This window comes from Mytilus edulis, chromosome 11 (assembly GCF_963676685.1).
Source record: "Mytilus edulis chromosome 11, xbMytEdul2.2, whole genome shotgun sequence".
Taxonomy (NCBI): Eukaryota; Metazoa; Mollusca; class Bivalvia; order Mytilida; family Mytilidae; genus Mytilus; species Mytilus edulis.
In genome coordinates this window covers 27,819,525-27,891,613 of record NC_092354.1, presented here as the reverse complement: position 1 = coordinate 27,891,613, position 72,089 = coordinate 27,819,525, and the positions used below count along the sequence as shown (strand labels likewise).

General features: G+C 31.9%; 1 long non-coding RNA gene across 1 annotated transcript; it reads left to right on the top strand.

Annotated features, from left to right (window-relative positions):
* Positions 1-33,518: 33,518 nt before the first annotated feature.
* On the top strand, positions 33,519-38,971 carry LOC139495455 (uncharacterized). The gene is made up of 3 exons (XR_011657347.1): positions 33,519-33,620; positions 38,215-38,327; positions 38,878-38,971. It is a non-coding gene; the product is annotated as an uncharacterized lncRNA (long non-coding RNA).
* The last annotated feature ends 33,118 nt before the right edge of the window (positions 38,972-72,089 follow it).

Genomic DNA, 72,089 nt, shown 5'->3' with positions numbered 1-72,089 from the left:
GTTGTGTCTAATCCTTTTGTCATTTTTGTCAACAATGAAATATGTTTAAAGTATCGGTTCATTTTTTGAGAAGTTAAGCTAAGCCTTACAAAACATGTGGATAGACCGGGGAATGCACTTAGCGGATTCCTTTTCCATTGTATACCTGTAAAATTTGGGTATAGTAATTTTTATACATCTACCTTCATAACTGTACTGCAGTAAGTTTCTTGGACAGCTGCTTTTGAATAATGTATGATGGCTTTATGTAAGAAACCTCTTTTCCATTATAAGAAGACTAAGAAAAAAACAAATTATAGTTTTCATTTAAATGCACAAAATTGAATATTTATACTATGTATAAATGCAATATTAGGTAGACTTAAAAACTGGCTGTTATCCATGACCCCGTGTGTTTGATGCAACAAACCATATACAGATACCCAAAGTATCATTCAGCTGAAGTTTGGTTGACATTGGCTCATTAGTTCAAGAGTATATGATTTTTTAAGGTCAACAATGAAAATGAAATGATTGAACTTTCGACAAATTAACCATTAAAGTTTTCTAGTGTTTACCATGATTTTCCCTTGTATATACATATAATATGTTAAATTATGTGAGGGCCATCGATGAATACCTTTTTTGACATTTACCTTTAAGTAAGCTATTTATGTATATGTATTTAAATATAAAATTACTCAGTTTTCTGGCCATAAAAAAGACATGTGATCACAATGCAGTCAAAATTTAAATGTATTCAATTATTTATTTTAATGGTTTTTCATGTGTCGACTCGGGCTCCACCTGTAACCAAAAGTCTTGTTACACACGGAACATCTGTATGGTTTAGCTCCACTATGTGAATTCATATGAAATTTAAGGCTGGTTAAATCTTGAAATGAACTTTCACACTTTATAAATAAATATTTTGATATGAGAGTCACTGGTGAGTCTTATGAAGACGAAACACTCGTCTGGTGCACTGAATTATAATCCTGGTACCTCTGATAACTATTACTAGTATCACAGTAAGTGATTTTCCTTCTTCCCTTTCACTGTGGCGATTCAATTCACATCAGAGAAACACATTTTATTACAACTATCACATTTAAATTATCTTTTCTTAGTGTGGGTTTGTAAATGCCTCTGGGATTAGAGGGACTAAAAGAGTGAAACCAACATTCCAACCACTTATATGTTCCTGTATGTCTGTGTCCGGCTTCATGCTGTGATAATCCTGTCCTTGTCTTTAAACTGTCTCCACAGACCGAACAAACAAACACTGGCATATAAATATAAATTATCATTGTTAAAGAACAATGTGCAATAAAACCCATTAATCATGAGCGTCAAACTTATTCTACTCCAAGTTATTATGACCCCCAATGTTATGCGAGACCATTATTTTTGCAAGCAAAAGAGAAAACAAATATTCTCTATCCAATATTTCCCTACGCCTCGTAGTGTTAAGTAAGAAAAAAAATAATAATTCATTACGTTTTTTTTTAATTCAGACTAAAAACTTTCCCCTGCCTCCTTGAAGAACAACGGTTGCTCTCTTACAATAATTCATTATTTGAAGAGTCGATAGCGTCAATCAGCGATTTGACGGCCAAAATACACTTCACAGAGTAATTCGGAACAGAATGGGAAGTTGCAGGATTTATTATTTTTTTTCAAATATGCATTTTAAAGTGATAAATACAATGTCAGGTGCTGAACTATAGCTTAATCTTTTGTCATATTCATAAAAGCATATTTAAAAAAAATGGGGCCAGTTTAATCTTTTTTGCCTGTTCTGCTGTCGTTTGTTTCTGCCATATTATGTAAACATTTGTTAAGTACTCCGGATCACAGGAAGTCAGTCATTATAATAGCAGGAATAACATTTTATGTAGTATTTTGGTTTTAAACAGGCTGAAATTTAGAGGATGAGTCATGCCTATGCGATATTTGTTTTGACCAATGTTGAAGGCTATCCAGTTGAGTCGGTCATCTTTAGTTGTTAATTTTTCGCAAAATTGGTGGCAGTTGTAGAATTTACGGTGTGCGACTTCAACGATGTCGTCCTCATTTTGTCACAAACATTTATGAACATGTGTGCCATGTTATGTTTTATTTTAGTATGACTAATATTAATATTTATTTGCAGGTGTAAATAGAAGAACCCTTGCAACAACTCTTTGAGGGCCCGTACTAGGTGGCCTGTTGCAAGGCAAATTTATGTCCCTATCCAATAAAGGTGTAATACCACCAAATCATGGTACGTCACATCCGGTTGCATACGAAAGTAGGTCTAAAAAAATATTCCCTTGAATTTGATCGTTGTAGGTAATTAATCCTACATTTTATTGCAGTAAAACTATTTCTGTGTCATAAACATATATCTTGGGTATTTCAAAACAACATTATTTTTTTATTTGTGATTTCTATAGAAAATTTTGTAATCTTGAGGTTACATGGTGACTAAACCTTGTACACAGATAGAATAAGGGGAGAAATTTGATTGGTTAACTTCCAATGATGGTTTTTTTCTTATATGCAATGAAATGTTATGTGAAACTTTTTCTATAGAACTGGACAGGATAAAACTTTACTCATGCCAAGTATTTCTTTATTTGAAACAAAGATAAATTCTGCACAATTTATTGAAAAGTGCAAATTTAACAAAGACTAATAGGGGAAAATCAATGATGGTATTACACCTAATATGGGAAGGTGTACATGCACCTATGGCCTTGTGAGTAATCTCATGTGTTAAAATTTCTTGCTATTTAAGTGAAATAATACAAAAAATGAAATATTCTGAGTGGATTGAGTCTCCAAAACACATTTTATGAGAAAATTGTCGTGAAATAGTACTGTACCATGAATATTCAGTTGACAGAAAAAGCCATACTAAGTGCATATATTTATTGTTCTTGAGGGGGGGGGTGGCTTTTTCTCCTTATTTCTTATATTTTGCTATGATATAACATTTTCCTAGGTAATACTTAAATAAATATATAGTTATAAGTAGATGAAATTAATTTTAATGTTGTAACGACAAGTTACTCACTAAAAGGGAAGCCTTTTTTTGTCGCTCTTTGGAACGCAGCGTAAATTTAATTTTTATGTAAGGACTTATTGAAACCTCCTTGGAGACAGTAAACTTTTATATGGATTGTTCATTCTGCTAAAATGCTTCAATTACTCATTTCTTATAACATTTCTACCATAAATGAGTGAAAGTTACCCCAATTTTTTATTTATTGGCCTGAAAAGTTGAAATTTTGAGGAAATGTGAGGTATAAATTGACCCCAAGAGACCTTATAAAGAAGACTAAGAGGTTTGTAAGTGGTATTTTATCTTCCTAAAATCATCTTGTGTATCATTTTCAACTGTTTGTAGGCAGATAAGATAGATATTTGATCATTTACTTGATGCGGCTTGGTTCGGATTTGTCGACGAAATTTTGCTCGAATCACTGTAGATGTTGTCTTTCATTATACTAGATTTTTCTCAATCTATTGAACTGATTATGACAAAACTTGACACAAATGCTTGAAATAACCAGTATTACAAAGGGAAAAAGTCACATTCAGTTTATTGAACAAAAAGGTCTTCTTTAGGTGTAATACCATCAAATCATGGTACGTCACATCCGGTTACATAAAAAAATGGAATAAAATTCATAAATGTATAGGGTATTCAATACATATATATATATATATATATATATATATATGATAGTGAAGATCGAATTTGGTTATGAAAATTAAACAATCGCCATACTTGCAAGGCATTATAAAAAGCCTGGCAGCAAAGCTTTGTTTTTAGTGCAGGGTTTTCCATGCTTTTAATTTCTGGTTGTTCATTGAATATCAGCTCCTGTTACAAATTTTCGGTAAGCTGGGCATGCATATATTTTTTTTATCTTGGTACAGTCTGCAACATCTATTTGGTTTGTCTTGTTGAATTGGTCTTTAACCACTCGAGTAACGGATTTCACCCAAAAAAGAAGCTCGAGCATTTCAGGGAATTCATTATATAAATTTTTCAGTAAGACAGCTGATGTCAGTATGTTATCCTCTTCTAAAAGTTTTTCAAGCAAAACCAATGCACCCGAATGCACACTTTCACACACGGCAGATCTTGATGCGATGGTTTCCAACAAAGGTTTATTTTCCTCTGTGGGATATTGCATGGCATCAATAGAGTTGAAATACTCCAACAAGGGAATGTGTCAATGGTGTGCAACAGTGACTGCCATTTCAGATAACATTCCAAAAATATGCTTACTTATTTAATGATATAAGAAATATAATTTAGAGTCATTTGTTGATCTATACAAATTTACTCAAAAGATAAAGTAATAGCTACTGACGTATGTCCATCTACGAGTATGTTTAATTGACACTGAATTATAAACGAAGTCCGCTTATTAATCGTGGAATAAGTTTTCTCTCTTGTATCTCAAAACTATATAGTGCGTTTATAAACAGCCGATTATTTAGAAACAAACGACATGTTAGCAGACGAACAGAATGGGTTCCGTGCGCATCGTTCATGTGAAGACCATATTTTCACACTAAATGCAATTGTGTGGAACTGTCCGAAAACGTTTGCAACATTTATAGATTTAAAAAAGGCATTTGACTTTGTTGATAGAGATATGCTACTGTACAAGCTTCTTTTAAATAAAATCGATGGGAAAATTTATAACTCTATCAAAAGCTTATACGTAAATACTACCGCTTGTATTCATTTGAATGATACTTTGACGGATTTGGTATATTTGTAGATGTCCCAATGATGTTGCATCCATAAAAACAGTTTCAGGGTTTGGACCACATTGTTAACATTCATACCCAGCATAGTAATCTATCTCCAAAAGCTATATAAGTTCATACCATGCAAGCCGATAGTCCCGGTATAGCATTCTCTTACTGAAATTTGTCTTGCCTTCATCCTTCTAGACTGTGTTGCTAAAAAGTTCAATTGTTGATTTTTTATTGTACCTATAAATAAAATAAAAGTTGTTCAGTCAAAAATACTGCATCTTATTTTAAAATCATTTTCTATACATCCCCATTTTTTTTTAATATTTGCACTCGCATATTTGCATGTTTTTGTTTGTAGACAAAAAGATGGCCGTGCAATTCAACTTCATTCTAATAAGCCCATTAGCCTAAAAAAGTATCTGTAAATAAATAAAATTAACGGTACTAATTTTCTTGCACCAGATGCGCATTTCGACAATACATGTCTCTTCAGTGATGCTCGTGGCCAAAATATTTGAAATCCAAAGCTTATATAAAAGATGAAGAGCTATAATCCAAAAGGTCCAAAAAGTATAGCCAAATCCGTGAAAGAAATCAGAGCTTTGCACGAGGGAGATACATTCCTTAATTTCTAATAATTTCTATCATTTTGTAACAGCAAATTTTAATAACACAAAAAATCCGTATTTTCATGCCAGTACCGAAGTACTGGCTACTGGGCTGGTGATACCCTCGGGGACTAATAGTCCACCAGCAGAGGCATCGACCCAGTGGTAGTAAATAAAATTAACGGTACTAATTTCAGATATAGTTCGCGTAAACCAGTTCTAGAAATAAAAACATCCCAAAGATGTCCGATCATCCTACATGTTTGTTTTAAACCCAATTACATGTAAATATACAGGTATTCTTACGAGCTCGCGAACAGATGGGTCAGTGTCCCTCCTGTAGATAACAATGAGCTGTAGATAAGTTTATTTATTCATCTTGTATACTCTGGCTTTTAAATTATTAGGGATAATTTTTTGTTTGTGATCTTTATGCTTGATAAATAAAGGCAACAGTAGTATACCGCTGTTGACAATCATAAATCGATAGAGAAACCAAATGCGGGTAACAAACTAAATCTGCAGGGAAACGTATCAAATATAAGAGAACTACGACACAACACCGAAACGAAACACACAGGGAAATGAACTATCATATCAGAATGGTCAATTTCCTGACCTGGTATAGGGCTTTTAAGGAGCTACCATTTGATTTTTAGGGGGGGGGGGGGGGGGCTAGGATGAAAAATGTTGTCCTACAATTTTTTTTAGCTGTAATCTTTGTTCTGCCTTTTTTTTAAAGTTTTAGTCTGACTTTGTTACGTTAATTGTCCTGACTTTTTTTTTGCAAGTGTCTCATCCTGTCTTTTTTTTACTTAAAACCTTAAAACTCCGGTCCTGCCTCTTTTTTCAAATTTCATCCCCCCCCCTTCCCAAGCAGTCGGAAACCAGGTTGAAATAGAACAAAAGAATCGAAGCTCTTTGTTAGATAAGGCGATAAATAATTACTGTATTGTTAGCTCACCTGGTTTAAAAGGCCAAGTGAGCTTTTCTCATCACTTGGCGTCCGTCGTCTCGTCGTTAACTTTTTACAAAAATCATCTCTGAAACTACTGGGCCAAATTATACCACACTTGGCCACAATCATCATTGATGTATCTAGTTTAAACATAGGGGTAAAATGCAGTTTTTGGCCTATAACTCAAAAACCAAAGCATTTAGAGCAAATCTGACATGGGGTTAAATTGTTTATCAGGTGAATATCTATCTGTCCTGAAATTATTTTTTTTTCTCAGATGAATCAGACAACCCATTGTTGGGTTGCTGCCCCTAAATTGGTAATTTTAAGGAAATGTTGATGTAAATGTCTAGGTGACGATAGGACTTTTGACCCTGTTCTCCTTTATATTTTGAATTTCTATATTATTATTATAAATTGCAATCCTCAGAATAGGATAGCTTTACCATAAACAAATGTATGACTCTCTGCTTTATCTGGGTTCCAACCGCAGTATCAGTGATAATATGGCCGCTTCATAAACATGATGCTGTCGAGTTCCGAATGAGGACTTTCAAGACTGCTTCCGAAAAAAAATATTTACTTGAAGTCTGTTGTAATAAGCTAATAGCATACTGTACCATACTCTACCGTACATACAGTATACGTTGTTACAATCTCTAAAAGACAAATAACACTAATAACTTTCTTATTGATAAAGCAAATACTTATAGGATAGGGTGTCAAAGGTGAGAAACACTCGATACATTTGTACTGCATAACAAGAACTAAATGTTCCCAAAAAATGTCAAACTTTATTTTACAAATTATTTACCACAAATCCAAAATAAGTCATGTATTTTGCAAGTACTGAAAATTCAGTAATTTAGCCCCCCTTGCCAGCCATTATTGAATGGAGGTATTGAATAATGTAATTAATACTTTACAAGTTGGCAGTAGAAAAAAAATCTGCTGTATGTCTTATAAAAATGTAAAAGTTTTAAATAGCTTAAGGATTACTCCATGACAAAAAATCTCGGTTTTGGACGACTTCAAACGTAAATTAACTTAACAATAAGTTGCAGTTAACAAAGGAAAATTTATATAAATGCGGATCAAATATATCTGATAAATAACACATTTTAGTGCTATACAATGAACTTCCACATACGCCACATGTATTGATAGCTCTCCCTAAGCAAACTGAAGAATACAGTTTCTCATCTCTAATTGCCCAGTCAACGGTCAAACCTTTTGTTAATTTAATTGCCGCAAATTTCTTAGCGAAGGCCTTATGGTATTCAAAGAAAATGTTACCTTTAAACTTCGTCGCCATTTGTAAAATATCTAGCAAAACATGTCAAGTTCTACCGGACGATCTTCGAATTCGCACATAATGTTTTTGTAAATGTTAAATGCTTCTATGTATTCGTGGATAGATAATTCACGCTGCAGGCGATGATCTTTTGGCTTAAGAAGGAGAATAGATACATCTAGCTCTATTTGCTGTGTATTACTTTTCATTTACAGGAATAAGCAAAGAAACTAAATTAATGTACTTGTCGTCTTTTAAATTTTGTCGCTGAGTTTGTGACACTGTTTGTATGTGCTGGAACATACCAGCAGACAATTTCCCGGAAGCACTATATCCCTGTGTTTCGATTAATTGAGATGCCGATTGAATTTGAGTACAAGTATGCGATATATCATTCCCGGTAGCATTTTTTTGAAGATCCACTGTTTTAAGAATTTCTCCTCGACTTTAACTGTTTCGGTCAAAGATTTAACATTGGCCGATAGTTCACGAATAGTGTTCTTTGACATTATATCATTGACTTCTGTGTCATCAGTTGTTTGCACATTAACAGCAGGCATAGCTTAGGGAGCTACCATTTGATTTTTAGGGGGGGGGGGCTAGGATGAAAAATGTTGTCCTGCTTTTTTTTTTAGTTGTAATCTCTGTCCTGCCTTTTTATTTTTTACTCTTTTCGGTCCTGCCTTTTTTTGTACTAGTTTATCCTTTTTATACACAAATTGTCATCCTGCCTTTTTATTTTACCAAGTTGCTCATCCTGCCTTTTTTTTTAACTCAAAACTCCTGTCCTGCCTATTTTTTTCAAATTTCATCCTAGCCCCCCTCCCCATAAAAATCAAATGGTAGCTCCCTTACGTCGTAACTACAATTCCTTTCCCTTTCATTAATGTTTACCTACTGAACTAGACTATTTACCGGATTTGTTATCACATAAGCAACACGACGGATGCCACATGTGGAGCAGGTTCTGCTTACCCTTCCGGATCACCTGAGATCACCCCTAGTTTAGGTGGGGTTTGTGTTATTTATTCTTAAGATTTCTATGTTGTGTCATGTGTAATATTGTTTGTCTTTTTGTCTTAATTAAACATGTGTATCTAATCCATATTAAAATTACAACTACAACTTAACTAAATTTCTTATGTACCCTAGAAAAGTAAGGGAGGAGTTATTTAAGATTGACATGCCTCATATCAAACAAAATACACTATTAACATTGCGGTCAGACAATTTCCAGACTTCCATAAGTAAGTCAAGATTAGGAGATAAGGTAAAATAATAAATATTTTAAGTTGCCTTAAAGACATGTGAGCAAGTTAAACAGAACTGTTTTTGTCAAAGTTTAATTCTAACACGTTGATTTTTACATCCCAAACAGGTCAAGATAAGGGATTTTGTTGAAATTTGACAAAATCAGCTGCATTTCAAACAAATTAAGGACCAGGAAACATAAAGCACTGGCGTCGACAAACTTAATATTTAAACAAGATATGTGAAATGTCTTCACAAACGTTATTTCAAAAGATATTTGTTGTCGATGTAACAGCCAAAATCAGTTAAATGGAACCAATACCACGAAACGAGTCCAGCGCATATCGTTGATGCTTTAGATCAAATAACAAACTAGTTGGTCTAACAACGGTGTGTATTCTTATAAAATAAAAAAATTACAAAAAAGTCCTCAAATTATGTGATATTCTGATGACAGACTAAAAAGTTATGATATTTTGAAGTTTGAAGGCCAACTCAAAACGCTGTGTCCAAAAGCGGTTGCAAAAAAGGACATTGCATTTTACGAAGCAAAGTATGATCGATAACGGTACAATTTGCGCGCTGTTTACCTTTCTACAGTTACAAAATCAGATAAAAATAGCAAGGTACGTGTATAAGTTAAAATTCCATCAAAAATAGTTTTTTTATCGAATGTCCAGTCATTTTATGTGAACTACGTTACGGACATGTAGAATTCATGTCTACCATCAAATATTGCCGAGAACATTTGTCTTAAAAGAACCAAATAATAGCCATATACCCTTTTAAAAACAGGTGTATCATGTAATGTGTAATATAGATATGTGTCTATATATAAACAAACTTATTTGAACATTTTTTTCTTTATTTATTTAAGAATGTGAACTACGTTACGTCAATATTTCATAATAAGGTATTCACAAGACATAAAACTAACCCAGTATTTAAACAATACCATAATCCTAATAAAAAATATGTATGGTTGACATTGTTCAAGGCAATTATTCATGGAAAAAATCTTGTTCCATCATAAAATGTGAAATACGTGATGTGAACTTCGTTACCATGGCAAAACTAAATCTTTCTTTTAACCTTGTGTTTGGTGCAAAAATATTTCCTTTATTCATAACTCAAAACCGGAAACTGTAGCAGACGAATTTTGTGCTTCGGGAAAATGCAAAAACACACTATTAAAAATCAAAGCACTGAAAGTTCTGTAAGGTGATGGTTCATATTCATTTATCGAGAAAACGTAATTCACACTTCTTGTAACGTAGAAACAAGTAATATAACTTACATTTTCGTTCCTAAATCCAAATGTCAGAGCGCAAACAACGAAATGAAAGAATGGAATGCCGTTGCAGTGAAAGGCACCATGGAACTACATGCTGTTGTTCCTATTACAAGAAATTGAATAAGCATAAGAAACACCTCATGTTTCTGTCTACTTTGTTTTAGTGACGGACGCTTTCATCCTGCTTGTGATCTGTTTCTCTGGAGGGAAAACAAAAAAGAAATGCACCTGGGACTGAAACCAATGAAATTGAATTACAAGCAAATGAACCACAGGAATCTAAATGAATATCTAAAAAGTAGTAAAATTTACTGAAAAATGTTACTCAGAAAATGTTGAAATTTTTAAATAAATCTGTGGTTGGTTTAATTTTACTTCTAATACAATTGTCAATACATATTAGAAAATATCTTGATTAAATGACCGATTTAAGGGAACATCATTTACAATTATCCAAAAAAATGTCAAATTTACAGTAAAATGTTGAAAAATTATCAATAAAGGTCAAATCTGAATGAAGGTCCAAAAAGAAGTAAAATTTACCTAAAAAATATTACTGAGAAAATGGTGCAATTTTTAGATAAAGCTGTGGTTGTTTCAATTTTACTTCTAATACATTTGTCAATACATATTAGAAAATTGTCTTGTACAAATGACCGATTTAAGGAAACATTATAGACAGTTATCAAAAAAGTTGTCAAATTTACAGTAAAATGTTGAAAAAATACCAATATTGGTACAAATGAATGAATATCCAAAAAGTAGTAAAATTTACTGAGAAATAGGTGCAATTTTTAAATAAAGCTGTATTTTTTTTTCAAATTTACTTCTAATACAATTGTCAATACATATTAGAAAATCATCTTGATCAAATGACCAATTTAAGGTAACATCAAATACAATAATACAAAAAAATGTCAAATTTTCAGTAAAATGTTGAAAAATAATCAATAAAGGTAAAATCTGAATGAATATCCAAAAAGTAGTAAAATTTACTGAAAAAATGTTACTGAGAAAATGTTGAAATTTTTAAATAAATCTGTGGTTGATTTAATTTTACTTCTAATACAATTGTCAATACATAACAGAAAATGTCTTGATTAAATGACCGATTTAAGGTATCATCATATACAATTATCCAAAAAAATGTCAAATTTACAGTAAAATGTTGAAAAATCATCAATAAAGGTCAAATCTGAATGAAGGTCCAAAAAGTAGTAAAATTTACTGAAAAAATATTACTGAGAAAATGATGCAATTTTAAATAAATCTGTAGTTGGTTTTATTTTACTTCTAATACATTTGTCAATACATAATAGAAAATGTCTTGTACAAATGACCGATTTAAGGTAACATAATATACAGTTATCAAAAAAGTTGTCAAATTTACAGTAAAATGTTGAAAAAATACCAATATTGGTAAAAATGAATAAATATCCAAAAAGTAGTAAAATTTACTGAGAAATTGGTGCAATTTAAAAAAAAACCTGTGGTTGTTTGAAATTTACTTCTAAAACAATTGTCAAAATATATTAGAAAATCATCTTGATCAAATGACCAATTTAAGGTAACATCATATACATGTATCCAAAAAAATGTCAAATTTCCAGTAAAATGTTGAAAAATAATCAATAAAGGTCAAATCTGAATGAATATCCAAAAAATAGTAAAATTTACTGACAAAATGTTGAAATTTTTAATAAAAGTTGTGGTTGGTTTAATTTTACTTCTAATACATTTGTCAATACATGTTAGAAAATAGTCTTGTACAAATGACCGATTTAAGGTAACATCATATACAGTTATCAAAACAAATGTCAAATTTACAGTAAAATGTTAAAAATAATCAATAAAGGTTAAATCTGAATGAATATCCAAAAAGTAGCAAAATTTACTGAGAAATTGGTGCAATTTTTAAATAAAGCTCTGGTTGTTTGAAATTTACTTCTAATACAATTGTCAATACATATTAAAAAATCATCTTGATCAAATGACCAATTGAAGGTAACATCATATACAATTATCCAAAAAAATGTCAAATTTCCAGTAAAATGTTGAAAAATAATCAATAAAGGTCAAATCTGAATGAATATCCAAAAAATAGTAAAATTTACTGAAAAAATGTTGAAATTTTTAAAAAAAGTTGTGGTTGGTTTAATTTTACTTCTTATACAATTGTCAATATATATTAGAAAATGTCTTGATTAAATGACCGATTTAAGGTAACATCATATACAATTATCCAAAAAAATGTCAAATTTACAGTAAAATGTTGAAAATAGTCAATAAAGGTCAAATCTGAATGAATATCCAAAAAGAAGTAAAATTTACTGAAAAAATGTTGAAATTTTTAAATAAAGCTCTGGTTGTTTCAATTTTACTTCTAATACAATTGTCAATACACATTAGAAAATGTCTTGATTAAATGACCGATTTAAGGTAACATCATATACAATTATCCCAAAAAATGTCAAATTTACAGTAAAATGTTGAAAAATAGTCAATTATGGTCAAATCTGAATGAATATCCAAAAAATAGTAAAATTTACTGAAAAAATGTTACTGAGAAAATGTTGAAATTTTCAAATAAATCTGTGGTTGGTTTAATTTTACTTAAAATACAATTGTCAATACACATTAAAAAATGTCTTGATTAAATGACCGATTTAAGGTAACATCATATACAGTTATCCAAAAAAATGTCAAATTTACAGTAAAATGTTGAAAAATAGTCAATGATGGTCAAATCTGAATGAATATCCAAAAAATAGTAAAATTTACTGAAAAAATGTTAAATGACCGATTTAAGGTAACATCATATACAGTTATCCAAAAAAATGTCAAATTTACAGTAAAATGTTGAAAAATAGTCAATGATGGTCAAATCTGAATGAATATCCAAAAAATAGTAAAATTTACTGAAAAAATGTTACTGAGAAAATGTTGAAATTTTTAAATAAATCTGTGGTTGGTTTAATTTTACTTATAATACAATTGTCAATACATATTAGAAAATGTCTTGATTAAATGACCGATTTAAGGTAACATCATATACAATTATCCAAAAAAATGTAAAATTTACAGTAAAATGTTGAAAAATAGTCAATAATGGTCAAATCTGAATGAATGTCCAAAAAGTAGTAAAATTTACTGAAAAAATATTACTGAGAAAATGTTGAAATTTTTAAATAAAGCTGTGGTTGTTTCAATTTTACTTCTAATACATTTGTCAATACATATTAGAAAATTGTCTTGTACAAATGACCGATTTAAGGTAACATTATAGACAGTTATCAAAAAAGTTGTAAAATTTACAGTAAAGTGTTGAAAAAAAACCAATATTGGTACAAATGAATGAATATCCAAAAAGTAGTAAAATTTACTGAGAAATAGGTGCATTTTTTAAATAAAGCTGTAGTTTTTTCAAATTTACTTCTAATGTAATTGTCAATACATATTAGAAAATCATCTTGATCAAATGAACAATTTAAGGTAACATCAAATACAATAATACAAAAAAAATGTCAAATTTTCAGTAAAATGTTGAAATATAATCAATAAAGGTAAAATCTGAATGAATATCCAAAAAGTAGTAAAATTTACTGAAAAAATGTTACTGAGAAAATGTTGAAATCTTTAAATAAATCTGTGGTTAATTAATTTTACTTCTAATACAATTGTCAATACACATTAGAAAATGTCTTGATTAAATGACCGATTTAAGGTAACATCATATACAATTATTGAAAAAAATGTCAAATTTACAGTAAAATGTTGAAAAATCATCAATAAAGGTCAAATCTGAATGAAGGTCCAAAAAGTAGTAAAATTTACTGAAAAAATGTTACTTAGAAAATGTTGAAATTTTTAAATAAAGCTGTGGTTGTTTCAATTTTACTTCTAATACAATTGTCAATACACATTAGAAAATGTCTTGATTAAATGACCGATTTAAGGTAACATCATATACAATTATCCAAAAAAATGTCAAATTTACAGTAAAATGTTGAAAAATAGTCAATAAAGGTCAAATCTGAATGAATATCCAAAAAATAGTAAAATTTACTGAAAAAATGCTACAGAGAAAATGATGCAATTTTTCAATATTGCTGTGGTTAGTTCAAGTTTAATTTTAATACAATTGTCAATACATACTAGAATATCATCTTGATCAAATGACCAATTAAAGGTAACATCATATTCAATTAACTAAAAAAAATGTCAAATTTACAGTAAAATGTTGAAAAATAGTCAATAAAGGTCAATCCAAAAAATAGTAAAATTTACTGAAAAAATGTTACTGAGAAAATGTTGAAATTTTTAAATAAAGCTGTCGTTGTTTCAATTTTATTTCTAATACAATTGTCAATACATATTAGAAAATGTCTTGATTAAATGACCGAAGTAAGGTAACATCATATACAATTATTCCAAAAAATGTCAAATTTACAGTAAAATGTTGAAAAATAGTCAATAATGGTCAAATCTGAATGAATATTCAAAAAAAGTAAAATTTACTGAAAAAATGTTACTGAGAAAATGTTGAAATTTTTAAATAAATCTGTGGTTGGTTTAATTTTACTTCTAATACAATTGTCAATACATATTAGAAAATGTCTTGATTAAATGACCGTTTTAAGGTAACATCATATACAATTATCAAAAAAAATGTCAAATTTACAGTAAAATGTTGAAAAATAGTCAATAAAGGTCAAATCTGAATGAATATCCAAGAAGTAGTAAAATTTACTGAAATTTTAAATAAAACTGTTGTTGTTTCAATTTTACTTCTAATACAATTGTAATGTCTTGATTAAATGACCGATTTAAGGTAACATCATATACAATTATCCAAAAAAAAAAATTACACGTTCTTGTTTCAAAAAGTACTAGCTATAGTAATGTGGAATATATGTGACGACAGGATTCGGATACACGTATTTGTGTGAAACAGAAAAAAAGGAAGGAATTATACTAAGGAAGCAGAAACATATGTGAAAGTTTCACAGGATATATATATTCACTACGCAGAGTTTACATGTTCTTGTTAAAAATGTGTTAGTAAAGTAGATATTATGGGACGACATGATTCATGTATAATATTCAAATCTATCTATAGCTACATGTATGATAATTAATAAATACTTTTTATATTTTTATTCTAATTAGCAGTCAGTTCCAAGACGGCTATCCGTCTAATTTACATAAGATGGAATGTCCATCCTCAGTTTTAAAGACAGATTTTCCATCTTATATTGAATTGAAATAAACAAGACGGAAAAACTGTCCTTAATATTTTGTCAAATTCACTAGACAGTTTTTCCATCTTATCCAAAACAAACATGCTTTAGACGGAAAAACGGTCTTTTATCATTTATAAACTCATAAGACGGATAAACCAGTCTCTGGTAAAAAAGGTACCTTTGAAGACGGTGAAACCATCTTCTTTTATTTATGGTCATGCACATAGTTGTTGAATTAGCTGCTAAATAAGCACAGTTCTTTTTATACGAGTTTAACCAAAGTTTACCATTCATTAAATATGCAAGCTGCTGACGATGAACATTTGGTTAAGATTTCATGGAGCATCAAAGGATACCATGCTTTCCATATACGACCACCAATAAACATAGACTTAAATATAGAAATAGAAAACAACAACCGGTATGATGAGAATGCTGTCTTGGTAAAGATTCCAGACTTAGTGGATTTACCGGAACATGTTCTTAACCAGCTGCCAGAGGGAAGCAATCAACGACCTTTGTGGCAGCTGGCAGGTATGTCAACACAATGCAAATCAATTTGATCTTGTTTAATACTGTCATCACTATTGAAGGACAGAGGGATGGAGCGTTTTAAAGCCAGGGAATTCGAGAAAACCCTTATCGCGATTAGGGATCACCCATTTCTGAGGGCTGCATGTCAGGGGTTTCTTGATTACCAGGGCATTTTATTTTTGATTATTTGATTACAAAGGGCATTTTATATGGTTATTTGATTCCCAGACCCCCTTTTTGATTATTTGATTACCAATTTTGTAGCAAGTTTAATGATTACAACCAGAGTCTTAGATGCATTGTTAAGTCTCTGTTACAACTGAAAACTTAAGGACAACGACCAAAAACTTGATGATTACAATGTCCAAATATTTTAATGATTATTTGATTACTGGTTACCCCCCCCCCCCCCCCGCCCCCTCTCCCCCCTCTATATTGTTCGGTAATCGCGAATCAAATATTTATTTCAATGGGAAATTCGGGATTACACATTTTATTTCATGGGAGTTTAGATAACAACCCCTCCTTCCCACCCCAACGATCAGTTTGGCAGACTGGCAGACATTCAACCAATTTAAAAAAAAAATCGAAGCCGGCTGGCCAAGAAGCTGGCCATCACATTATATCTCACGACTTCAGGGCATATGAAGGGGAGGGTGTTGAACATAGAATTCATTGATCAATCTAGAAATGGCAGGGACAAGTAGAACATGTAAATTACATGTCAGGACCTGCATGCGTTACCGTCATATTGCTAATTGCTATCAGTATAAACATGATAAACATGATATATTATTTTTAAATTACTAAGTTGAATATGTAAAAACTAATATAGTCAATTCTCCATTATATACACATCCTCAGTATGGACGATATGAGTTTTAATAATAGTGGTTGAACATTTTTTGAGTTGCAATTGGTTACAGATTACACAAAATATGGTTTGTGGTTAATTTCTATCTTATTTCATTTTTAATCATACAGATATGGGAATGATTTGGATCCAATTAGACATGTTTTACCCCACCAACGGTATTGCCCCTGTTCAGATTGTCAGTAACCTGCTACTTGGTGTGGGTTCCACCTGTTGAAAATCAGGCAGTGACCTCGAAATGTTATTTATTATAAATTTACCCAATTTTTATGTTCTGGTATGTGTTCCACCTATTTGTATTATTTATTTTTTAATTCAGATTTTTTACACGACATCACCTTACACTTCACCTCTATGTTCTAATTAAAGAATGATAAAATGTGTTTTCTTTTTTCATTCGTAGGAAGGCCAGTAGGAAGAATACCAGCTAATGTATGCAAGGCATTTAAACAGCTACTCCAGACGCAAATGGCTTAAAAAGTGATTTGCAGGTACAGTACTTGCAACCTTAGGCGTTACTGTTTGACGTGAACTTGACTGATCGGTGAATGATCGGTGACAGATGTTTGACTGATCGATGAGTGATCGGTGATCGGTGACCCATAGGATCCGTCAGATAAGTAAAATAACCTATGTGAGAGTTACCCTGACAACTGTCACCGATCGATCAGTAAATTAAATTTATGCACGGATCGGACGGATACGTATATATTTAAAATTCTTATGTAAACCGAACTCCACAGTGTTTACAATCGATGAACACGGACCTCTACGAAGACACCTTAATTTACACGTTATAATTTGTAATAAAATTAGTTGCAATAAAAATAGTTTAACAGAATAAGACGCTTAGAGCGTTAAATTGTTTGTGTTGATTAATATTTTCGTATTAAATATTATAAACATCAGAGACATATAATACATAATTGTATTATATGACTCAGTTAACATGAACTTATTTCTACAAAAATGGTTATTGTTGACCGCCATTGGATTTTTGAACTTTTAATAGTTTCGAATAGGTTGTTTTTTCATGAAATTAAAAGAATGTCAAAGAAATGATATTAAAAGTTTGTTCCCATTGTTTAGAATTACCAAAATTAATATTTTTTTTATCAAATATTGTACTATTTTATTTGCAATCAGTTATTTTTACCAGAGACATATATACACATATGTGTATAACATGTATATATGTCTCTGTTTTTACCATCTTGAGACAAGTCTTCTAATTAGAATTGAGATATAATGAGAATTAAAATACTTAAACTTTTATTTTTGTGGAATAAGAATGCAGTTATTGATTTATTTTGATGCAAATTATTAACCATCATATGATTTCAGTACTTTTCGTACATCAGGATTGGCTGTTCTTCATAAAACATGCCTACTTTAAGGAAAAAGATATTAAATTTTTGTACGCATTACCTAAAATGCAAATATTTCTTCATTTTACTGAAAATTATTGACCGCCATTGGATTTTGTACTTTTTATAGTTTAGAATAGTTTTTTTGTTCATAAATTTAAAGGAATGTCAGAGAAATCATACTAAAATTTTGTTCGCATTGTTTAAAATAATCAAAATTATTCTTCTTTTTATCAAAAATGATACTATTTTATTTGAAATCAGTTATTTTTACCATCTTGAGACAAGTCTTCTAATCAGAATTCAGATATAATGAGAATTAATATCTTAAACTTTTATTTTTGTGGAATAAGAATGTAGTTATTGATTTATTTTGATGCATATAATTAACTGTCATATAATTCTAGTACTTTCTGTACATCTGGATTGGCTGTTCTTCATTAAACATGCTTACTTTAAGGAAAAAGATATTAAATTTTTGTACGCGTTACCTAAAATGCAAATATTTCTTCATTTTACTGACAATTATTGACCGCCATTGGATTTTTGTACTTTTTATAGTTTAGAATAGTTTTTTTTCATAAAATTAAAAGAATGGCAGAGAAATCATGTTGAAATTTTATTCGCACTGTTAAAAATAACTTAAATTATTCTTCTTTTTATTAAAATTGATATTATTTTTTTGAAATCAGTTATTTTTACCATCTAGAGACAAGTCTTCTAATCAGAATTGAGATATAGTGAGAATTAAAATACTTAAACTTTCATTTTTGTGGAATCAGAATGCAGTTATTGATCTATTTTGATACACATTATTAACCGTCATATGATTTCAGTACTTTTTGTACATCATGATTGGCTGTTCTTCATAGAATAATCTAACTTTCAGGAAAAAGATATAAAATTTTTGTACGCGTTGCCTAAAATGCAAATATTTTTTCATTTTACTGAAAATTATTGACCGCCATTGGATTTTTGTACTTTTTATATTTAAGAATAGGTTTTTTTTCATAAATTAAAAGAATATCAGAAAAATCATACTAAAATTTTGTTTGCATTGTTTAAAATAATCAAAATTATTCTTCTTTTTATCAAAAATGATACTATTTTATTTGAAATCAGTTATTTTTACCATCTTGAGACAAGTCTTCTTATCAGAATTCAGATATAATGAGAATTAAAATACTTAAACTTTTATTTTTGTGGAATAAGAATGTAGTTTTTGATTTATTTTGATGCATATTATTAAGGATGTCTGCTGCTCTAACTTAAAATAACAAGGATTTCATGTGGTTGCTTAAAATGAAAACAACTTTGATATTTAAACAAAATAAAGTAATAAAATCATTAGTCTCGTGTGTAGTTTTCAAAATACGAGACATTTAGAAAATGGAAGGAAAAGGGTTTTCTTCAGACTTTACTATTTGTTAACATTGGAATTGTTTTTTACCCTTTAAACCAAGAAAAAATAACAAGGATTTCATGCCGCCGGATCACTAAATCTTAAATGATCTATTGGACAGATTTATGAAGACAAAAGTGGGGTGTCGTGTAAAAAAAAATTTAATACATTTGGATGGATAAAACCTGAGAAAATCGAAAATATGACAAGAATTCAAAAACATGACCAGCAGACATCCTTAACTGTCATATAATTTTAGTACTTTCTGTACATCAGGATTGGCTGTTCTTCATTAAACATGCTTACTTTAAGGAAAAAGATATTAAATTTTTGAACGCATTACCTAAAATGCAAATATTTCTTCATTTTACTGAAAATTATTGACCGCCATTGGATTTTGTACTTTTTATAGTTTAAAATAGCTTTTTGGTCATATAATTAAAGGAATGTCAGAGAAATCATACTAAAATTTTGTTAGGATTGTTTAAAATAATCAAAATTATTCTTCTTTTTATTAAAAATGATACTATTTTATTTGAAATCAGTTATTTTTACCATTTTGAGACAAGTCTTCTAATCAGAATTCAGATATAATGAGAATTAAAATACTTAAACTTTTATTTTTGTGGAATCAGAATGTAGTTATCGATTTATTTTGATACAAATTATTAACCGTCATATGATTTCAGTACTTTTTGTACATCAGGATTGGCTGTTCTTCATAAAATATGCTTACTTATATGAAAAAGATATAAAATTTTTGTACGCGTTTCCTAAAATGCAAATATTGTTTCATTTTACTGAAAATTATTGACCGCCATTGGATTTTTCTACCTTTTTATAGTTGAGAATAGTTTTTTTTTCATAAAATTAAAACAACATCAGAAAAATCATACTAAAATTATGTTCATATTGTTTAAAATAATCAAAATTATTCTTCTTTTTATCAAAAATGATACTATTTTATTTGAAATCAGTTATTTTTACCAGCTTGAGACAAGTCTTCTAATCAGAATTCAGAAATAATGAGAATTAAAATACTTAAACTTTTATTTTTGTGGAATAAGAATGTAGTTATTGATTTATTTTGATGCAAATTATTAACCGTCATATGATTTCAGTACTTTTTGTACATCAGGATTGGCTGTTCTTCATAAAATATGCTTATTTTTAGGAAAAAGATATAAAATTTTTGTACGCGTTTCCTAAAATGCAAATATTGTTTCATTTTACTGAAAATTATTGACCGCCATTGGATTTTTATACTTTTTATAGTTGAGAATAGTTTTTTTTTCATAAAATTAGAATAATATCAGAAAAATCATATTAAAATTTTGTTCGCATTTTTTAAAATAATCAAAATTAATATTCTTTTTATCAAATATTATACTATTTTATTTGCAATCAGTTATTTTTACCAGAGACATATATACACATATGTGTATATATGTCTCTGTTTTTACCATCTTGAAACAAGTCTTCTAATTAGAATTGAGATATAATGAGAATTAAAATACTTAAACTTTTATTTTTGTGGAATAAGAATGCAGTTAATGATTTATTTTGATGCAAATTATTAACCATCATATGATTTCAGTACTTTTTGTACATCAGGATTGGCTGTTCTTCATAAAACATGCCTACTTTAAGGAAAAAGATATTAAATTTTTGTACGCATTACCTAAAATGCAAATATTTCTTCATTTTACTGAAAATTATTGACCGCCATTGGATTTTGTACTTTTTATAGTTTAGAATAGTTTTTTTGTTCATAAATTTAAAGGAATGTCAGAGAAATCATACTAAAATTTTGTTTGCATTGTTTAAAATAATCAAAATTATTCTTCTTTTTATCAAAAATGATACTATTTTATTTGAAATCAATTATTTTTACCATCTTGAGACAAGTCTTCTAATCAGAATTCAGATATAATGAGAATTAAAATACTTAAACTTTTATTTTTGTGGAATCAGAATGCAGTTATTGATTTATTTTGATATACATTATTAACCGTCATATGATTTCAGTACTTTTTGTACATCATGATTGGCTGTTCTTCATAGAATAATCTAACTTTCAGGAAAAAGATATAAAATTTGTGTACGCGTTGCCTAAAATGCAAATATTTCTTCATTTTACTGAAAATTATTGACCGCCATTGGATTTTTGTACTTTTTATAATATATTTAAGAATAGTTTTTTTTTTCATAAATTAAAAGGATATCAGAAAAATCATACTAAAATTTTGTTCACATTGTTTAAAATAATCAAAATTATTCTTCTTTTTATCAAAAATGATACTATTTTATTTGAAATCAGTTATTTTTACCATCTTGAGACAAGTCTTTTAATCAGAATTCAGTTATAATGAGAATTAAAATACTTAAACTTTTATTTTTGTGGAATAAGAATGTAGTTATTGATTTATTTTGATGCAAATTATTAACCGTCATATGATTTCAGTACTTTTTGTACATCAGGATTGGCTGTTCTTCATAAAATATGCTTATTTTTAGGAAAAAGATATAAAATTTTTGTACGCGTTTCCTAAAATGCAAATATTGTTTCATTTTACTGAAAATTATTGACCGCCATTGGATTTTTATACTTTTTATAGTTGAGAATAGTTTTTTTTCTCATAAAATTAGAATAATATCAGAAAAATCATACTAAAATTTTGTTCGCATTGTTTAAAATAATCAAAATTATTCTTCTTTTTATCAAAAATGATACTATTTTATTTGAAATCAGTTATTTTTACCCTCTTGAGACAAGCCTTATAATCAGAATTGAGATATAATGAGAATTAAAATACTTAAACTTTTGTTTTTGTGGAATAAGAATGTAGTTATTGATTTATTTTGATACAAATAATAACCGTCACATGATTTCAGTACTTTTTGTACATCATGATTGGCTGTTCTTCGTAAAATATGCTTACTCTATGGAAAAAGATATTAAATTTTTGTACGCGTTGCCTAAAATGCAAATATTTCTTTATTTTACTGAAAATTATTGACCGCCATTGGAATTTTGTACTTTTTATAGTTTAGAATAGTTTTTTTTTTCTTAAAATTGAAAGAATATCAGAAAAATCATACTAAAATTATGCCCGCATTGTTTAAAATAATCAAAATTATTCTTCTTTTTATTAAAAATGATACTATTTTATTTGAAATCAGTTATTTTTACCATTTTCAGACAAGTCTCCTAATCAGAATCGAGATATAATGAGAATTAAAATACTTAAACTTTTATTTTTGTGGAATAAGAATGTAGTTATTGATTTATTTTGATACAAATTATTAACCGTTATAAGATTTCAGTACTTTTTGTACATCAGGATTGGCTGCTCTTTATAAAAAAATCTTACTTTAAGGAAAAAGATATTAAATTTTTGTACGCGTTGCCTAAAATGCAAATATTGTTTCATTTTACTGAAAATTATTGACCGCCATTGGATTTTGTACTTTTTATACTTTAAAATAGTTTTTTTGTTCTAAAATTTTATTCGCATTGTTTAAAATAACCAAAATTATTCTTCTTTTTATTAAAGATGATACTATTTTATTTGAAATCAGTTATTTTACCATCTTGAGACAAGTCTGCTAATTAGAATTGAGATGTAATGAGACTTAAAATACTTAAAATAAATGATTGCATTACTTTTTGTCCATCAGGATTGGTTGTTCTTCATAAATTATGTTTACTTTAAGGAAAGAGATATTATTTTTTTTGTACGTGTTGGCAAAAATGCAAATATTTCTTCTCATATTGGAAAATATTGTAATTTCAATTGCAATCAGTTATTATAAATGATTTACATATGTTTTTTGTAGAAAATGTGAATTATTCAAGAATAAATATGCTTATTTCTTTCTTTTTAAGGAATATATTTATGTTTACCAACATTGGATTTTTGTACTTTTTATTGTTTAGGAGTAGTTATCTTTTTTTATAAAAAAAAGACTTTCAGAAAAATATAATGTAATGTTGTTTGCATTGTTTAGAATTATTTCTATTTCTTGTAAAAAAATACAGCAGTTATTTTTGTAATTTGTTATTTTAAATGCCTCGATTGTGACGAGAATATAGAAAGTCCGTGATTATGATAAGTTTTTTTTAAGAATTGTATGATGATAAGGATACAAATATTTAGAATATTGAAAAAAATAGACTACATTTTTCAATAACTGATTCTTTCATTTTGTTTTTCCCGAGAATGTTTGGAAAATAATGAAATAAAAATCGCGATGTGGAAACCGTTTTTATTAGAACTCGCCGGTTTTGAAAATATATAACCTAAATAAAACGAAAAAGACCATTCTTTAATGATGATATTTTAATTTAGGTTTTATCTGTACATTTCTTTTCATTTCAATTCATAAAACTTTGCTAAATAATTAATAAACAAAATGTATCATTGAACGTTCGATTTTCAAGAGTCGCCATTTTAATTAGATTAAACGAGACTAAGATTCCGTAATTTGTATTAGTTTATCATGTGACGTATTAAAGTTCAATCCGTCATCAAGGTCGATCGGTACTATCCGTCCGATCAGTCCGATCAGTCAATTACTTTTACTATAAGTCTGACGGATTGCTGACGTGAGTTTGACGCGAACTTGACTGATCGGTGACTGATCGATGACCGCTGACTGATCGCTGAAATAGTAACGTCTAAGGTTGCAAGTACTGTATACTGGCATGGCTGCTCCGAGTCGCAATCCCCCTCACACCAAAGATTCCACAGGACAAACAGGATATTTGATATACCTGGTGGAGGAGCTGAACTTAGTTGTGATTATTTCATTTTGATAAATAAATCACACTTCAGAGAAGCCATGAGAGTTCAAGAAAACTGCATTCCATTCCAGGATCTTGATGCAAGGCTTTTTAGATGTCAAAACATCTATACTTTAGATCACCTGTCAAACATGCTGGAAGATGTAAGAACCTACATTAGCAGCAAAAGGTTATCTTTTATTTTTTGGCTCGTTTCCCTAAGGATGTTTAGGTAAATGAAATATGATCTCTTGGTCTTCTCCCGACCGGCACAATCACATGTGCGATCTAATCCTGTAACAAGACTTTGAATCAATTTTTCAACTTCCTAACAGGGATGGATATCTCCACATACTGGAGACTTGGAAGCGATTTGTTAAAAAGGCACACGACATCTAAACATGAAAAAGGTTAGCTATCCGTAATGTTTGCATGTGCATGTAATTCAATACTGTATTTTATTGCAGATTATTGATGAAGACCCTTCTAATAGAAGTAGACCGTTCTTTCGACATCCCATTCTATAGCAGATAAGTCAATATGTGACATACCAGAAGATAACCCAACAGTTCCACTATCAAACCATAGACACAGACAGTAAAAGTTACAAGCGCAGACTACACAGTTAAGGTATATATTATTTTATATTGTTAAATTCTGATTCTTTAATATATGATAACTAGTCAAATTCAAATTTAAATTTCAACCAAATAGCTAAAACATAGAACAAATAGGTAACAACTGTCATATTTCTGACTTATAACGGGTAGTTAGCACCGAAAAGACGTGTATCGACGCTAAAGCAGAGGCGATACCCTCAAGAAGACATGGATTCGCGTGTAAACAAGTAAAAGCCACTCAAGCCCTGTGAGAAAATGTAAAAAAGAAAGCAGTTAAGAAGAATGCCAGGCAGAATGATGGGAACTCTAAATGGCCTGAAGTTAAACCGATAAAAAGTACCACTTCAACACACACAATTCGAGTTATAAGGACTATATTTGCTAGAGCAAGATTGCCAGAACAAATAGTAAGTGATAACGGACCACAAGTCGTATCTGCAAAACTTCACAACTTAACTTAAATGAATGGAATAACTCAAATAAAGAGCGCACCTCACCATCCTGCAACAAACGGACTCGCGGAACCTTTTGTTCAGACTTTCAAACCAGCTTGAAGGCAATGCGAGGAGAAAATGCAGATTTGAATAAAAAAATAGCAAATTCTCTGTTTGTATATCGCAATACTCCCCATACTACAACGAATGAAACACCTGCTAATTTATTTGTGGGTAGAAATTTACGAAACAGACTGGCCTTAACTAAACCAGACATTAAAAGACAAGTTCAAGAAAAGCAGATGAAAATTCAGTTAAACCGACAAAAGAGACTTTGCGATAATTTAGAGAAAGGAACAGTAGTCGAACGTGATTACCTTGGACCAGATAAATTAACAAGTTGACTTGTAACCAAACGTGAAGGACCGTTAAATTACCAGGTAGAAGTTTCGCCCAACAGTATCTGGAAACGTCATGCCGACCAGATACAAAACTCAGACTTTAACGATAAACTGGGAGAAAAAATTTAAAATGACAAAACAGTTGAACTAGAGATAATTCCGGATGAACCAACGGAGCAACCGGCACAATATCTACAACTGAAACAACAAGACAGTGAACTACCTTTGTCAGAACCAATCCAGAGAATATATCCGTTGAGAACCAGAAAGCCGATTATTATATTAAAGTTAAATTTGTAAAATGGTTGTAGTGCGTAAGCAGTCAGTTCCAAGACGGCTATCCGTCTAATTTACATAAGATGGAATGTCCATCCTCAGTTTTAAAGACGGATTTTCCATCTTATATTGAATTGAAATAAACAAGACGGAAAAACTGTCCTTAATATTTTGTCAAATTCACTAGACAGTTTTTCCATCTTATCCAAAACAAACATGCTGTAGACGGAAAAACGGTCTTTTATCATTTATAAACTCATAAGACGGATAAACCAGTCTCTGGTAAAAAAAGGTACCTTTGAAGACGGTGAAACCATCTTCTTTTATTTATGGTTATGCACATAGTTGTTGAATTAGCTGCTAAATAAGCACAGTTCTTTTTATACGAGTTTAACCAAAGTTTACCATTCATTAAATATGCAAGCTGCTGACGATGAACATTTGGTTAAGATTTCATGGAACATCAAAAGATACCATGCTTTCCATATACGACCACCAATAAACATAGACTTAAATATAGAAATAGAAAACAACAACCGGTATGATGAGAATGCTGTCTTGGTAAAGATTCCAGACTTAGTGGATTTACCGGAACATGTTCTTAACCAGCTGCCAGAGGGAAGCAATGAACGACCTTTGAGGCAGCTGGCAGGTATGTCAACACAATGCAAATCAATTTGATCTTGTTTAATACTGTCATCACTATTGAAGGACAGAGGGATGGAGCGTTTTAAAGCCAGGGAATTCGAGAAAACCCTTATCGCGATTAGGGATCACCCATTTCTGAGGGCTGCATGTCAGGGGTTTCTTGATTACCAGGGCATTTTATTTTTGATTATTTGATTACAAAGGGCATTTTATATGGTTATTTGATTCCCAGACCCCCTTTTTGATTATTTGATTATCAATTTTGTAGCAAGTTTAATGATTACAACCAGAGTCTTAGATGCATTGTTAAGTCTCTGTTACAACTGAAAACCTAAGGACAACGACCAAAAACTTGATAATTACAATGTCCAAATATTTTAATGATTATTTGATTACTGGTTACCCCCCCCCCCCATCTCCCCCCTCTCCCCCCTCTATATTGTTCGGTAATCGCGAATCAAATATTTATTTCAATGGGAAATTCGGGATTACACATTTTATTTCATGGGAGTTCAGATAACAACCCCTCCTTCCCACCCCAACGATCAGTTTGGCAGACTGGCAGACATTCAACCAATTTAAAAAAAAAATCGAAGCCGGCTGGCCATCACATTATATCTCACGACTTCAGGGCATATGAAGGGGAGGGTGTTGAACATAGAATTCATTGATCAATCTAGAAATGGCAGGGACAAGTAGAACATGTAAATTACATGTCAGGACCTGCATGCGTTACCGTCATATTGCTAATTGCTATCAGTATAAACATGATAAACATGATATATTATTTTTAAATTACTAAGTTGAACTTGTAAAAACTAATATAGTCAATTCTCCATTATATACACATCCTCAGTATGCACGATATGAGTTTTAATAATAGTGGTTGAACATTTTTTGAGTTGCGATTGGTTACAGATTACACAAAATATGGTTTGTGGTTAATTTCTATCTTATTTCATTTTTAATCATACAGATATGGGAATGATCTGGATCCAATTAGACATGTTTTACCCCACCAACGGTATTGCCCCTGTTCAGATTGTCAGTAATCTGCTACTTGGTGTGGGTTCCACCTGTTGAAAATCAGGCAGTGACCTCGAAATGTTATTTATTATAAATTTACCCAATTTTTATGTTCTGGTATGTGTTCCACCTATTTGTATTATTTATTTTTTAATTCAGATTTTTTACACGACATCACCTTACACTTCACCTCTATGTTCTAATTAAAAAATGATAAAATGTGTTTTCTTTTTTCATTCGTAGGAATGCCAGTAGGAAGAGTACCAGCTAATGTATGCAAGGCATTTAAACAGCTCTCCAGACGCAAATGGCCAAAAAAGTGATTTGCAGGTATACTGGCATGGCTGCTCCGAGTCGCAATCCCCCCTCACACCAAAGATTCCACAGGACAAACAGGATATTTGATATACCTGGTGGAGGAGCTGAACTTAGTTGTGATTATTTCATTTTGATAAATAAATCACACTTCAGAGAAGCCATGAGAGTTCTAGAAAACTGCATTCCATTCCAGGATCTTGATGCAAGGCTTTCTGCATAAACTTTATTACTTCCAATAAAAAAGTTGAAATCTGACATTTGTTTAAAGTTTTATTTTCTTGAACTCCCAACAATGGAATAAATGAACAGTTAACATAGAAAAAGATCACAAATTAAAGGAAACACATGTAACAAATAAAACATAACTGCTATAACTTAATTTGATATGTAACATCAAATTTCATTGGCTGAGCAAACTAATTTATACTGTATAATATCAGTTGAGGATCCTACCATAAATGGAAAACATTATAAAGATAAAATAGCCATGAAATCTTCATTTCATCTTAGGAATAAATTTGAGCATTAGTCTTATAAAGAATGTGTGTTATGCTACAACAAATATATCAAGCTTCAGGAGTTTATTTTATAAGACCTCAATAAGATTTCATAATTTAACCAAAAGAAAAGGCCAAAAATTGGTAAAAATAGCTAACAATAAAAGATAACAAATAATTAAAAAAACACCAAAACAACATTAGTTGTATGCAAGTCGTGCTAAGCATACCCCCAATCATGCCCCACTTTTGTCTATCGTTATATATACTGGATAATTCAAAGTTCCACGAAACATGAAGTTGATATCTGAGGGCAACAAAAATCACTTTAATACATTTTATGGTACATATATATAAAGCTGTATACCAAATTTGAAATTGATCAGATCAGTTGGAGCGAAGAAAAATATGGCAAAAGTTTAAATGTGGACGGATGGACAGAGGGACGGTAATTTGAACCATGAAATGTTTATGGCAAATATAGACACACTCAAAGATTTTCACATAAAAATGGTATGGATTTACAAAGCATTCTGCATATTTGTATTTCAATGTTTATAAATAATATGCATACATATAAACAGTCAATTGATGACAAAGCTCATGTTGTACTAAATAAAACATCCGAGATGGTAACCACATGGAGAGCAGCGAGCAAATTCTAGTCCTGCTTTGGTCTTTGACGACACAGGTTTTAAAATCAAAACATGATAAAAATGCAAATTTCTATATATATCTATCAATACAACAAGTAGTTGACCAGTTGACTAGACTTAAAAGAAACAATATTAATTTGCAACAAGAGTATTCATTTGGTACATAATATCACAGAAAAATAACAAGTAGAAGTTTATAATAAATATATATCTTTGATATAAATAATTGGAGAAAAATACTAAGGAAACAAATCTTTATCTTAATCTGGATTGATAGTGTTGAGATACCACAGTAGCAGAGGTCTAGGACATGTGCTGTGGTATCTTAACTCTAGCAGCAATCCATATAGTAGACTTTGAAGCTGGAAGACACTATTGCAATAACATTTTTATGCTTAGTTTTACTTTAGTAATCAAACTCTCATTTACTCTTGTAAGGGGGGTGTAAAAGGTATTATCCCCGGCTTGGAATAAATGTCAGCTGTTGATTGGCTGTCGACACGTTGGTTCAAAACCCATGGCCCCTGGATGTTGGTAAGCAGCTTTGTGGGGAGGTCTTATTTACGTCATGTACGTTGTCAATGTAAAGACTACACAATATTTTGCGTAAAACAAGTAATTTTTTCACATTATTAAGATTATCCAGGCTTCTGAACCTCGTGTTACAATACTCCCTGTTGTTGCTTTTCCATAATATTTATTTCAACATTATACCATGTTAAAGTTATTTCACACAAATTTACAGAAGATGTTTAAATTCAGGCCATTCTGAACTGAAATAATAAAATAAATCCTCATGGAACTCCAGAAATATAAGTGAATTTGTTATCAGTACACAAAGTGCGACTCAAGCCTGGGTCGCAAAATCGCAAGTTTTTAAACGGGTCAGATCCGTAGCTATATGGTCCACAAAAAAAGGACCTTAAGAGCTACAGAACTTAGCTATGGGGGAACTATGACGTTGTCGAAGTTACATATTCGCGCTAAAAAAGAAGACATCAATGTACAGCCAAAATCTAATGTAAAATGACGTAAAACTATGGTACTCTGAGGATTGTACCAAAGGTACATCCTCGACCTGTAAATGGTTGTATTTTCTGCATAACTATCATATTTATTTCAACGCGTAATGAAAAAGACGTTGGAATTGCGTCGCTTACATTTCATTTATGATGCATGTACTTTCCGTATTGAAGCCAAGCCGGGGATAAATCTGTTAATTACCCTTATAGCCATGGTAATTGAGATTGTACCACCCTTCAGCACAACTGTACAACCTTCGGCTACGCCTCAGGCTGCACAAAAGTGCTTCAGGGTGGTACAATATCAATACCCACGGCTTTAAGCATAGATAACTGATATACTACAGCTGCTGGATATTTAGTCAACCTCTCTACATCGCCCTCTACCTCTCCCTCTCCCTCTTCCCCTACATCTCCCTCTATTACTTCCTTCCACTTCTACTGGTTTGGGTTTTTGTAATTGTCTTTTCTTTCTAGTAAATATTCTCTTCTTCATTGACTGTACGCTGACATGATCTTCCTCAGGAGGTGACTGAATATCCAGCAGCTGTAGGTTGATCAGCTGGGATTGTCTGACATTTTGTCCAGGCAGAAATCCCATCTGATCAGGACCTTTTGTTGGGGATGGCTGCACTGCAGTTTTCAGTATTTTGGCTTTATTTAGCCTTTGAATTATAGATTCCTGATTAGCATGGAACATTGTATCATTAAATGACATTATAACATTATTTGATTTAAAATTATCAAGTAAATTTGTAGAGCCAGTATAATGCACCTCATTTTTGTGCTTCACAACTAAGAAATATTCTGACTCATCATGATCCTCCCCAAACTTTGTAACCTTCTCCATTAGGGAGTCCACATTTCTAATAAATGTTTTTCTGTCAGCCATCTGTCTCCTTCTTTTCATCTGTTCTGGCGTCCCAGATTTAACGGCAAACCGCCCAGTTCTTCCATCTCTTTTGGTATCTGAAAAATAGAAAGACATATTTAACAGGTTCGGTCCAAATATGTTTTAGCTATCCCCCTTTGTCATAATTTACCTTAAATGTCTCTATCTTGGTTATTTCTGTGAAATGCATCTTTATCATATTATATAACACTTCTGAAAAATTGTGTATAAAAATGTTTAAATTCCTTTGATATGTATCTACTGTAGATTTTTATTGGACCATTAAAAGAAAGTAAAACAAGAATGTGTCCATAGTACACGGATGCCCTACTCGCACTATCATTTTCTATGTTCAGTGGACCGTGAAATTGGGGTCAAAACTCTAATTTGGCATTAAAATTAGAAAGATCATATCATAGGGATCATGTGTACTAAGTCTCAAGTTGATTGGACTTCAACTTCATCAAAATCTACCTTGACCGAAAATATCTGACACAGGACAGACGGACGAACGGACGCACAGACCAGAAAACGTTAATATGGCAATGCATGCATCAATATTTTATTTAGTTTATTCACCAGATTGCGATATGCACAGAGAAAGGATGACAAAGATATTCTGGTATTTCATTAAAACAGCAAAGGGAGATAATAAACTAAAGCTTAATTTAGCTGTTCCCTCTTTTCGGTTAACATATGTTATCTCCCATTTGCAGAGTTATCTTCTCTTTTCAGTAGGTAACCGTAAATAATACTAGCTTATATAGAGAAAAGTCTCCTCTATACAATATACCTATAGTAATGAAAGACAACTCTGGCAAATGGGAGATAATTATGCAAACTGGGAAGATAATTGTATTGTATTTTAAGCTTTGCTGTCGCAAATTGAGTTTACCTAGCGACACGTAGCTTCAAATGTTCATGAAATCTCACAAAAGGTATAATTCAAAGTATGAAATTCATTTGTTTTGCCAAAGTGGCAGAAATATTGCATTTGGATTTAATCATTTCAAAATGGTGGCTGTGTGAAAGGCTGCAGCTTAGTTACGGCAAGACAATCGTGAATTTTTAGTAAAAGGATAGCCAATCACATCCATTGTTACAAACAAATATTATTAGAATAATAAACATCATACTGTGAAAGTACTGGATCACAATTTTTGCTAGATTTTACTTATGTCGCTAAAATGTATTTGGACAGGACCTGTTTAATATTTAGGGATTATTTCATTTTAGTACCAAGCTAACTTAAGTATATCATGTATTTTAAACATGACCACCTGTGATCAATTTTATTTTTCAAAGTGTAAATTGTTGTGAAATGAAGGGAAAAACCTCAAAGAAAATGTAAAAGGCCAAAATAATGGGTTTTTTTTTCACAATCTTCAAATTTAGGTAGCTAGTGAATCCGAAGAACTAGGAATTAATTTAGTGCTTCCCTTTTGACATGCCAGCTTTTTCATTTTCATCTACATGAATCTCTGCTAGTGGTTCTACTATAGGATCACCTATCATTGTTGGAGATCCTGAAAAAATAGTGAAAATCAATCATATTATTTCATTCCAATAACTTTATTTCAGAACATTTTACAGAAAAGATGAGTGATTCAGGCTGTCTTGAACCTTTAGTTGTAAAAAATATCAAAAACCTGTATTTGTAAAAAAATAAATAAATCCAGATCTTAACATGGGTTAATGATATTATATCATCTTTTCTTAACAATTAATTGCATCAATTATGTGAACATGTAGATAAGTACCCAGTAAACACATGACGTCCTTGCGACGTTATGTATTGGTCGCTGGAAGGTCATGGCTGACGTTACGTTAGTACGACGTTGTTGCAACGTTGTGAGAATGCAATTTTACGTCACGTCAGATACGACGTAGAACCGACGTCAGGACAACGTAATTATTGTTTTTAATAACGTTTATATTACGTTGTTGCAATGTCATATTGCGACGCATCTGTCACGTATATGTGACGTTATAGCAACGTCGTCATATTTTTGGTCGATAAAGTGTTAAGTTGATTTTTACGCTATTGTAAAAGAGGAACCATGTTTTTGTCATCAATAAAACATCGTAATAATAAAAAAAAATAATAAAAAATAATTGCAATATGTACTGAACATCGATCAAATAAATCACGTAATTAAAACATTGTAGCAACGTAATTGTCGACATCCCTAAAATTTACAATAGCAAAAGTTCTTCTTTTTTTATGTACTAGATTTAATTTGTCTTGTTTGTATTGGTAGAACTAATGAACAATATTTGATATGAGGCAGCCATTACCTGTGAAAGGGGACGAAGTCTGTACGAATTATTCATGTTAAAAAAAGATACGGAAATACCGTAACGTTTCCGATTTTGGTTCCGTTGTTATGGCTTTTAGTTGTGACGCTATTTAAGTGATGACGTCATATTCAAAATAAACGCCATTCACCAAGCCACTGCACTAAGATCCAACGTAAGTACATTTATCTGTATTTTTTAACTGTTGTTTTTTCTTCTTACGGTTTTCTTCGTATATATGTCGGAAAATATCAGCCGCTTATCAAAAAGGTTCACATTGTGCCTCGGGGCTGATACTTTTACGATATCAGCATGTAGAAAACCCGATAATTTATCGCACCACTATTCTGGTTTTACAACACGTGCATGATGTAATACATAAAACCATTTTAGAAGAGAGACATGATAGATATGAAATTAAATTTTGTTGTACTCTTGCTTTATAAATTATTTTTACAAAAAACTTTTGCTAATTTCGTCTGCAGAAACCTTAGACACGTGTAGCTAATTTGATTCTAATTGAGGTCAGGATAGCGAGCTATCAGTGGTATGTATTTGCCATGTCATGTTAACTTTATACACAGACACAGTGATGGCATACCTTGAAAATAACTCGAAGTGTATTTACAATATAAAGTCTTGTGCATTGAACTCATAAACTAAAGAACTGATAAAAATTTAGTATGAATAAATACAAAAGATTTTTTTACAAAAATCAACTTTATAGTTTTTAATTTCTGTGTCATTTTGGTCTCTTGCGGAGAGTTGTCTCATTGGCATTCATACCACATCTTCTTTTTTATATTTATATTTCTGTTTTTAAATTAAGGTTATGTTTTTTTAATTACATATTTTAATTTTTATCATTATTTGAAAAATCCGGATAATTTTAAACATTTTTGACATTTATCTATGTTTTACAATTTGTATTTGTTAAATAGGTATATATTTGTATATATATAATTTGTATTTGTTAAATAGGTATATATTTGTATATATATAGTGTCTCATAAGCCTATGTAGGCTGGGTATTTGTCTTATCTTAGTACTATTGTGCAATGTATATTATATAATATTATCTGTATGTATAACATCAGTAGACGAGTATGTGACACTTTAATAAAATAAATTATTATCTATAATTATTTATTTTTGCAAGGGACAATATAATTTACCAAAACATCATACCACTACTCCTTTAATTATTATTATTATATGTATATAATGACTGAATAAATAGTCAACGATTAATCTGTATTATATAATATATGTTCCAGACTGTATCTATGAGTTTTTGGACCGGATGCTTACTTTTTCAAAATACTCATACGGTAGAACTAATATAATTGTAATTGAAATAAAAACTTATTTTAATTATTTAAAAAATTCGCGCTAAATAAATCTGTCCATTTCTTGTATGTCTTAACATGTCGACCAGGATATACATTAATTGAGTTATTATATGATCACTGAAATTGAAGATATCTGAAGAAAACATAATGTGGGAGGATACTATTTAGCAATTTTAGAAACAAAAATGTAAATGCAAGGGAACATGCATGAACCGCACACATTTCAACGCAAAAAAAATATGTCCATCTAATTGTAATAATAACAATTTGTAATACTAAAAATAAAGATTGTGATAATGGTTGTCTAAATGTAAACCATATGATCCAATAACATTAGGTCAGCTCGTACTGGACCATACGCGTATTCTCATACGGTCCGACCGCACGCGTATGGTCGGACCGTACGAGTATACGTATATACGGTCCGGACCGCACTCGTACGGTCCAAATACTCAATGGTCTGGAACATATATATGGCAAATTTGTAAATGTAAAACATACATTTATGGTCATAATTTTCAATTATACTAGAACACACCCGCGAAATCGCGGGCATTCAGAGCGTAGTTTAATGTATGTAAAGTGTTGTTGGAAGAATTTTGTAAAATATTGAATGACTGGAGAATTTCAGCAAAAGTATCATAAGTCATATATATAGGTTATTTGGGACAGGAAAATGCTTTTTTTTTTTTTTTATCCCTCCTCCTTTATTTCCAAAATTCCCAATTTTTGGTTTTCTATCAATTTCAATATGAACATAGTTTTCATTTAGTATGTTATGAACATTTAAGTAAGGAGCCTGTAATTCAGTGGTTTTCGTTTGTTTATGTGTTACATATTTGTTTTTCGTTCACTTTTTGTACATAAATAAGGCCGCTAGTTTTCTGGTTTGAATTGTTTTACATTGTCAGTTAGGGGCCTTTTGAAGCTGAGTATGCGGTATGGGCTTTGCTCGTTGTTGAAGGTCGTACGGTGACCTGTAGTTGTTAATTTCTGTGTCATATTGGTTTCTTGTGGAGAGTTGTCTGAACATGGCAATCATACCACATCTTCTTTTTTTTTGTAATCAATGAATTTTGTAAAAGATTTAATGACTGGAGAATTTCAGAAAAGGTATCAAAAGTTCACATGAATATTTTTAGCGCTTATCTGTATATTATGAACATTCATTACTATATAAATATAGTGTATTTACTTTCAATTTTAAGTTTACTTAGATCCATGGTGGTCATTGATATAGTATACAGACCCTCTCTATTTAATAAACTCTATAACCGCCGTGGATAGTAAACTTCAAAATGATAGCAGATAGAATTCTGAAAATACACTTTATTCTTTGTATATGTATGTTCAAAGTATACAGAAAAACGCAAACCGGAAGTCTAATCTGACTTAAAATTTTGTCCAATGACGGGACATTATCCAGATGCCTTTTTTCTCGTTTTTCTCCCAAAATAACTCAATCTGAATAATCATATGAATGGATGACAAATGCGACTATGCACTGTACCTATAGGACACAGAGGCGTGTTGATTAATTTATTGTGGAAAGGAGAGAAGCGACACCAAAAATGAGGTCTTCTCGTTAAATATAGATTTTTTTGTCGAGCCTGCAACTTTTGTTGCAGAAAGCTCGACATAGGGATAGTGATCCGGCGGCGGCTACGGCGGCGGCGTTAGCTCACTTCTTAAAAGCTTTATATTTTAGAAGGTGGAAGACCTGGATGCTTCATACTTTGTATATAGATACTTCATGTTACGAAGTTTCCGTCAGTCACATGTCCAATGTCCTTGACCTCATTTTCATGGTTCAGTGACCACTTGAAAAAAAAGTTCAAATTTTTTGTAATGTTGAATTCTCTCTTATTATAAGTAATAGGATAACTATATTTGATATGTGCGTACCTTGCAAGGTCTTCGTGTCTGTCAGACAGTTTTCACTTTACCTCGACCTCATTTCATGGATTAGTGAACAAGGTTAAGTTTTGGTGGTCAAGTCCATATCTCAGATACTATAAGCAATAGGGCTAGTATATTCGGTGTATGGAAGGACTGTAAGGTGTACATGTCCAACTGGCAGGTGTCATCTGACCTTGACCTCATTTTCATGGTTCAGTGGTTATAGTTAAATTTTTGTGTTTTGGTCTGTTTTTCTCATACCATATGCAATAGGTCTACTATATTTGTTGTATGGAATGTTTGTTAAGTGTACATTTCTAGCGGGCAGATGTCATGTGACCTTGACCTCATTTTCATGGTTCAGTGGTCAGAGTTAAGTTTTTGAGTTTTGGTCTTTTTATCTAATGCTATATGCCATAGGTCAACTATATTTGGTGTATGGAAATATTTTATGATCTTTATGTCAGTCGAGCAGGTTTTATTTAACCGTGACCTCATTTTCACGGTTCATTGCACAGTGTTAAGTTTTTGTGTTTTGGTCTATTTTTCTTAAACTATAAGTAATGTGTCAACTATATATGTTGTATAGAAGCATTGTTAGCTGTACCTGTCTGCCTGGCATGGTTCATCTGACCTGGACCTCTTTTTCAAGGTTCATTGGTCTTTGTTTAGTTATCTTGGTTAATGTTAAGTTTATGTGACAGTTGTAATAAAGCTTAGCTTTATACTTAGGACTATCAACATAATATCAATGATTAGTATAGAAGGCGAGACATTTCAGCGTGTGCACTCTTGTTTTTTTATATTTTGGCAGTGGCTTATTTGCCGGTGAAACAGTAGTTATGATATGATTATAATATCTCGATTAAAAGCAAGCTATAAATAGCTATAGCATAATTCAAAAGTAATGGCTATTTTGCCGGCGCTGACAATACTGTGAATTTGGTTTTTTTACCGGTTCTTTGTGGAGTTTAAAAAGATATATCAGTCACAATGAAGATTGGAATATGTCATAATGTAAAAAGTAATAAAAAATGTAAAAAAGCTGTGTATTTAATTTGATAAATGATAAATCATTATGCCATCTAACAAAATCAATATTATAGCTTCAAACTCATAAATATTTAATGAAAATACCGAATTTGCCTTTGAAATTAGGGAACCACCATTTACATTTTTTTTTTGTAACTATAAAAAAAAAAGGGGGGGGGGGGGGGTCATGGAGTTTTTTCTTAAGATTTCCAAATTGATGAAACAAAATATTCTGTTCGAGTACAGGACAAAACATATTCTGAATCCAGATTCCACCCATACCTTATAGTGTTAGACTTAATTTCTTAAAAAAATAATTTGATTGATATCGTTGAAAAATTAAATAAAATTGTTTGCACTTCACTGACTCAAGCAAAAGCCATGACCCTCCTTGAAGTTAAATTGTTGCTCCCTGACAGTCTACGGTTTATTTTAAAATTATATTTAATATCACTATGCAAATTTTATCAATGTCAATTTTTGTAGAGTCTTACATGAAGAACTACATGTACCCCTCAGCAAGGACATCAGATATTGAAGAATTGATTGGGGAAACCCTAAAACATACACCACCAAAACCAGGCGGAACACGCTATAAGGTAAGAATATCCTTATTTCCCCGTATAGTGCAACCTATATTGGAATATTCCCAAAATTATTATTGTTTGTATTCTATGTTGTTTTGTTTTTTTAATTCAGTACGAAATTGTTATTAGGCCTAAAATTTTGTCTTGTTCTGTACACACAACAATGCTGCAATGCTTTAGACAACATTGATCTAGAGACTTCATGATTTACATGTATAAAGCTTTTAAATGTAAAAAAAAAAAAATCCCTACCTACCTACCCACCTGCTGATAGTGTGGGTCGGCAATGCCAAACAAACAATTTTTTAAGGGTGGCCTTATAGATATGCATTTGTAACTAACATTGTGAAGATCAAGATACTCTTTTGGGACAATAAATTATGGGTTACATTAAATTTAACTGAATATATAATTATGTGGTTTATGTGTTTTTCAAGGAGATTTGGAAAGCCACGTCTTACACACAGCTACATAGATCTAGTATTTATTTGCAATAATGTTTGACCTAGAATAATTACAATTTAACTTTTTGTACAAATAAGTTTTTGTATTGTCATTGCAGGAACCAACTGTTAAGAGGATAATTGCAGCAGCTCCGGAAATACCACTACCAGGGACCCAGGAGAACATTTAAAATAAACAAAGTTAACGATCAATTCTTCACTTGTTGATATACAGATATAGGAAGATGTTGTGTGAGTGCCAATGAGACAACTCTCCGTCCAAATAACAATTTAAAAAAAGTAAACCATTTTAGGTCAATGTACGGCCTTCAACACGGAGCCTTGGCTCACACCGAACAACAAACTATAAAGGGCCCCAAAATTACTATTGTAAAACCATTCAAACGAGAAAACCAACGGTCTAATCTATATAAAATTTTAAAAAAACGAGAAACGAGAAACGCGTATAAATTACATAAACAAACGGCAACTACTGTACATCAGATTCCTGACTTAGGACAGGTGCAAACATTTGCAGGCATTATTTACTTTTCATAAACTTTTTTTTATAACTTTCATGGGTGGGTATTTAGCTAGCCAGATATTATATTCAGAACGTGAACATGCTTAATGAGAAATGTATACTACGATGAAATAAATTGAATATAAAAAAAGAAGATGTGGTACTATGATTGCCAACGAGACTCTCCACAAGAGACCAAACGACACAGAAAATAACTATAGAGGTCAATGTACTGCCTTCAACAATGGGCAAATCCCATATCGTATAGACAGCAATTAAAGACGGGTTAAAGAGACTAGGGCAACATCCCTGTTATAGAGTAACATATATGACAAATGCATATTATTTTTACAAGTACTATCAAGAACTGCATACGAATAGGCAGCCACCCAGCTATAGATGGCCCTAGGATTCATTTCTGTTATATCACAATTGCTGAAACAGTAATTCGATTGAAGCTACACAAAAAAAAGATGATGATGCAGAATATACGAATTCCTTCAGAGAATAACACCAACATATATCATCTAGGGGTCACCTCATGGTCCCAAACACAGTTGATACTATGTGTGTGTATATACGATCATTTTTTGACCAATTATAAAGCATAATATAAAAGTGCAAGTATATTACGTCGACATAATGTGATATTAACGTTGTAGAAACGTAATTTTACGTTTTACGTCACCACAACGTTAATGTATGATGTTGCGATAACGTGATATAAACGGCGTTGTTGTAATGTCAGGAATAACGTTGTAGAAACGTAATTTTACGTCACCACAACGTTGATGTATGACGTTGTGACAACATCGACATAACGTGATATAAACGTTGTTGTAATGTCAGGAATAACGTTGTAGAAACGTAAATTTACGTCACCACAACGTTAATGTACGACGTTGTGACAACGTCAAGAAAACCATACACTTTTACGTAAATACAACGTAATAACCTGACGTCAATGCGACGAAAACATGACATTGTCACGACGTAATTATGACGTAAAATTGTTAGCTGGGTAGAAACTAGCCCTATCCTTTAATTTCACTTTCCGTTACATAGATGACGTTTGTCCTTGAATAACAACAGATTTCAAGACTTTTAACATCTCATCTGTCTACTAGTATCCTATTGAACTTGAAATTAAGGACACAACAGACACACCAAAGTCAACTTCATATTTGGATTTATTTCTCGAAACTGACCACGAGGGATATCTCATAACTAAGTTATACAATAAGTGTGATGACTTCAACTTTCCCATTGTCAATTTCCCTTTCCTTAGTGGCAACATACCAGCTTTACCAGCATATGGTGTTTACATTTCTCAGCTTATCCGTCACTCTAGAGCATGTATTACTTATCATGACTTTCTAGAGAGAGGGTTGCTGTTATCACAAAAACTGCTCAGTCAGGGTTTTGTCAGGGAATGGCTGGCTTCTTCATTGCGGAAGTTTTACGGTCGTCATCACGAATTATTTGACCGTTACAATGTAACAGTGACACAAATGACATTATACATGCTTCCATTGTCATAAACATGTCTTGTTCCTATCCTGATTGTGACACATATCGGATTGACTTTGTTAACCTCACGACGGGTGCTGTTGACAGAGCAGGAACTGCTTACCCTTCCGAAGCACCTGGGTTCACTCCTGGTTTTTATAGGAGTTCGAATGTATGTTTTTCCTTGAGCACAAAGTCTGCTTGTATTGCACATTGATATGATGCTTAAAACAGTTCTTCTTACCCAATTTTGGAAGTACAGGGGACAGTTCTAAGAGATGGATCATAATCATGATCAGCATATGATGAATGTGATGAGGATGGTGGTGGTGTGATGATGCTACCTGTCAAATAAAATAATAACACTTTCACAGTATATTTTCAAAATAAAAAAATGCAGAACTAAAATCAGAGTTGAGCATTTTCGTTATGAAAGTGTAACATGCTAAAAGTAATTTTTTTCTTGTAATCAAATAATTTGGCTATCACTGTTGATATGTTGTTTTTTTGTATAGACGTCAATGTTAAATATATAGCGTGCAATATATTCCCATACAATAAAAGGATCATTGCATGAATATTGTGGAAGATTGTCCCTCATAGATAATTTCTGTCTCAAAAAGAATACAAACAAGAAAATCTATATTAATCATTCTTTTTTTGACAGACTCACAGTTTTAGAAAATTTTGACTTTAAATATATTACCTATTGAACATGTTGAAGCTTCTACATGTGCACTGCTGGAACTATGTACCAATTCTGATGAAACTGAAATAGAATTATAATAAGATAGGACTGATTTATAACTTCCAAGTTGATTGCAAAATATTTCAAATTTCTTGTGATGATTGGGTCAAAACATTTTTCCTCCGAATCTGCAACCTCAAATCCCCAAACAAAAATAAAGTTAGCAATGAAATGAGATCAGAATATCCTGCACTTGTGCATCTTCACTAGCCAAGGGTTCTAATCTGTCCACTCCTACAAGAGGAGTAGGTGGAATTGGAACCCTTGGCTAGCGAAGATGGAAATTGTGATACCTTAATATCCCGCTTAAAAGCAATAAAAACCTTATGATTTTTCAAGGAAAATTTAAGATGCATGTGGTGAATGTGCATTGTGACCAATTTGTCTCTGCTTTATATTTTTATGATTGCCATTTTCAACTTAGTTTGTTCTCTTGAGCATATCGCTGCATTTGTTGCGTTTTCCCAGATCTGTGCATTTTTCAATAAATTTCTATTGATAATAAAATTGTTCAGAAAAACGTCAATGTATTTTTTCTAGTAACTATTACCATTGATTACTCAAACAAATATCTTTATATTATAATTTTATGAACTGATTAAATAAGCGGGGGTGTAATAAATCACCATGGACTCCAGCAATATCTGTGATATCTGTAATGTCTGTAATGTCAAGATGATCAAAAATGAGGGGATACAAATGATCTTCTGGTACTGGCATTGATTGTGGAGTATTTTCTTTTCCGAAATCTGAAATAATTAAAAAAAAAAAGACTTATAAATAGTTAATTTTCACTTACCACTTAATTAAACAGAAAATCCCTCATCTAGAACGTCATTATCATTATCATTACAGTCAGGTTGTTGGATAGTCATTTCGGTTTGATTTTCTATTATTTCATTGACTGTTTGTAGCACATGTAAATGGTCCTCCTTCAAACACCTCTTCTTTTTTATTGTTGTTTGAAAAAACTCCTCCATTGTTTTTTAGCTTCCTCATCTTGGATACGTTCCAAACCATCCTTGATCTTTACATCAATGTCTCTAATGCACAAGTTATGAAATGATGAGTATTCTGCCTGCTCTGCATAAGTAACATATACAGGGAAATTTAGTGTTGGATCAGATGGCGGTTCCTGTTGAAGAAGCATGTCTAAAATTCGGTATGATCGTTTTCTGCTTGCATCTGAGGTGAATTTTGAAAGATCTGGACACAGGATATCTCCAGATATGGATGTCAAGGCAACATATTTGTAAAGGAAACCTGTTTTCCTTAGCTGTAACCTCCATTCGAATATTTCTTCATCAAGATTTATATTTCTACCATCTGTGATACTTTGAGATTTAATTTGTGAGAACACATGATCCCTTATTTGCTTCAAGTACTGGTAATTTCTACATGTGCTGAACCACATTTTGTCTGTCGGAGTTCCCCTCTTCAACCATATCTTAAAAGATTTGTTTTCTTCCTCTAAAATAAAGTCGTATCCCTGACCTTTGCTAGGGTGTCCTGTTTTTGACATAGTAGCATTTAACCTAACAAACTGTTAACCTTTTCAGGCATAATATGCTGAACAAATTGGTCGTATATCTCAATGTCTTGGTACTTGGGATGACTCCGACCATGGAACAGTTCCTTAGTCATCCATTTTGCAGATTGTAGGAGGGTCCAATTGTTCCGCCTTGTAGCCATTCGAAAATTTACTATTCCCTGAGTATACTTGCAAATCATTTCAAAAAGGTACATATAATTGGAATTATATCCTTGTTTCTTCACATAAGTTAAATATCCTTCTGCCGATGGGTTTTCATTTCTTCCCTTTTTATATGCTACATATGGTATAACAAGTTCACACATTGTGCCAATGTGAAATGTCAGGATCATTTGCCATGCTTTGTGATTGTCAGAACATTTCTTAGCCGATTTCTGTGCAGCTTCACTTATCCATCCCATCTTTTGGGCAAAGTTTTTCATGAAAACCTCCCAATTTAGTTCCATAAAACTTTTAACTAGGTTCATCTCGTAGTGTCCATCACCAGTTAACAATAAAACCCAATCAAACTCGTAGTAGAATGAAACTTTACCTCCATGCACTTTCTTAGCATGTTTTTCCATTTCTTTTATACCAAGGCAACCAACATCACATTCAGAACAATGTAGATATTCTTCAATAAGCCTTCTAACTAAACTGTGAGGAAGCCCATCACAGCAAATGACTGTCCAATATCTCTTACCAGAACTAACATATCGCTTTATGCCCGCTTTCTTACCAATATGCCGCAAAACATAGAGAATGTTTTCGATAGAGTTCGGATTAGCAAGAACCGGGTCAAGTACACTTACATCAACACCCTCAGAAATATGATTGCTAGTAATATGTTCATATCGATAAACAGACTCTAATGATTGTTTGTCTTCATTAAGCCCCTTATTGTTTCTTTTCTCGTATAATTTTGCTGTACATTTCTTTGACTTTTCTTCCTCTTCAGATTCTTTTTGAGCTACTTCTTGATTTTTTCTATATTCTGACATAAGAATGTGACAAACTGGACATTTCCTCTTATTCTTTTCCAGCAATTAATTGCATTTAGGACATCCTACTGACTCATTTAATTCTTCCAACTCTTTAACAATTTGGTCAATGTTGTCCATAAAGTTACCTGTTTTGTCATCTAGATACAACTGTTCTTCAGTTAGATTAATGACAAAGTCTATCTGTCGATAAAGCTCTTCATAATGAACGCTTTTCAATTTTTCAAAAAAAGGTGTATCATTGTCTTGATCATCAACTTCTTCCTTGAGAGTTTCATCACATAACTTTAATATTGTATCTTCGTTGTCTGCTGATTTTAACCATTTCCCGGGCATCAGTTCTTCTACTGTTTGAATACTCTCCGTATCATCATGGCTATGAACAGCAGCTACTGCAACATTTGTAATAATTGAGGATTTGATTCGATTTTTTACCCTGATGTTCCAATTTCGTCCAATTACTTGCTCATTGTCAAACATAAATATGACATCTCCTTCTGGGCAAGGAGTTTCTTCTGTGCTTTCAATATCTGATAAAAAATTTGACAGTGTGGAAAATTTGGCTGCTGGTACAGAAGTTCCAAAGATATTGCAGACATTTTTGTTTTTTGAAGCTGAGAAAATAACAATGTTTTGTAAAAATGACCACTGGCCTTTAAATGAACTATCAAACAGACGATACATACATTCCATGACTGTGATTGATTCTGGTAAACTGTTCATAACTTTTGATTTTCCAAACAACCAAAATAGTAGTTCTACAATAAAATCGTCAAAGCAATCAAAGTATTCCTTTAGATCAAATTTTGAAAGTGAGGTTTTATCATTGTATGGATGCAGTCCTTTAAATTCTTCTATTTTTTATTTCAAATCAATTTCTTCTTTGACATTGTCAATTTGTTTTTGCAACAAGTCTTTCTTTTCGTCAAAAGAAAGTGTTTTAAATTCTGTGAAAATTTTATCTACCTTCGATAAAGGGGTTTGGTCTGAAAATGAATCCACATTGCAGTCTGGATAGCATAAATCACAGTTATGTGAGTGTTCCACAAATGTCACTGGTGTATCATGCTGTTGTGAAATCTTCCTTTTTTTAGTAGGTGTGTTTCGATATCGTCTTAAGGAACATCTACATGCATTACATAGTTGAATTGGATGAATACTTGTGCTGTCTAAATAGATATCAATGTTGTGGCGTTGCAGCAATTCGGTAGCAAAGCATGTTTTTTCACAACTACTCTCTTGTTTGACCCCTTGACCACATAATCTAAACAACTCTTTCAATTTAATTTGGTGTGAATGCACACACAAGTCTGAAAAAAATTGATTTCAAAATTATACTTTATCAGATGTTTTATTCAAAATTGTTTATAAGACATCTTATAAAGATAATCCAATACCTTATTGACTAAAGTATAAGATATCTTATAATACTTCAAGATATCTCACATTTTCTGAAATATATTTAAGATATTTAAAAAAAAAAAAAAAGAAATTATATAAGATTTATGGCAAGCTGTATTTACATTTAATATATTTGTTTTATAAGGTATCTTATAAAATTTATGAGATATCTTATAAAATATATTAGGTATCTCAGGAACATTATGAGATATCTTATACAACTAATCAGATATCTTTTAGCAATAACAGAACATTATCGGCCTAGAAATATATTGAACAAATGCCCCTCCTGAGCCCCCTCCACCAGAACCAATATAAACCCGTTTATTCTGACCCGACATGGTGCCAAGGAACAAAATAAAAACAAAATTTTGGAAATCTGCACAGAAATAAACTAGAGGCTCTAAAGAGCCTGTGTCGCTCACCTTGGTCTATGTGCATATTAACAAAGGACACAGATGGATTCATGACAAAATTGTGTTTTGGTGATGGTGATGTGTTTGTAGATCTTACTTTACTGAACATTCTTGCTCCTTACTATTATCTCTATCCATAATGAACTTGGCCGGGTAGTTACAGTGGAAAATACTTTGTAAAAATTTACAAAAATTTACAAAATTTATGAAAATTGTAAAATATTGACTATAAAGGGCAATAACTCCTTAAGGGGTCAATTGACAATTTTGGTCATGTTGCCTTATTTGTAGATCTAACTTTGCTGTACATTATTGCTGTTTACAGTTTATCTCTATCTATAATAATATTCAAGATAATAACCAAAAGCTGCAAAATTTTCTTAAAATTACCAATTCAGGGGCAGCAACCCAACAACGTGTTGCCTGATTGGTCTGAAAATTTCAGGACAGATAGATCTTGACCTAATGAACAATTTTATCCTCATCAGATTTGCTCTAAATGCTTTGGTTTCAGAGATATGAGCCAAAAACTGCATTTTACCCTATGTACTATATTTCAGCCATGTCGGCCATCTTGGTTCGCGGGCGGGGTCATCAGACACATTTTTTACACTAGATACCCTAATATTGATTGTTGACAAGTTTGGTTAAATTTGTCTTAGTAGTTTCAGAGGAGAAGATTTTTGTAAAAAATTACAAAAATTTACGAAAAATGGTTAAAAATTGAATATAAAGGGCAATAACTCCTTAAGGGGTCAACTGACCATTTTGGTCAAGTTCACTTATTTGTAGATCTTACTTTGCTGAACATTATTGCTGTTTACAGTTTATCTCTATCTATAATAATATTCAAGATAATAACCCAAAACGGCAAAATTTCCTTAAAATTACCAATTCAGGGGCAGCAACCCAACAACGGGTTGTCCGATTCAACTAAAAATTGTAAGGCAGATAGATCTTGACCTGATAAACAATTTTACCCCCAAGTCAAATTTGCTCTAAATGCTTTGGTTTCAGAGATAAAAGCCAAAAACTGCATTTTACCCCTATGTTCTATTTTTAGCCATGTCGGCCATGTTGGTTGGCAGGTGGGGTCATCGGACACATTTTCTAAACTAGATACCCTAATGATGATTGTGGCCAAGTTTGGTTAAATTTGGCCTGTTAGTTTCAGAGGAGAAGATTTTTGTAAAAAATTACAAAAATTTACGAAAAATGGTTAAAAATTGACTATAAAGGGCAATAACTCCTTAAGGGGTCAACTGACCATTTTGGTCAAGTTGACTTATTTGTAGATCTTACTTTGCTGAACATTATTGCTGTTTACAGTTTATCTCTATCTATAATAATATTCAAGATAATAACCAAAAACTGCAAAATTGCCTTAAAATTACCAATTCAGGGGCAGCAATCCAACAACGGATTGTCTGATTCATCTGAAAATTTCAGGGCAGATAGATCTTAACCTAATGAACATTTTTACCCCCATGTCAGATTTGCTCTAAATGCTTTAGTTTCAGAGATAAAAGCCAAAAACTGCATTTTACCCCTATGTTCTATTTTTAGCCATGTCGGCCATGTTGGTTGGCAGGTGGGGTCATCGGACACATTTTTTAAACTAGATACCCTAATGATGATTGTGGCCAAGTTTGGTTAAATTTGGCCTGTTAGTTTCAGAGAAGATTTTTGTAAAAGTTAACGGACGACGACGGACGCCAAGTGGCCTTTGGGCCAGGTGAGCTAAAAAAAAGAATTTTGAAAATCAGCCTAGATATAAAAAAAGGTGAAAAAATTAATCTCTCCTTTTTGCCCCTTCCAAGCCCCCTCCACCGGAACCAACATAAAATCCTTTATTCTGACCTGACATGTGTCAAGGATCAAAATAATAAAAGAATTTTGAAAACCGGCCCAGAAATAAAAAAGTTGAAAAAATTATGCTCCCCCTTTTTGCCCCTCCAGAGCTCCCTTTACCGGAACTAACATAAAACCCTTTATTCTGACCTGACATGTGCCAAAGAACCAAATAAAAAAAAGAATTTTGGAATATGCTATGTTTATATATATACTATAGACTATAGTATAGTACAATTGTATTATATTATAACAGGGTTTTGTTCCACCCAATAGCAATCCACCCAGGGGCGGATACAGAAATTTCAAAAACCCAGACAAGTGTCACACTTTTAAAATGTCACAAAAATTGGGGGGGGGGGGGGGGGGGCGTGGCGGGGGCTTAATCTGCCATTGTCACCATATACCGGTATGCCTTGAACTAAAGTATCAAAAAATGGTCCTTCCCCCTATAAAAAAAATGAAGGTTTCCGACTATATATCAATTAATGCATCTTCATCTACATGAAAAACATCCAAACAAAAAAGTCAATCAACCATGAAATTAAAAAAAAAAATCCCCCTTTGCACTTTCCGGAGCCCCACCCTACCACCAACTTAAGGTTCTTCTAAAGTCAAAATCCCGGCCTGTTTATAATGTCTGTTTGGAGCAAACTGTAATCTGTTATATCATATATTATACATCAAAATAATCGTCTTTACTCACACTATATGAATATGACATTGAAAAAGCATAAATTCACAACTATAACTTATTATTCAGAAAAATGCACTCCCCTATAAAAAAAATTCCAGAGCATTTATATTATCATTTTGCTTGTGAAAGTATGCAAAATGTGTTCGTAAAACATCAATGCAGGGCAAGCTGTCCTTTTTAGAAATAAAACCTATTTAAAGTCAGTCAAACGAAAAATGTGTTGAATACTAAAATGAAAGTACAATTTGAAGGACATATAAACCTACTTTCACTTTCATGTTAACATTTTGTTTTTCTTTCTGGTGATCTAATTAGCAATTTTTAAAAATGTCTAAAAAAGGACAGCTTGCCCTGTATGGATTTTTAAACAACACATTTATCATATTTTGATAAATAAAACGAATAGTTCAAAACTGCTCTGGACTTTTTGCAAAAAAAGGGGGCTGACATATAAACCTACTTTCACTTTCATGTTAACATATTGTTTTTCTTTCTGGTGATCTAATTAGCAATTTTTAAAAATGTCTAAAAAAGGACAGCTTGCCCTGTATGGATTTTTAAACAACACATTTATCATATTTTTTCAAGGTAAACAGGGATCTCCATGGCCTGTTTAACGATGGAGCCCCGCCATCGTTCAAATGTCTTGCGCCATCGTCAAATGACTCGCGCCATCGTTAAATTGTCTTGCGCCATCGTTAAATTGTCTTCCGCCATCGTTCAAAACTTCATCGTTTTTTGTAGCCCGACGCCATTTTTTTATTAATTATAATCAAATGCATGTAATTGCATAACCCTTAGGCTTTTTATGTTATAATCCAATACAGTTTTAACGCCTGAGGGATATCCGGATTAAGATCGCTAATTACTTGTACCTGAGCTTGTACAGGTAGATCAACAAACCAGACAGGAGAATACTATCTGAGGATAGACGATCCATTTGTCGAAGTAATCAACTAAGTTTCAGCAAATGATTATGATCATTTAGATTAAATAAATAAATTAATCCAGTTACAAAGAAAACAGTTTAACAAGTCGAACACGTGCTTTATTTTGACTTACGCAATCAGCATCCCCCTTTTTTAAGAAGTACAAAATAAGACGCAAAACAGTAAATATTATTTCATCGCAAATAACTCGAGTACTGCTGTAACGATAATTTAGAATTACTTTAAAAGTTTAAAAGTAAAAACTTAAATATTTCCAGTAAAGAAATATCGTATCTAAATTCCGAATTCATTTCGTATATTACAATCAAATTGATACATCCGCGTTTCCGGTTTCTATTCAGACTCGAAAGATGCATGTTGCACAGCATCAATTTTTCCAGATAAAGTCATTAAAAACCTTTTCATTTGTCAACGTTTGCTTTACAAATCTCTTTCACCTTTTACATAACCCGTACGAATTGTTTTGTTGTTGCTGCAAATCAGCCATACCGGTAATGGGCTCTGAATTTGACAGTGTCCACGAAAAATAAGCTCCACATCAGATGATTTTTAACCCCCATAAAAATTACCAAAAATAAAAGAAATCTGCATGGGGACCTTCATGACAGCTTTTGGTCATTCTCGACTAAGGGGGGACCGTGAAGACTTGGCATTTGAATGGTTAAAAACGGCAATAAATGAAAATATTGATACTTCTAATTCTATAATGAAAATTCAAATAAATATAATTTAAATAAGCAATGAATTAGCATGTTCACCATTCCTTGTATGGAGGGATAAAATACTTCCGATCGCGCTACACTGTACAGCGTAGACAAGGTTTGTAATGGTGAAAGTTCCTCCATGGTTCAATTTTCATCCATTGAGATCCCTGGTAAACTGTGACTAATATTTTTTTTACGTCACACAGGTAATGGAAAATAAATTTGTCGTTAATAGCATGAACGATTTCTTCACGCAATAAAATCAGTGTTAGAAGAGTTTACGAGCATTCAAGGTCGTTAAAAACTTCCATTTGTTGTTACGAACAGTGTTATGTCGCCCATACATTACCCAACATACTCCATTTTTACAGCCATGTGCCTTCAATAAGTTAAAGCAGCAATGTTTGTCTTGTGGTCACACCAAGTTTTGAGCACTTACAAACTACATCTTCCCCTAGCTCTCTCATCATCACTACAGTAACATCAGAACTACTTTTTTTTTAATCTCAAGGCCTATTAGGGATTTTGACCCATATGGTTAAATGGTTCGCTATCACTGCACAGAGGTTTTTTTTTTTATTAACGCATACATTTGTGTTCAGCAAATTGGAAAAAAATTTAACAGAATTAAATAATATTATTGACACATGCAATAATAAAAACAATAATGACATATTAAAGGAAATAGATAATATAGAATATGAAATAGGAAAACTCTATAACAAAAAAATAAAAGGGAATCAAATAAGAGCAAGGGTAAAATGGGTTGAAGAAGGAGAGAAAAATTCCGCATATTTTCTAGGGATGGAAAAATCAAGACAGAGTAAAAAAAACAATAACCCAATTATACGATGATAAAGGTCAAATTAAAAGAGATCAAGACAAAATATTAAAACTAGAAGCAAATTATTACAAAAAACCCTGAAATAGAAGCAACTAAAAAGTATTTAGATTCTCTCAAGGAATATAAGAAATTAACTGACTACGAAAGTAATTCCTGCGAGGGGGAAATAACTGTTGATGAATGTACTGATGCAATTTTTAAAATTAAACTTAATAAAGCGCCCGGGCTTGACGGACTAAATAAGGAATTTTATAGAACATTCTGGGATGAACTTAAATCCTTTATAGTCTCCACTTTTAATTACTGCTATGAAAAAAGAGAACTATCTAACACTCAGAAAGTTGGCTCAATATCTCTTATTTATAAAAAGATTGATCCCTTTTCTCTAGACAATTACAGACCTATTACTCTTTTAAACTATGATGCTAAATTACTTGCTTAGGCCTTAGCACAAAGATTAAAACCATTGCCACCAAAGATTATACACACTGATCAAAAAGGATATGTCAAAAATAGGTATATTGGTTTCAACATTAGACAAATACAAGATGTCATAGACTATTCTGAAACTTTCAAAATTGATGGGGCAATTTTATTTCTTGATTTTACAAAAGCATTTGACTCATTAGAATGGGACTTCATGTTTGAGACTTTTAAAAAAATTGGATTTAAAGATAATTTTATAAGGTGGGTTCAGACAATGTACTCTGATATTAAAGGATGCATTATTAATAATGGATGGGTTTCCTCCCGTTTTAGGGCATCACGCGGAATCCGACAAGGATGTCCGTTATCATCGTCACTATTTGTTCTAGCTGTAGAAGTTATGTCAATAAAGATAAGGGAAAATAAAAACTTAAAAGGACTATAAATAAAATTAGACGGTAAGAGTAATACCCTGAAAATCTGTCAATTAGCTGACGACACTACTCTATTTCTTCAATCAAAAAAAGATGTATCTCTAGCAATTAATTTAATAGAAATATTTGGTACTCTCTCAGGTTTGAAATTGAATAAAACAAAAACTGAAGGAATATGGCTTGGTCGATTAAAAAACAGTCGGGTAAAATTTGAAAATAAAAATTGGTGTACTGCACCAATCAAAAGCCTCGGAATTTACTTTAAACAAGAATGTCAAAAACTTAACTTTGAAAAACAACTGTTAAAAAGTAAAAAAATTAATATAAAATATCTATATATATTACCTTATATAACTGAATTCCGATGCAAGTTATATAATATGATATAAATATCTATATATATTACCTTATATAACTGAATTCCGATGCAAGTTATATATAAAACCAGGCAATTTTTCGAATGAAACAAGGAGTGGTGTGATTTTTAATAGCGACCCGACCTATGAATGTGTTATATTAGCATTTGAACCATAAGCCTGTACTGTACTGCTTCGTTAAAGGAATAGTGTAAAATGCACAAGTAAGATTTTTTAAGAAAAAATAAGGGGCTCTTAAAAGGGCCGTAATGAATGTCCAACTATGGTGGGAAAATCGTAGAAACTCTAACGTGGTGAATAAACTAATCATAGATACCAGGATTAAAATTTACAACTGCTTTTTCTTTGATCGTGGTAGTTAAAGTTTAAAATCGTCATAAAATGAAAATTCTTCCGAACAACTAAAATGTTAGATTCGAAATTGAAACTAGAATTGTCATAAATTTGTTTTAAGCACTTAATGATTATGGGGAAGGTCTAAAACGCGGAAGTGAAAAATAGGTGTATTATAACTCATATCTCTGGAGCCGCTTTAGCTAAATCGATAAATAAAACCGATTCTGAAAGCTATTAAAATAGGCTATAAGATCAAATTAAAAACATATTTATTTAAATATGCTTTTTTACCGAAAAGTTGACCGGAAGTCTTTCTTAGTGTGACTCTGGCAACACATTTTTGAACATTAAAACTTAAATTCAAGAAAAAGCATATAACCCGGTCAAAGTCTGTAAATTGATTCTTGAAGACATTTAAATGACAAATAATATGATATAAACAAAAATATAAATATATTACTATAAAAGGGCAAAAAGTTGACCGGAAGTCACCCTTGTACACAACTGTTGAAGTGAAATTTTCAACTTTGAATTAAAATTCACAAAAAATATAAAAAGCCCGGTCAAAGTCTGTCAAATGATTCTTAAAGACAATTAAATGACAAATAATATGATATAAAGACTTCCGCGTTTTCCACTTCCGCGTTTTAGACCCTCCCATGATTATGGACTATATGTAAAATTTAGTTCTGGTATTTATGATGAGTTTATTTACAACCACTGGGTCGATGCCACTGCTGGTGGAGATTTATTTCCCCGAGGGTATCACAAGCCCAGTATGTCAGCACAAACAGTGCTGACATGAATTATCATTGATATTGTTATATTTATAAATTAACTGCTTACAAAATTTAGAATTTTTTGAAAAACTAAGGCTTTTCTACCTCATGCATAGATTACCTTAGCTGTATTTGGCAACACTTTTAGGAATTTTTTTTATCTCAATGCTCTTTAACTTTGTACTTTATTTGGCTTATTTTTTAACTTTTTTTTTTTTTAACTTTTTTGGATTCGAGCGTCATTAATGAGTCTTTTGTAGACGAAACGCGCGTCTGGCGTATATATAAAAATTTGTCCTGGTATCTATGATGAGTTTAATTATGAAGTGAAATGGTCGTAACCGAAGAGGAATGTTTATGAGAATGTAGGACAGAAAGTCACAGGACAAAAAGTCACAGACAAAAAGTCACGGACACAAAGTCACAGGACAAAAAGTCACAACTCAGTTTTTAGATAATTTTTCCTTGAAAAAGAAAACATTAGATGTTTCTTGATCTCTTACATATAAAGCATCTTTGTATTTAAAATTTATTCAATAATGATCAAATAATTGTTATGAAAACATGTCAAAGTGGCTTAGTACTTGAATGACTTCATGGTGTCAAGAAATACATCCTTTGCATGATTAAAATCTAATAAATGTTCATTTATCAAGGCTTATGAGCAACTTTCAAAACTTAAAGATGAATAAATGTAGTAAAAAGAAAATATTTCAAGTCCTTTCTCTTATATCTTCAAAGCAATTGTCATTAATTTATTTGTGACTTTTTGTCCTATCAAATTTGTGACTTTATTTTCTGTGACTTTCTGTCCGTTTACCGTTTAAGATATACATAAAATATCAAAAACTTTACGTAGTGATAGAATTGCGTCTGTACAAATCACATCAAATTTTTTTTATGATGATGAGCTCTTTGATGGCTGGCTGTAAGGAAAGCAGCAGACTCGATGTAAACTTAATATCTTCAGACCTTCAACACTATGTACACTTCGATTTGCTAATAATCCAATTAAACTTACATTTAAAAATAGTAGGAAATTGAACTTATATTAAATTTTCAATACACTGATAACTCAACTAAAATGAATGGTACACAATAAAGAACCATGGCAGTAATTGTGATAAAAAAAAGAACTATTATATAGTCTTACTTACAAGCGACCCATATTTCTCCCAGGGTATTATACATATTGTTCTTGCAATAGTGTTATTTGGAAAATTGTCGTCCCTTAGGCTTAGAGAAATATAAATGTTATACATAAAATGACAAAAATTTTAAGCTGATGGAATTGTTAATGTAACAATCACGGCAAATACATTTAACAAGTTCTTTGTTTGAAGCAGCAGAATAATTAAATCAACGGATCATGGAACACATTATCTTTCGATGTATGTGTTCCTGGGTGCATTAAAACAGAACTCGAACAATTTAAACTGCATTCAATAGTCATTATACGACCGCAAAAATTTTAATTTTTTGGTCGTATATTGCTATCACGTTGGCGTCGTCGTCGTCCGAATACTTTTAGTTTTCGCACTCTAACTTTAGTAAAAGTGAATAGAAATCAATGAAATGTTAACACAAGGTTTATGACCACAAAAGGAAGGTTGGGATTGATTTTGGGAGTTTTGGTCCCAACATTTTAGGAATTAGGGGCCGAAAAGGGCCCAAATAAGCATTTTCTTGGTTTTCGCACTATAACTTTAGTTTAAGTGAATAGAAATCTATGAAATTTTGACAAGGTTCATGACCACAAAAGGAAGATTGGGATTGATTTTGGGAGTTTTGGTTCCAACAGTTTAGGAATTAAGGGCCAAAAAAGGGCCCAAATAAGCATTATTCTTGGTTTTCGCACAATAACTTTAGTATAAGTAAATAGAAATCAATGAAATTTTAACACAAGGTTTATGACCACAAAAGGAAGGTTGGGATTGATTTTGGGAATTTTGGTCCCAACATTTTAGGAATAAGGGGCCAAAAAGGGCCCAAATAAGCATTTTCTTGGTTTTCGCACTATAACTTTAGTATAGGTAAATAGAAATCTATGAGATTTAAACACAAGGTTTATGACCATAAAAGGAAGGTTGGGTTTGATTTTGGAAGTTTTGGTCCTAAGTTTAGGAATAAGGGGCCCAAAGGGTTCAAAATTGAACTTTGTGTGATTTCATCAAAAATTGAATAATTGGGGTTCTTTGATATGCCGAATCTAACTATGTATGTAGATTCTTAATTTTTGGTCCCGTTTTCAAATTGGTCTACATTAAGGTCCAAAGGGTCCAAAATTAAACTTAGTTTGATTTTAACAAAAATTGAATCCATGGGGTTCTTTGATATGCTGAATTTAAAAATGTACTTAAATTTTTAATTATTGGCCTAGTTTTCAAGTTGGTCCAAATGGTGGTCCAAAATTAAACTTTGTTTGATTTCATCAAAAATTGAATAAATGGGTTCTTTGATATGCCAAATCTAAATGTGTATGTAGATTCTTAATTTTTGGTCCAGTTTTCAAATTGGTCTACATTAAGGTCCAAAGGGTCCAAAATTAAACTAATTTTGATTTTAACAAAAATTTAATTCTTGGGCTTATTTGATATGCTTTATCTAAATATGTACTTTGATTTTTGATTATGGGCCCAGTTTTCAAGTTGGTCCAAATCAGGATCCAAAATTATTATATTAAGTATTGTGCAATAGCAAGAAATTTTCAATTGCACAGTATTCAGCAATAGCAAGAAATCTTCAATTGCACAGTATTGTGCAATAGCAAGAAATCTTCAATTGCACAGTATTGTGCAATAGCAAATATTTTCAATTGCACAGTATTGCACAATAGCAAGAAATATCTAACTGCACAATATTGTGCAATAGCAAGAAATTTCAATTGGATTTCAATTGGAGTTATCTTTCTTTGTCCAGAATAGTAGTTGAATCAACTTAAATCATTGTTTTATACAATATACAATGTATATTCACTTTTACTAGTTTAGTTTAAACATATTTATTTATAGTGGATTGGGAAACAAGTTTTACAACTTATATTAATCCCTTTCCACTTTGCGGGTGCGAGTGCTGCCTTGTAGCGGCATTAGCCTACTCTTTTTCGAAATCTACAAGGGTGTCTTTAACGTGCAAGAGATATGGCTCTCTCTTAACACGGGCCAGCCATTTATCGTCCCCGTCCGACGGACTATCATCGTTTCCTCAAGACCATACTCGCAAATGGTGTCAAGGGAGAGCCGAAAATTGAGTTCCTGAAATTTTCATCCCAAACGGGAATCGAACCAGGAACCTTTGTGTTAGTAGTCCGATGCACTAACCACTACACCACGACTTTTACTACCAACTGATAGATTAAAACAATCTTTACCATTCAGTAATAACAAGCACTTTTTTACATTTTAATATTTTATGATGTATTTAAATGAGTAGTTATTGTTGCAAACTTCATTAGAAATTTGAATTGAGATCAGTTTTGAAATAAGGGAAAGGGGGATGTGAAAAAAAAATTGGGGGGCCATTTTTTTTCATTTCAGATTTCATAAATAAAAAGAAAATTTCTTCAAACATTTTTTTGAGAGGATTAATATTCAACAGCATAGTGAATTGTTCAAAGGCAAACATATTTTTTTAAAGTTCATTAGACCACATTCCTTCTGTGTCAGAAACCTATGCTGTGTCAACTATTTAATCACAATCCAAATTTAGAGCTGAATCCAGCTTGAATGTTGTGTCCATACCTGCCCCAACCGTTCAGGGTTCAACCTCTGCGGTCGTATAAAGCTTCACCCTGCGGAGCATCTGGTTGAGGTGAAGGTGGCAACAGTTTAGAAACTGAGGGCAAAAAACAAGCATTTTTGTAATTTCTTAACAATAAATAAGTAGTGTGAAAGTGTATGAATCTCTCCGGTATTGTCATTCTAAAAGGACACATTTAATATTATAACATTATTTCTAGCTAGTTTCCTTTCTGATCATAAATAGAGTGTTTCCTTTTTACTCATAACGGAACCCAGTGTCTATCCAAAAAACTCGTAGATATGACAGAAGAATCAATATATACAAATTAATGAAACACTAACCATGTGCTGTACAATCACACCTTCACATTCTCTCCTTCACATTCTCTCAAACTGATGCTGGTTCCATCTATAAAAATAAATTGAAAATGGCCTAACTCATCAGATGGACAAATATACAAGAGGACGTGGCCCGGTACTTATACATCCCGACACAGAAAGACACAATGAACAGATCTGAAAGTACTCGCAGCTTGTTGAAATATGAGTTTGAGATAATGCCGCTTGAGCACCTGTATTCATTTTAGCAGGCTTTCTACCCTTTTTCCTGTCTGGACCTCTTCGTAAAGTTTATATTTCTTAGGCCTGTTACTACATGTGTTACATATAGCACAGTCAGAGTTGCCAAGGCCCCCTCTTTCTTCTTTGGACATGTCTCATTCAAGGAACCACTTACAATGGGGACTTAGTTCTGAATGTTCATGAAAGACAGCATTCCACATGACTGCATTTAACTGTGTTGATTGTCCTGTTAGTTTCAGACTCAATTTTGTTTAACAAAAACCAGGTAAATATGTATTTTTCGTACATTCTGATGTATAGTAGACATAAGACATAAGACATTTTATTTCACTAAAGCCCCCACATGGGGTATGGTAGTACAACATTTTTTAACAAACAATAAAAGTGTGAACATATTTACATGGTAAAGTCGTAAATGCCGCTGGTAGATGTTATTCTGGTCAATAGTTTGCATTTAGGACACATTTACTGCAGCCTTGATCATCACTGTTCAAGGGATACCTTGGGAGAGGTTTCAATACTTCTGGTTGCCTTGCTCTTCAGTGGACCGGAGTGGACGAACATGCCAATTGTACTTAAAATAAGCATTGTGCGAATATTGCACTGTTAATTAGTCATTGTATTGGAATGAAATTCTAACTTAATCTTGAGTTCGTAGGTTTGTCGTTTTCGACCAATGAAAATGAGACTTCCACGATCTTGAAAGTTTATCGTAAGGTAAAGGGATGTAACTCATTTTATTTACGACGAAATCGTCAGTCCAAATAATTCATAAACTTTTTTGATTGGCTTATGAATAGGCCGTCAACTCATTTGCATATCATTATAAATTCACAACTTCCAGTTTATTCACATGTGACCTCAACGCGGGTTTCGTTAGATCTCCCACGCGACATATCAGAAAACTGAAGCGATGAGAGATCGGGTTAGATTACAATTACAAACTTCCACTGACTCTATGAGTGCAGGTCAATTTTATTTTAAACAACATTCGTTTTACATTCACAGGAATGTATGAAACATACATTATAAAAACAAACATATTAAATAGTGAAGTAATTGTTACTGTACAGATAACAGCAAAACTATATTATGATCACAAGCTATTTGTTAGCAGTCATAAACACAGCAGACATTTATTAATCATTGGTAGGTTTACGATTAAATCAAGCAAAAGCCAATTGTTCTTATTCAAAAATAAGAAAATAACTCGGAAGACGTCAATAACTAATAAAAGGAATTATTGAATTAGTTATGCTTATCATCGAAGCGACTTATATCATTCGCTTTATCAGATAATATCCAAACCTGTTCTTTGAAGGAGATAAAAGGTACATCAAGTTAACTTTAATCACATTGATTAGCTGTTGTTCAGGTTGAATATAGAGAGGGTAAATTTCACTTTGGCATTCAGATCCTTTAAGGAATTAAACACTACGTGTTCAAGTCTGTGTTTCTCCCTCAACTTTGCCTGGAAGAACTCAAAATCAACCCTTTCCAATTTCCACAATTATTCAAATCTAAATAAAATCATATAATATAAATGACATAATTACTCCAAACTGTCTGTGCTGGCTATATGTTTCAGTTAGTTTTTTTTGCAATTTTATAATCTGGAGCAAATATGATGTTATCATTCCTAACGTTGACATTTATTTTAATAAGAATGTCATCAAGTAACTTCTTTAATACCAAAATGTACTCATCCCCAAAGATCAAAGCTGGTGAGGCAGAGATCAACATTTTACGTATAATTTAAAAGTAGTAAGTATGTTGATCTTATTTCACTGCGAACATTTTTTTTAGTTTTTCGACGCTATCTATCGGATTTATAATTACCAATTTAATGTGATGAGAAAATTGTTATTCAGAATATTTGTTTTTTCATCTGTTGACCATATTTTTTTTTCACAAGCTGGAGGTAAGAATACTAGTTTTGTTTAAATCAAAAACATAACCTTAACATGAATGAATGATTCAGTGGAGGTATTTGTGATATACCTAAAGTAACTAAAATATTAAATAGTGATGAAATTGCTTCTGTACAGATCACACCAAAAACAGTTTATGATGATGAGCTCTTTGTTATCGAGCTGCAATGAAAACAGAAGAAATGAACGAGTAAATCATTGGATTCAACATGAACATGACCATGACCAATTTGGCAACGGTCAATTCCTCAAAAAGAAAATAAGAAAGAGTCCGAATAGTCGTTTAAATAAAAGCAAGTGTTGGATTGGTTACGTTCGTCATCGAATATCCTTATATGGACATTCGTTTTGCTAGACGTGCATCAAATGGGCGTCCATTGACCCTCTGAGTGAAAAAAATCTTCAGTTAACGTCAGGGTTATCTTATCAACATTAAAATCCAGAGGAATGTATGAAATAACAAAACTATTTAATAATGATAGAATTGTTACTGTACAGAAACCAGCAAAACTATATATAATGATCTTTGTTAACAGCAATTAAAGCAGCAGACATCTATAAATCTTTCTGATTGAATTTAGGAAGTAATCGATTTAATAAAAATGCAGGCAATAGTAAATTATTCTAGTTCAAAAATTAGCATTATCGCAAACGACGCCAATATGAAAGGAATCTGACTTTGAATAAGTCATGTTCATCGAATCTCCTCATAAGGACACTGGCTATGCAAGTTGTATATCTTTCGTTTGAGTTATCATTGACTCTCTTACTTCATTGTTCTATTAACATTTTAATTCAACAATTTTATTTTGTTCAACATTGATATCACAGTTTGTTTGGTCTAAGAAGTTGTTTAATGATATGCAGATAATTCGTGATATGTATATTTACGTTTTACTATGCCAGCATGCTCTTCAAGCTGTGCACTTTTCGAGTTCTTTGTTTATAATGTGATTCGCACCATACACATTCGATCGTACTCAAATGTATTAAAATATGAGATGATCCCAGGGTAACTACACTTCAAAAACGTGTGTGGGACAGGGTGCAGGAACTCTCTGTGTTGACTTTTACTCCAACAAACAAATGATAATAAAAAAAAATTATTGTATTTATTTATTAATATTTGGTCCTGTTTTTAAATTGGTCTACATTAAGGTCAAAAGAGTCCGAAATAAAACTTACTTTCATTTTAACAAAAAATCGCGCCCTTCGAACCTATTTAATAAAATAAATAAGACAACTCAATTTCCTGGTAGGAACAAGGACAGTTAAATTTTAGATTTTAAATCAAATCCATATTTTTCAGATGCTCGTGGAAAATCAAAATTCAGATACATCAATTTTGTTTTCCCTCAGTCGCAGTAGTCACTAGGTAATTGTTTTCCTCTTTCTGCACTTTTTCGTCTTTTTATCAAACTTTTCTGCTCTTTCACTTGTAAGGTTGGATACTGCAGCTTCTCTGTTAGATGTTGCACACTGCGTCATTTCAAACAATGGAATATGTTTTCTATACAGAGTGCAGTCACTATAGCTGTAAAAAGTAGCATCGATAATGTTTTGTATTGTTTATAGTGCCGTATGTTTGCTGACTCCATCTTGTTGTTTTACTATCAACACTGCATGAAAACTCATCTTGTGTTTTCACCAAAAGATTGCTAAGAGACCACATTTTTTATACCCTTTTTAATCTTTTCTAGATCTTAAAAATTCAAAAAATATAAAAGATTATCTTTTATTCACATTTTGATAACAAAATGTTGCTTTTGTATAGTCATGAAAGATGTGCAAAGGTGATCTTTTGACAGTCAAAAGGTGATAAAAGATACCAAGAGGACAAAGGTGATCAAATGGGACTGTGAAATAAGCTTCTTAATTCACAGGGAAATAATCTTTATACAACACCCACTACTTACTATGTTATAGCTGTATAAATGCTAAAAAGATACTCCTCTAACAATTCTAAGATACAAATAAATTTCTTTTCTTTTTATTGATTCTCAATATTCTGTGGCTATAATTTTAACAATCCACTGGCAAAAAAAAGTAAAATCACAAAAATACTGAACTTCAAGGAAAATTCAAAAAGGAAAATCCCCAATCAAATGGCAAAATCAAAAGTTCAAACACATCAAACGATTGGATAACAACTGTCATATTCCTGACTTAGTACAGGTATTTTCTTATGTAAACAAATGGTGGATTGAACCTGGTTTTATAGCTAGCTAAACCTCTCATTTGTATTTAGTCGCATCAAATTATATTATATTGTTACCGATGCGTCAACAAAACAAACAGACACGATAGGTAAAAATGTCAAAAATAGGGGTACAGCAGTCAACATTGTGTTATCAATCTTAATCACTATAAATGTTCAGCCTACTGAGGCACATCCTTTTGGCTTTGATTACCAAAAGTCCTTTTCTGAAGAAGCATTAAACTGGCCTTTGAACAAACATTTTTATATGCATTGTCCAATGATGCTGGGTCACGTGACTAGCATATGAATATTCATTACCCAGCTATGACGTATCGACCGATGTTTTCTATTCCTATTGTCATGTTAGAACATACTCACCCCTTCTCGTCCAAAGAAGTCATTTTCCCCCTCTAGTTTTCATATTACATGGTTTAAAATGAACTATGAAATGCTATACATATATGACTTTTTATTGTCAGTTATTTAAGAAAGTGAACTTTTGTTTTTTGGTATAGTCTTTCTTTATTTCTTAACATCTATGATTACAAATACTACTGTAACCAGATCAGCATTTTCAACATTGTTAATTGGCATTATATCTGTTTAATAACGTCACATTTTAAACGACGATCATTCGAAAAAAATTGTCAAGTATTCTTTTTCAAGTATTGATCAGAATATTTTTTCTGTTGAACTGGAGAACAGAATAACATTTTTAAGGAACAAAAAACAGAACCCCATTGAAGCTAAATGGACATTCCCGTGGATTGAATTGTGATATACATAAAATAACGAAAGTATTTAATAGTGATGGAATTGTTTATCTACAGATCACATCAACTATATTTTATGATAATCAGCTCTTTGTTTGCGGGTTGAAATGAAAGCAGAAGAAATTTATGAATCATTGGATTCAAGAAGTTCAAGATCAACTTATATCATTGTTTGAGCTTCGTTGACTTCTAAATAAATTCAGTTAACAAATAACGTTCTATTAACTTTATTCAACATTCGTATTAAATTTTGTATTGGTTTGGTAAATCCGATCAATTAAGCAGATAAATTTAGTGATATGAATATCAACGTTATGCTATGTCTACAATCTCTTCTATGGAGTTTCAAGTTTGTTTATTTAATGTATCACACCCAATACATTTGATAGTTCATTAATTTAATAAATTATGGGTTAATAATATTACTACGTTTTAAACGACTTTTCGTGTTATACAATACTACAATGAAAGACAAAGACGACAACAATCAAATTGTAGGATCGTCAAGATTATTTGATTGTTGGTTATGTTTAAATAGGTTAATGGTCATCCCTTGGTCTTCCTAACGACATGTACATATATGAATGTCTATTGTTATGATAGGAATCTAGATCTCAATGCAAATAGTATAAATCAAATTTTGTTTATAATAAAAGATAATATTTCAGATTGTTCAGTAGTTTGTTTACTTTAGTCTTTAAATTAAGTAATATAAAATGTAACAACTATCATACATAATAAATACATAATAGTGCACACGCTAAATATGTATAACATATAAAACAAAACATGTGAACGCATCTACAAGCAACTGTGAAACTCAAAAGTGTAGGAAGTCCCTAAATTTATATCAAATTAAATGATAAATGATATGTAAAATATTCGCATGTTTTGCCGATTATACAGCTTCACAGCATGTTAACATCCTATTGTAAGTTGCAATTGGTGTCTCTGAAGGGACTTCCCATAGTAAGTAGATGTTCCTGATGCTGATGTTTCGAACACATCCGACGTTTACAGTACCAGATTATAAATGTTCGTATCAACCCGCCCAACCCTAAACAATTTGCCTTAAATAAAATATATAAAACCATTAGGAAAGAGATTTTCACTGTTGTCAAAGAAGAAGAAACAAACACACACACACAGATTCATGCTTCAAATATTGAGACCTTGTCATTGCGAACTCATTGAAGTCACAAATAGTAAATCTATCGAAATACTCTGTCATCACTGAATCATTTCAGTCACACACAGTAAACCTATTGAAATACTCTGTCATGTCGGACTCATTTTAGTCACAATTAGTAAACCTATTGAAATTATCTGTCATTACTGACTCATTTTAGTCACAAATAGTACACCTATTCCAATCCGCTGTCTTTACTGAATCAATTTAGTCACAAACTGTAAACCTATTGAAATGGCATAAGGAGGCCTTATATCTTTGAGTGGTTACTACAACCATGACTCGCACTTTTATCTTTTAGAAGGAATAGTTCTGCACGCATTCTGTTGATGTTTTTGTACCATCATAACTTCTTTTACCACTGCCTGCAAGAAAAAAAAAAGATACGATAATTTTGTTGCTATTTAATCTTAATTTTATGATAGACACCAGGTGATTGTCATAGCTTATTTAATCTTTTTTCAGCGTTCATAAAATTTCATCAATAGCTGGTAATAAGTAACACTTGGTTATAGAATGAAAGAACTGTTATAGGAGATGACATATGTTACTACCATTCCACAAAATAAAATAATGATAATATATATAGTATAACCAACATCTGGTGCAAAGACATCCATAACATTTTGAACTTTCTGCCTTTGAATCAGTTTGCTGGATAACATTATTTGTTATTTCCTGTCAACAAAGAAACCATTTTACTATAGTTTTGATACATTACATGTTGACATCAAACAAATTTATACTGTTACGCATTTATTTTATAATGGCTAACTTAACATATGCATGGTTATTGTTTTCACAACACATACATATGCAACATGTATTAAAACTAAACACATACACATGACTCCTACCAAGGAAAAAACATTTCCTTTACAAATAACATTGTATGAATTATTTTTTTTCAGTAAACATTAATTTGTGAACAATGAAACTATAGAGGATACTATGTAAAACATTATAAAGAATTTTATATTGTTATAGACAAAATGTGAATATTCATATTGAATATGGTGGAGATGCACTAAGTTTGGAAACTAATAGACTCATCCCTTTCCATCATTTCTACCAGTATATAAAAAAAAAACGTAAACACAAAAAGAACAATGATTGGTTTTTTTTTCGAAAGTTTAAAATTTGCAGAATTAAACATTAAAAAACAAACAATCTTTAATTAGATGATAGTGTTGGGTTTCATTAAACTCGAGTATAATAATGTGCTATATATACATTTTTTACATTGAAATGTTATGTTGAATTTCATTTTAGCCTGTTTTAGATCCATTTGATAATACAATATTGAAGTCGTGGTATCATATCCGCCTCAATGCTGTCTGTTATCTTTTATTTGGATATTTATGGATCTCCATTTAACTTTAACTGTCTTGCATTCTTTTGCATCGTATACAAATTATTGTAACAAATCAAACATGTCAAATACATGTTAGTCAATCCAATTAAAATGTTATTTCTAAACTCAATCCTCATTCACCGAATTTTGAATTTCATAACAGAAAATGAAAACTGCTATGGGTAATGGGACATTTGCTCATTTCCAATAAATTATCTATCTACGAATATACTTTAAACTTAAAAAAGGTATTAAAATACAAAAATAAAAATGTAAAAATAAATATATCAAATAGTGTAAAGCTGGATTTCAAGTAACAGGGTAAAAAAAAATGTCTTTTTTTCATTTTGTCCTCATCAAGACTATTAAGCACTCTTGTATAACGAGTTTGAAGAGCTTCATCTGAAATTTCATTAATAATTTTTTTTTATTGCGAAGCCTATCATAGTTTTCCACAGATTCACCTGCAAGTTACCTGTCCATTTAAACTTTTGTAAGTCCTATTGTCCCATCTAACAAATACAACAGGTATTGTTCTCTGTTTAGTTTATTCAATGGGACCTTTAAATTTCTTGCAAGAGAAATCTATCACTCACTGATTAATTTACCTGAACAAAAAATTGAACTGTCAATGATGGAAATACATGTACAAATAAGTAATTATGAAACTGCATGTGATGTTGTATTTATTCAATCAATAACACATTTTCAATTTATTTGATATAAACACTGATTTAAAAATTAAAAGTTGATTTCTGATCAAATTTCAACATTTTATCTATTAGAATTTGCTTGTTTTTAGTCTGTTCATAAATAAAAACTTGAAATGATAATGTTTAAATAAAGGTCTTCATAAATGTATTCTTTATAACTGAACAACCACAAAAAACATGCAAATTCTTTGAAACATAAATGCATGCAGTAGTTAAAAAAAATCAGAAATAAACTTTTTATAATTAAATCAGTGCTTATATTGAACAGATTGAAAATATATTATTGATAATGAATAAATACTGTATCACAGGCAGTTTATGTGAGTTTATATACATGTATTTCAGTGATCAAAGAAGATATTTTTTTGGTCAGGCAAATTAATCAATGAGTGATAGATTTCTCTTGGAAGAAATTTAAAGGTCCCATCAAATAAACTATACAGAGAACAATACCTGTTGTATTTGTTCAATGGGACAATAGAACTTACAAAAGTTTAAATGGACAGGTAACTTGCAGGTGAATCTATGGAAAACTACGATAGGGTTCGCAATAATTTGTTTGACTATCTCTGACTTTGGAATTCAAATAAGGTGACCAGCTTGTTCTTCTGTAATATAAACTGGCTCACATTGATTAATGTTGGGGCTTGGTTCTTGTTCCAAAACAGTGGTATTAATCCAATTCATGCGCTTAGACGTTGACGTTTCTAAAAACATATTTAAATCTGAATGTAATTTTTCGCCGCTCATTGAAACAAAATCACCTTTTGCGAGATCGAGATATGTTCGTAGAGACTGTCGAAATCCGTTTACAGCGTTTTCTATGCATTACTGTTTTGAAGAATGCTCATTACTTTTTCTTGGACCAAGCCATGAGGAAATTTTTGCCTGAAGACTTTCTATGTAATCTAAGTTACAACAGACCGAATACCATGTATCATCAGAGGGAATACTTCCACTGGGAATAAATTGCTTCACGGCTTGTTTTTTCTTCCAAAAAAAAATCCAAGTCTTAACCTTTGGATGGATGACCACTGACGGTATATGATATATTGCTGTCCCATATATTTCGAACATCATCTGGCATAAAATAATATTGAAGTGTGTCAAACATTTCGATGTTTTGATAATGGGGATGAGATCTACCATAAAACAGTTCTTTCAGGTGAAATTTTGCACTGTGTACAAGGTCGCTGTTGTTTCTCCTGACACCAATTCTGAGGTTAATGATAGCCTGTGAAAATATAAATACTTGGAGATGTAGTTTTCCCATCTAGGATTGTTGGATAAAAATTATTTGTAAAATGTTAGATACGTTTCTGGTGTTGGGCTTTATTTAGAAATAACCATTTCTTTCATTGCCGTTGTGTGAAAAACTAGTAAAAGTTGCCACGCAACGTGATGATCTTTACATGTTTTAGCAAATGTCTTCGCATTATCCGTTGTGAAGTTGAGTAATTCGCGCATGCTCTCCAAGTAAGGCGTCAAATTAAGTTCGAAGAAAGATTTGATAACATTCATCTCGTAATGTCCTAAGCCTATACATCCAGTCAAACTCTTTTGCAAATGAAGGAAGTTTGAATGATTTAGCCGGTGGTGTTCCCTATATAACTTGCGAGACATAAATGAACGTTGAAAATAGCTGCATATGATGCATTCTTCTAAAATTTTGCTCCCCAAGGGTGACTGGGGAATAGAAATATGGTCACTTGGTCTTCTCCCGACCGGCAGTAAAACGCTTGCCGAAGTGGGGCGTCCGTTTGGCTGTGCGGGATGTATCAAGTTCGCAGTCACGTCCGGTCAGAATGGGGACGTTAAATCCGATGTCTCGTGTAGAGAGAGTGGCACGCTCTCTGCACGTTAAGAACCCTTGCAACAACTCTTTGAGGGGTCCGTAGGTGGCCTGTTGTAAGGCAAAAGGAGTAGGTCCGGTAAGGGCCGATTTCGGCCTCAATTTTCAAGTTCATCTAACGAAAGATTTTAGACACTTTCTAAACACTTAAGTGTCTTTTTCAATTGATTCAATTCGTTAATGTGGAAGATTTTAACCGCCCCGATTCAAGCTTCAACCTGATATTGACCTCAAATTGAAAGTCTTAAAATGCTGATAATTTTTTCAGTTTATAGTAGGTTACCTTTCAAAAGATGTACACACAAAACTATACCTTTGAGAATAATTTCGTTGTAAATTTTGAACAGACGGTCGGTCATTTTTGAGCTTAATGTATAAAATGTAAATCGAAAGGAACATTTTATACACATTATGTATGCAGCAAACTCTCATCGTTTTTTTAATATGTAAGCTTGAAATTGCAGCGTATTTTTTTTTTCTTCGCACTCGGTGACCTTTTTTTCTCAAACAGCAATAGAGATATAATCGATTTGAATATGGTTACATGTACAAGAACAGATGGCAATGTATGAACATATACCTTTTTAAAAGTTTAAATAACAATAAATTATAATCTTTGGAAGGCTATATGAAATTGAAACTATGGTGAATTTTAAAATATTATATAAACATAAAAACAGTCAATTGTCTTTGTCACTTTGCATTTCACTTTCTGGAATTGAAAAAAAAACATGTATGAGAATAATATTTATGATACAAAATGAAGCAAAATGTGTACACCAGACCACGGATTTGAAACGTAAAACTATGCAAATTCTTGATTAGACACAGCTAATCTGTAATAAAGAAACTCTTTCACCTTATAAACATGTTTTATTTGTATAACAAATAATTTTAAATTTTAGAGATTAACATCATTGTAAGTACGTACTTGTACATGGATACATAGCAACTGTGTCTTGTTCCAGCATCGGAAATTGAGTATCCTGTTCTCTGTCTCCATCAGTCATTTGTTCTTCTATGTTTCCGGGATAAATAAACAAAAAAAAAACAAAAAAAAAAAACTTAACTATAGACCAGAATATTTTTCAATTTGATACAAATTTGGGTCCGAAGTTTACTAATTTTATAATTTTGTCCAGGCATCTCACCAACTCGTTTAACCACACAAGCTTTTCTGAATCCACCTAGTACAGCAGTCTAATTCCATCTTGGGTACTGGAATGTGGTAAGTTGTGGTAAATTCCAGCAAGGTCTTTATCCAGACTTGCTGTCTGGTCTATTGAATTTAACATGCTCTCAATCACATGTTTAGTACTTATATCTCTATTACACAAATCGCATGGTGTGTGTATAACTGGTAGATCGTAAAGTGTGATCTTTTCATATCGCAACTTAAATCCATTGTTGTAGTGTTTTGAAAAAGCCTTTGAAGAACAATGTTCAGCAAACTTCTGTTACTTTGGATATATATTATATGAATGGAGGTTTCCCCTCCCAACTACATATATGTAAATCTGAATGTGTGAGTTTTCATTTGGAGGAGGAGTGTGAAATCAACTTTTCAAAGTTTGGGGATGGAGATCTGGATTGAAAAAATAAATAAAGCAGTCCAATCAAATTTGATTCCCATTTTCAGCATACATTTTTTTTTATATTTATCATGTTTATATATACAAGTCACTATTAAGCTTGTAGGTTGAAGTTAAAATATATTAAAAAAAGTGTTTTTTAAACTGTCTGTGCGACATGGTAAAGATTCAATCCGAATGTGACCCCCTTTTAAAACTAAATCACCTTCATGGTCAGGAAAATTTGCCAGTTCTTTAGATTTAATTAACAAATTAAGGTCGATAAATTCATGTTTCCAAATTTTATCTTTTAGTTTCATGGGTACATAACACCCGATTTGGTCAAACAAACTTTCCTCAAGACAGGGAAGGCTTTGTGAAAACTGAATGTTTTCGTTAAATATGTTAAATTCTGTCCCAGTTGACGTTTGGGAGGGCCCTGGGTCACTACTAAAATCTATAACCGACTCACCAGATGATCTTGGATTAACTACACTAGCTATAGGTTGTTCCTTCTCCTTAGGGTCGGCCATTCTTCGTCGTTTGACCCCCTGCCCTCTAGCTGGAGTCCCTTTCTTTGAATTTCCTCTTGGCATGGTAGATTAGAAAACTGGTCAGCAAATGAAAAACTAGGATGGCACTAAATCTAGAAAGTGGCAGCAAACAAACAGCTAGGATAGTTCGTAATTAAGACAAAGAACGTCACACTTTTATATACGGCTAATGTTTCTTCGTTATAAAAACTCTTAAGTCAACAAAATGTTTGTTTGCGATGATACTCCGGAAATAACTACACAGGTGGAAATTGCACAAAAACTAAGAATATAGACGAAGTCAAAATTATTTTTTGTTATAACAAAATGTTTGTATAAAGCTAAACAGATGCTATGTGAGAAAGTTCCCTCCTCAGTTTGCTCAATATCTCTTAATGGCTTCGCTATTATTTCTGGTTTTCAGTCTGGTTTACATTACATATTTTCTTTGGAGAGTAATTTGACATAACCTTTGTTTGTAATAACTGATATTGGAACCTTATTTCGTGGCTTTATTGAATATGTCTTACCAATGACTTATTCATTATCAAAGACAATCATAAAATCACAGGCTGGAATTACTGGTAGTTGACTTCCTTGGTACTTCAACCAATTTTTAATTGTCTTGTTATGACCAGAAGGATTTGTGGTACCGATCATATAAACGAATACTTTACTTTCTGTGAATGCATATTCTGATATTCTCATTAAAAAGGAAAATATTTTAAAATCAATCAGCAATAATCATCTCTCATATAGCCATGGCGACCCCTTGCTTCACTACGGCCCCTACACCATCGCAGGGTCCCTTCCCATGGCGGGATCCAAAAAAATTTCTTTCTGTTTCAAAATTGTAATCTGTTTCTGCATAGCTCAGATCCATAAACGGTTCTTTCGATTTATATTGTGCACTGCAGCCATCCGTGAATTGGACTGCATGCTTTATTTTAACACTTTTCTGTAAGTGTTCAAATGCTGTTTGGAAGAATTTATTAACAGCGCTTGCATCATGAGTCAAATCATCTGAGATGCACACAATGCTCTCAGTTACCAGGCTGGTATCTTTACATTCTTTTTCCTGACAGTTGTAGTATGCTACTATAGGATGTACTGTAATTTGCTGGTATTGCCAGTGGGCTGCCTGGATTTCATCTTGATAAAAAGTTCTGTAATTCTCTGCAAAATCCGCAACAAGAAGTACCCAGTCTGCTGGTAGATTCTGTTTTAGGTCATTAAATTGGTGATACTGCCAGGAAGCAACAAACAAGTGCTGGGATAAAAATGAAACTTCCTGGATCAACTCTTCAATGAAATCTTTAGTTGATTCATTCTTAGAAACTAGGTCCTTCTTAGTTACGGTGGTTCCCTTGACTGTTTTACGATTTTCCCATCGCTCCCATGTTAAGAGTATTATGGTCTTTACAAGCATGTGCAATTTTTTCTGTAAGGCTTTTTACACCACATTCTTCACATTTTCTTTCAATGCATTCCAGCTTATTGTATTCTTTTTCAGGACCTTTTGAACACAAAGAATCATTTACTATTGCCATTGCATCTTTATACTTTATAGTGACAGACTGACACGTATTCAGAACTTTCAATTTAATCTCCACATTTGTGCAGTATTCACTCAAACATTGTCTTAACTGAGTCTTAACTGAGTCTTATTTGCTGTCGATACATGTTTTGGTCGATTGAATTATCTGCCCTTGAGTATGAAGGTGTGAAAATTTGAGGAGACTAAAAAGAGAGAAATTTATATCCTCCAGTGTAATATGTTATGATATATTTTGAAAATTTATTAGACATTATGTGAAAAGTATATTATATTCGTTCGAACAGATTCATGTATGACCAAAGAGTGACTTTTGCTAGATTTTTCATTTATATCTGTTATATATTGGAGTTCACAACACACAAGATGGCTGACCAGGTAATTAAAGAAAAACAACAACAATCTAACATTGTCAGTTACTTTAAAAATACACCAAAGCATAGTGGCAAAAGAGACCAACCATCTAGTAGTCCTGATAATACATCCCCGTCAATGCAACAAGTAGACAAACTTGCCAGACTTGTCAACCTTGATACTTCACTCAGTGACTCTAGCTTGCCCAATTCTGATAGTACTGAGAATATCATATCATCTGTTGAAAAAGAAACGGTTTTTAAATTATCAGATGTTGTATGTGCTACTCTAAAAAATCAAGAGTTTATGGATTCCATCATCCCTCTTATCACAGAAAAGGTCATTGAAATGGTCAAACCCAAAATTGTCCAGATAGTTGATGAATGCATGCAGCCTCACTTGCTAAGTATTAAACACAACAAAGATGCTCTTATTCTTAAAGACGTAGAACTTAATA